This window comes from Triticum urartu, chromosome 3A, assembly GCF_056163025.1.
Source record: "Triticum urartu cultivar PI428250 chromosome 3A, HENAU_Tu73, whole genome shotgun sequence".
NCBI lineage: Eukaryota > Viridiplantae > Streptophyta > Magnoliopsida > Poales > Poaceae > Triticum > Triticum urartu.
The window spans coordinates 698,773,941-698,844,854 of record NC_141875.1 but is presented as its reverse complement, the minus strand read 5'-3'; the positions used below and the strand labels follow the sequence as shown (position 1 = coordinate 698,844,854).

The window sequence follows — 70,914 nt, the reverse complement described above, 5'->3', positions numbered from 1 at the left end:
AAATATGTTGGTAACCTGGTTTATCATTCAGCTTCTTAGAGTACATTTGCCCTTCAACAATCTTGCATGCCTGCAATCAATTTGTAGAAAATACTGAACATCCGATGTCTAATTTAAATATGAGGAAGCACGCAGCATGTATACAGTACCTCCATAGGCAAATATACAGGCCGGGAATCATTTTCAGACTACATGCAAGGCCAAGTAGTATGCTGCAGATTGTAGTTGTATCATTGCATGAAGTACTGAACAACTAATATTCGTGTTCCTCTCTCATCAACAGGAAATCTAATATCAAACAAAATAACAGGAGAAAATTGAAAATTCAAATTGGGAAGAGATAATAATCATGAATTGATGCTAAAAAGGACACTGGTATAACATTCATAACTAGAATTGTGAAGAGGTATCAACTTAACAGAGATAGATCTTTGCAATGTTGCAAAAATCAATGCATGGGACTCAGGCAGATAGGTTGTACAGAAAATCATTATTCGAAGTTTCGAACCAATTCCTTACACACCTGCATCAATGAAGAAGAACAAGCCAAAACTCTATACGCACATCTTTCTAATATTCTAGCAGCACTGATTAGTCACTCGAGAACGTAGTGATAATATGAACAAACCAAAGAACACCCAAATCAAAGCATGAGACGCAAGGAAGAGAGACAAAATAGCACACATCGAAGAAGGTCACCACATCGTTCTTGCGTCCCTCGCCCGTGCGGCCGCGGTGGCCATCAACTGCTCCGGATCGGCAGCCTCTGGCGGTCGCTCTTGGAAGGACGTCACCCTCCCCCTGGCGCGCCACGGCGGGCTCTTCCTGCCGCTCATCGTGCTCGCCTCCACCCTCGCCGTGGCGCTCCTCCTCCCCAACTTCCACGCCGTGCAGCCCCTCACCAAAGCCGCGCTCCGGGACACAAACAGATAACATATGTAGGCTGACTTGAGCAAAGAAGATCACAAGATGAAAAAATTAATCATCATCACAATAAAATAACTCTTTCTCCTCAATCTGCATAGCAGAGCATGAGTACGCCCAAATAGTTACATAATTTGCCTCCTTTCCATATACCTAGATAATTAGATTTCCTTGAAGGAAGAGTCTGTAAGAAAGGAATATGTAGAAATTAGAAAACCATCATAAAGCAAACTGACATTCATCTATCCTTACCAATTGAGGTGCATTAGTGAGAAAACCGAAACTTCTTACCATGTTGCTTGCGCAAGTAGCAGGCTTCCTAGGTTTGAATCACTCGAAGAGATGAATGGCCAAATCGCTGCAGCTACTCTGTTCTGCTGATTGTGCGGGAGGACGAAGTGGTGAAGACACAGATGTGGGGACGGATTGCATCACCAATTCGATAGCCAAAAACGACTAATAAATTCCATCTTTATAAACAACAATACGGGTTTGCACACTTGTAACCTTCGGCCAGTGTGTTGCAACAGGAGAAAAAATAGTTTTTCTCATGTCCCTGCCTCGGTAAATAGATTTCAAATAATGCCTTAATATTCAATCTTGCATATCAAAATAGGGAGAAAAGGTAGTTCCTACCTCCCAGCTGGTAGGGTTGTCAGCACGGACTCCACAAACTTTTCGGGTTCGATTCCAACTTCTAACTGTGCAACTGGCTGAGCATGATCGACATGTCCATTCATTGAGTCATCCTCGCCATAGCGAGTTCGTATGGGCATTCCTTAGAGAACCCAACCTGCTAGTCGTCTTCACTCTTCTCATTCAATTCTTGAATTTCTCATGCCGTGTAATAATCATCAGGCCTAAAAAAATATGACAAAAGATGTAGGATTTAGAGTACAGATCTTTAGAAAGATAACTTTTCTTTCAAAACAAAAGCCACATGTGAACCAAACTCTTCTTTCACAACAAAAGCCATCTGAACCAAGTATGATGCCCACTAAAAAAACACTATGTTTAATGCATGCAACTCCAAGTGGAACTTATGCAGATAAACGAAGCAACATGATGATAGAAATCTGGAGATGGCACTAATTGATCTAGTGGGTCTCATCTGTAGTTTGTAGGTAAATAAGCGGACCCAAGTGAACTTGATGTCCTAGATAGTTTGTACAAATGCTCATATTGCCAGACTGCTCCTTTGAACCAGGCCGAAATACATATCGCGAATTCATGCGGCTGTACCACTCACATAACATGTGGAATTTAGATGGGCAGAAGAACATCGTATAGGCACTTGCAATCGAGATTCCGTAAACCGTGAACCACGCAGCTGCTGCGTTGTCATTAGTTACCAAATGGCAGAGGAGAGTAGAGGTAGCAGCAATAATCTGGACTCTAAAATACTCTAGCCACAACACTGCCCCCGCACCTTGCTCATCTTATTACTCATTACAACCATCTGGATTCATTTGTCCTAACAACTAAGAAAGCATTGGAATCGGATCAGATGTAATGGAAAACGAAATGCTTAACCATGCATTAGATTCAGTCATAAAAACTTGTTCTTTCTGTCTTTCTTAATATATGGGCGTGTAGGTCTCCTGCGTATTCCCAAAAAGAATTTAGATTCAGTCAGACGCAGAACATGAAAAAGATAAGAGTTGCAAGAATCACAATACCTGGGACTCAATAGTTTCTTCACAAAAGTACCCATCAAACCAAGATTTAATATACCATCAAGAATGCCTGCCATAATTTCCTCAATCATCAAGAATTCCTGCCAATGCCCTGTTATACCATCAAGAGATTTAATAGAGCTATCTTGAGATCAGGGGATGGAGTTGACTATTGTACCTGATTAAAAAAGTAATGAGTAACAGCTCAAATAAGAAATCAAGAACATTGAACCTGATATTCAATAATGGGCAATGCACATGATTAACTTGTGCTACTTGCGCTCCATCAACAGTGTAATATCATTCTCACCTTCAACAATTACCGGAACACAAACAAATCAAACCTGACCCTAAATCTGCCTCTGTAGCCAATAGGAAGAAGCATCATCACTCACCTCGCCAGCGTCTGCAGCACTTGAGATCCTCTACGCATCTCTTGTCCACCGACGCCGCCCGTGCACGCTCACATCCCCGTGTTGACCACCATGGTTGAGCCTGCAGCAGTAGGGGTGGGGATGGAACAGGGAGTGAGGAGGGAGATGGCGAGGGGAAAGATGGAGAAGAGGGGAGTATGGAGCGCCGGCGGGCATGTCATCCACCACAGTTGGGCCTGGGGGAGTAGAGGTGGGGGAGAAGATGGAGAAGAGTGGCGGACGGAGCTCCGGCGGGCAGGCCGGAGGGGCGGCGGCTCCAACCCTAGCTTGTTCGTGTGTGGGTCAAAGAAGGAGATGGGTGAGAGGAGTAAACAGCGAAACGTTTTTTTACAACACGGGCCGATGATAGCGAGGGAGTCGGACCAGCGACAGCGAAGCAGACAGGGCAAGCGGCCCACACGTGAACGGATAAAATTCTGGAATTAAACGTTTTTGGATGAAATACTACCACCTCGGATGTAGAAAATAATATAGGTGAAAAAACTGAAATTGTAAATTCACGGGGAGAAACGTATTGTGACGGTGAACCCACGAAGTCAATCCGTGCTTTACTATTAGGGATAGATGTGGCCGAGTCTCAACCGAATGAAATTTAACCAAGTCACAGTCAATTAACATACTAGTATATAAGAAGAAAAAAGAAAAGATAAAAAGAAATTTTTGCATGGATCTTCATGCAAGATTGAATGGATGTGGTATCTACTGAGACATAATCAATTCCAGTGAGACCTAGCACAATTGTTTTTATTTTATTAAACAGGAAATGAGTCTTTATATTTCAAAATTGTTTCTTATTTTGTTCTTAAAAAGTTAAAAGTATTTCTCTAAAGATTTTTATTTGTGTTTTAATGGTTATATCTCTACCCCTAAAAGAGGATTTGGTAGCTTCACTTTCACGGTTTATTTTCGTCTGTTTTTTTCCATCTCATCTCTTAATTTTTGCCACACCTCTCCTTGTTTTCGACCTCGCACCGGTTTTCTTCCTTCTCATCGGTTTGTTTTCTAATCTCATCCCACAAAAGAGAACGCTTCACTATATTCTCTGCCAATTCACATCTCGCGAGCTAGGATTCCTTGTGTCGTCGTCGCGGGGCTCCATGCCCAGCTCCGCCTCCTGCCTTCTTGCCCCTCTCTGCCCTCCAAACTTGCCGCCCTCGCCCTGCCTTGGAGGCAGGCCGCCCGCTGCTCATCTCGGTGGCATCAGGCGCGGCCATCCCTACCATGGCATTGGTGTGCCATCCCTGTCGGGCATGGTCACTCCTTGGTCCGATCACATCGTTGATGCAGCCGGATCAGGGGAGAGGTGGGGTTGGCTATATTTCCATTGAGAGTAAAATGCACGGGAGGTTCTAAATAATTTTCGAAAGTAATCCCCTCGTCTGAAAATACTTGTCGGAGAAATGCATATCTCCCAATGTCTATTTACATGCAAATCAAAGCAACAATAAGGATATAATTTTTTAATTACCTTTCCTACTTATAAAGTTTGAAATTGGTGCGAGTTCACATCTTGTGAGACCAACAACCTTTATGAATAAAAAAATACACCTTGTGAGACTACAACTTTCGAATAGACATAAATAAACAAATGTACTTTTACTTACATGTGGGACCTAAAACAAATTAACAAGTACACTACTACGTTCATGTTAGACCAACATTTGAAGAATGCACAAATAACTAAATACAAAAATGTCTCCACCCAAAATTATGCTCTTAAGCGATGAGCTTACTCATATTTTAGTTTCGTTGCAACGCATGGGAATTGTGACATTATTATATTAATATCAAGGTGATAACAATGTATCCGACCTCTATAACGATACAGTACCGATAATTAAAGAAATTTCCCCCAAAAAAAACTAAAGAAAAAAAACAGAGTCTACATGACCGAAAACTTGTAATAGATTCCCCCCAAAAAAACAGAGCCACTTATTTTGGATCAGAGGGAGTAATAGCATCTACAACCAGCCTCCTTAAATCCCCCTTAAATGTCCGGCCTTTCTGCAAACCTTTAGATTGGACCAAATGTAGGAAGGGTATGAGGGCTCATGGATGTGCCTGGTCAGTCCGCCGCATAACACATTGCCCATCCTGGACCATCTTTTCTCTTTATTTATTTTTTTGTTTCTCTCTTCATCTTCATCAATCAAGTTTAGCTACTTGTAAGTTGCCTGAATTTTGAATCCGGGTCGGTCAATTTATTAGCCATTGATTTTCCTCTGAGATTCGTGCTGCGTTTTTTCCATCCTGTGTTACTTGTTGTGCTGGCCTGGTTTTCCTTTTTTGACTGACCCCATATTTGGGTCAATAGATTTTCTACTGGGCCGAAGCCTACTAACTATGAGATCCAACCCTCCTCTTTATCGCCTTGTTTATTTTTATGTTTATTTCCCTTTTTTCTTTTTTCTTTCGTTTTTCTTTTTTTCTTTGTTAGTTGGGTTTCATTTTTCTTTTGTGGGTATTTTTTTTGGTTGAGTGTAAATGTATACACATAAATACTATGCTATGTGCGAAAATTACACTATCATATAATTGTTGTTTGCATACTGCAAAAAATGCAATCTTAGAGCGATGTTGTGTGCAAGGCCTTTTCAATTTTTTTATCTTTCTTCTTTAAAGGTAATATTATTGCTACTAATTCCTTGTTCCATATTTTGAATTTTTTACTTATTATTTAATTTTCTATCTTCTTCGAGGGTAAAGCTAATTCCACTAATTCATTCCTTCTTAGGAATTGTTTTTGCTAATATTCCACTATAATATGTTTATTGATGCATATTTTAGAAAAAGTAGATTTTCATGAATATTGTGTGCAAATTTAATTGTTGTCTGTTTTATTATTTTTATTTTATTTCCTCTTAAAGGGTAATACCAATACCACTATTTTTTATTAGAAAATTTCATTATTTTTACTTTTTAATTTATTTATAATTTATTTATTTTTTGGGGGTAATTACAATGCCGCTAATTCATTCCTTTTTAGGATTTTTTTTTGAAAATTTTCACTATTATATGATTATTCTTGCATATTATGAAAAAGTGGAATTTTTATGAAAATTGGGTGCAACTTTTGTCATTATTTGTTTAATATTTTCTGTTTTCCTAAAGGGTAATAGCAATACCACTAATTATTTGTTTCTCAGAAAACTTCATTTTTATGATTTTGTTTTAGTGTGTGTTTCATTATTTCTTAGAAATATTTCATTATTTTGATTTTGTTTCATTTTCTTTTTTTCTAGGAAAACTTCATTATTATGATTTTTAGTTTCTATTTCGTTTCCTTTCTTCTTAAAGTGTAATGCCAAAGCCACTAATTTATTCTTAGAAGAACTTCAATATTTTGGTTTTTTTGCGTTTGTGTCATTTTATTTTATTTTCTTAATAGTAATACCAATGCCATTAATTAATTCCTTCTTAGGAAACTTCCTTTTTGTGAAAAATCCAATGTTATATGCTTGTTCTGGCATATTATAAAATCATAATTTCTATAAATTGTGTGTAAATTTTGAATTGTTTGTTTTATATTTTCTATTTTTAAAGGGTAATACCAATGCCACTAATTCATTCTTATTTATAGAACTTCATTTCCTTTTGATGTGTCTAATGTTTATTTCATTATATTTCTTCTTCAAGGGTACTTTCCTCCGTACCTAAATATAAGTATTTTTAGAGATTTCAATATGTACTACATATGGATGTATATAGACATATTTTAGAGTGTAGGTTCACTCATTTTGCTCAGTATGTAGTCCATTTTGCTACATACCAAGGTGCAGTAGTGGGCGATCAGAACCGTCATAGGAGGTGAGATGGAATTGAAAAGAAAACTCAGAACCTGGGAGTCCTGGGCCTTGGCGATCTCATACGACGGGTTTGGCAGTTGGCACGGCAGTGGGCTTGCTCTCCTTGTCAGCAACCTTGCGTGCCATCTCCTTCCTCTCTGGCTGCTGGAGCTAGCACACCAGCAGGGACGCATGCATTGGGTGTTTATATAGAGATGAGTTGGTTACAAGGATTCGGTAGTTGGGGTTATGGATTGATGGTCATGAAAAAGCTATATATGAGATAAGGATCGATCTAACCATCTAACTACTGAGAGGATTACAACAGAAACAAAATGCTAATCCTACTAGTGTATATACAGCGTACCTTAGTGAACACAGCGTTGCGACCCATAATTGCGATGCTGCTGCCGTTGTACTTGCCAGCGGTGAAGACGAAGTTCATGTTCATGAGCAGCGCGAGCTGGTCCTTGCCAGCGGCGATGTACGTGCCCTGGGCGCAGCCCATGAGCCTGGACGAGTTGAGGCCGGGGCCCTCACTGAGCGGGTCGTCGATGACCACAACCATGCCGAAGGCTGTCTTGGAGGTGTTGGTCGTCGCCGCTTGCGCCACCGGAACCGACGTCGGGTCCGGTCCGCTCACCACGTCGTGCCAGTACACCTTGAGGTGCGTCTCCTTCTCAGACGATGCGGTCTGCGGCTGCATGGTGGCCAGGGCGAGGAGGACGAAGAAGAGCGCGTCAAAGGCCATGGTTTTTCTGTTGAGTAGTTGGTGTTTTGCTGGTGTGATGTGCGTGTATTTGGCTATAACGCGTCCTATATGCGTACGCTAGTATTTATGCACTTGGACGCGAAAGCAGGTATGCGTGCATTACGCGGCGCATTGACAGTTCAACGAGATTCATGGCGTGTTCGGTTCCTTGCTATTATGAGGAGTCGCTGGAAAGTAAAGATGTTACTAGCACGGAAAGTACTCAGGTAGCATGTCCGCCACATGTTTGTACATACTTCTAGAAGCCTTTTATTTGTACCGAACTAATTAAGAAATGGATTTTTTTGCGGGGGAATTAAGAAATGGATTGCTATAACACATCTCGTGGAAAGATGGTCGAACAGTGTAGGGTCTGTTTGTATGCCGTGCGTTACAGTACCCGCATTGCATACACTTCTCCATCCAACCTGGCTAGGTAAATGCAGTTTTAAATGCACCATATGCATGTTGTTTGGTTGCCTGCATGCACTCTTACCTGCATGGGCTGAACCACATTGCCTGGTGTTTGGTTGTCTGCATGTTAGTCCACAAACCCAAGGCATGGTGTTTGGTTGTATGCAAGGCCTGATGTGTGGTAACCTCTTTGGCTAGTTGGTGAGGTTACCACCACACTTCGGCAGCACACATCATAAGCACAACAGAGTATAAACAGAGCATCAACTAGCATAATTCAGATATAAGCAGTACCACAGATATAACAGTTCAACGCATAAACCATAAACATGTTCAAAGCAGACTCGATAGTACGCTCGAAAGAGGTGGCACGGCCCTACTCCTTGGCGGTGAAGGCTTCGTCGTTCTTCCCGCACTTGTTGACGACCTCAATGTCATCGCCGTCGAAGATGATGACCTTGAGGGTGTTGGGAGTGAGGAGCTTACATGTCACCATGTAGCCGATCTTGATCTAATGAACGGCTGCGTAGGTGGCCCAACCCTAATCCGGGGTCACCCTTGTAGGAGATATGCCCTAGAGGCAATAATAAATGATATTATTTATCTCCGAGTTCATAATTATGTTTATGTTCCATGCTATAACTACAATGATTCTCGAGTTTGCAATATCCACGAGGCTCGAAGGAAGACTCATATGCACGTGTGGAATAATAAACGGTAAGAAGTATTCCTAGTCTGGCCTCTAAGACTAGCTCAAGTGTTGCATGATGGTTCTGTTTTCCTGATCATGGGCATGTCTATGCCAGCAATTTTGAGGGCACAATGTTAAGAGAACATTTGTGTTGAATCGACCTGGATTGATGTTATGCTATGAGATTCATTCGTCACAAGTTAATGGTACATAACACAGAGATGGTTAATGTTTGCATGATTCCTTAGACCATGAGAGTATTGAGTTTCTTCATGCTTGCTTCATGAACTTTGGGGTTTGTTAAACGTCATCCGTAAATGGGTGGCTATTACGGCGGCTTACGGGTTCATGGAAAAGTATGTCAAGTAACTTGATAGCTCAAGATTGGGATTTGCTCCTCCGACGATGGAGAGATATTCTCGGGCCCTCTCGGTGTTACGGTATCCATAATCGTCTATCCAGACACCATGTGATTTGATCACTGGGATGCTGGAACACGGAAACGAGAAAAGATAACAAAACCGGTAACGAGGTAACTTGCATGGTGGACAAATTGTTCGTCCACGGGGATGCAACTAATCTCACCTCGGGTGTTTGTGACATATCGCGAAGCAACAGGAATAGCTCACTGCAACTGAAGGTTCACTCGAATATTCATTCGTGTGGGTATAGGGGTCAATATGGGTGTCCACGACTCCGATGTTGATCATTGATCGGAAGGGGTTTCGGGTCATGTTTATACTTCACCGAACCTATAGGGTCACACGCTTAAGGGTCATCTATCTGTTGAATACTAGACAGGGAGTCTGAGAGAAAATCACCGAAAAGTTTCGGACAGCGGAAAAGTTCCGCAGAGAGAGGTCACCGGATGAGTTTTGGTGAAACCGAAAAAGTTGTTTCGGGGTATGCCATTAAGTCAAAATGGTTTCGGCACATGCCTGATAATTCTTGGAGGGTGCCAGAATCATTCTGGAAACTTTTTGGAATTTTCAGAAATAAAAACCGGAAATGTTCTGGAGCTGCAGGAACCGGTTCAGATGCTTTTCGCAGATGAAAATCACTAAACTGGAATTTTTCCAGAACGCGTTGAAAATTATTATGGTGGGTACTGGAAATATTCTAAGCCCACATAAATATTTTCAGTTCGATCAGACGCTGAAAATTGTCGTCGTGAATAGTGAAAATCAGATTTATGGTTACTTTATGGAAAGCCACCTTTTGGGGCTTTGCTCCAAAAGATCTTGGGGATGACATGGATGGATAGGAGCCATTTTTTGGGCCCCTCATGGGGGTGTGGCCGGCCACATGGGGTATCCCCCCTTGGGGACCCTCTTGTTCCTTGGTTTCACTCCTAGGTCCTTGTGGAAGGACTTCATTCATGTGCATTTTGGGTTTTTGTGTGAAACTACCCTACCCCTTGGGATTTCCTATAAATAGAGGTGGAGGGGCGGCCCTCCACACTCATACCTTGCTCTCATACACATGCCATGCATTATCTGGCTTCTTCTCTCCCTCCCACAAAAAGAGTTTCGTAGAGCCGTAAGGCTGTCTGGGTTCCGGCAGGAACTAGTTCTGGACGGCGAAGCCCTGCCGGATAGATGATACCCTATGTGTGCAACTCTGTAGAGAGATCGTAGTTTTGGTCTTAGTTCGTGAGTGCCTCCTGAAGGGCTGTCCATGTGACCGTCCGAGTTTCGAAGGTCCTCCCGAAGGGCTGCCCCAGTGACCGTTCGAGTGTCGAAGGTCCTCCCGAAGGGCTGTCTGCGACACCGTCCGGGGGGTTGTTCGACTGCCTCCCGGAGGGCTGTCTGAGGAGCAGATGAGGGTATACATCCTCGTGGTTGGGAGGTTGTAAATCCTAGCTGCGGGGATCTGCACCGCCGATCGTCACGACTCTACTTCCCGCTGCGCTACGAGTCGGTAACGAAGAAGATTAAACCATGTATGCAGTCTCCATAGTGGTCCTGGGCTTGTGCGTAGGTCGGAATTTTTTTGTTTTCTGCTGCGTTACCCTACAGTGGCATCAAGAGCCGTGCTATGCGTAGATGCAGGTTTCGATCTAGAATACATGGAGATGTATGGGTATTGCATAATATAATTAGGTAGTAGATGAGATCTATTGCTGAAAATTATTTATGCGGGTGACAGATGAAATCTGTTACCCGATGTTCTTGTTGCTTCCCTAGAATTTGTGTTCGCTCAATCTCGAGACAGCATGGTGGAATTTGACAAAGTTCTGGCAATCCGTGATCCTGATTGATCATGGAAGTGCTATCAGTTCTTTGGGTTCTGCCGTAGTCAAAAGAAAGATGAAATTCGCAGATGAAAGGGCATTGCAGATATGATCTGCACGGGGGTCATGCGTATGACAAAGTTTAGTATGGGGCTCGAGATTTAATTATCTCGTGTTTCATACACCCCGAGATGTTAATCTAGCAACTTGAATAATCATACTTGATGACAAAACATTGGTAGCTGCGGTTTAAGTCAAAACCTTAGAAGCCACGTAAAATAAAATTTTGCATAAACCGATTAGAGGCGTCTAACTTGGTTTTGCAGGATGTGCATGTGATGTGGTATAGCAATGCTCAAATTCAATTTAATTATGTATGAGATGACTATATGATGTAATTAACATGACCTGCGTGTCATGATTCGGCATGATGGCTGGAGCCATATGATTGTCACTTTAATGACCTGCGTGTCAACCTTAAGTAATGCACTTATTTTATTAGCTATAGAGATAGCAATATTATTTGGTGCATCAACAAGGTGGTGGCAATCTTCGTGAAGGTGAACACCGACACGAATGCCGAAGACGAAGGAATGAAAGACTTCTCCGTCAGAAAGGGCTATGCCATATCAAGCTATTATGAATTGCCTGAGATGTTTATCCCTTATGATGCACCCTTCTTGATTGCGCAGTAGTCGCTTTTTTATTAGGGTGATCTCTCACTTAAAATATCAAAGTAGTTAGTGTTCACCCAAGTGTAGCACCGTCTGAAATTCGTATCTTTTCGGGGTGCGCCATGTACACATGAGCACGCACGAATCAAGAGGAATGAGGCGGGTGAGGTCAGACCTCGCAGCAAGATCACTTAGTTGTCTTTGACGTTCAGGCAGGAGAGTCCTGAGCTCGGAACACACCCATCGAAAGACGAACAAGAATCACAGAGAGATGTGATCGACAAGTTGGCCTACCGATTGAAATTCGTGTCATCAGTGATGAACCCGTCAATGGCATCGAATAGAAATATGGATCTTGAATCACTCTAAATCAATTATGAGAGATATTGACTTGAGTGGGAGCGCACTGTTGAATTAACATGTTTAATTCGCAGTGCAATTAATTATGAACACTGTCTAAGTGTTTCTTGCAAAATTGTTGTAGAATAATGGCCCGCGATTCCACTTTACCTATTAAAATTGAATAGCTGTTAAATATCTGGTTAAAACTTTACGATTGGTAACGTAATGTGAGGATTGTCCTCAAAAGTGCCGAGAAGGACTTTGTCCTATCGCATGCTTTCCGTATCCTCCCTCTAATGCTATGGATCATGTGACTCTCGTCCTTCGATCCAAAAGCTAGAATTCTATTACGGTCAAGTGGAATATGTTTGCTTCCATGAAACCCAAACTTCGAAAGTTGGGATAGTTATATGATATTCATGGAACTGAAAATTATTTTCAGATACAAACAAAGCAATGTTTGTTTGCAAGTGTTAGTAAAAGTGTTTACTATGCATTTGACTGTTGGGAAAGGGATCCAGAAGAACGCCTGTCATATAATGAAAGGTGAATAAAACAACAACTTAAAGAGAAAGGAAGTGTCCAAAGGGTGTTAGTATGACTTACACGCCTAGGAAGTCTGGGGCTAACGCCACTCTTAAGTTGGGTGCTTCTTTTGCGAGTAGGAGAAATACTAAAAGTTCAACAGTTAGAAGTATAAAGGCAGAAAGAGAGATGACTGGAATATCCAGCTCATGTATGAATGTCATACAAGTTTTTGATGTATAGTAGGCTGGTCAAAGATATAGTTCTTGGGAATTATGGTTAAACATGTTAATCACTAATTCTTGGGTATTGTGAGTTAATCATAAATGTTACTATACCTTCCATCGGTGTATTGTCATCTGTATTTATTTTCATAATTCATTTAGAGTTTTACAAACTCTAGCCCATTGCATAAGGTATCTTGCAAGAAGGTTGTTCATAAGAGAACTTTTTATGTTCGATGTTATGAATAACACAAGGGCCATACTTTCATTATGAATGAGATGTATGTTATGAATATTGATAATAATACAATACCTATGGGTTTACTTTCATAATTCATTTTAGAGTTTCATACACTCTAGCCCATTGCACAATGTTTGTTGCAAAAGAGTTGTTCATAAAAAACAACAATTGTTGTTAAGTATTATGAATAACATGAAGGGCCATGATTCTATCCAAGATGGGATGTATGTTATGAATATTGATGGTAATATGATACATCCATAACACTGACGCTAAATGTTGCAAGACTAAAAGAATACCACACAAGTGTGGCACTACATTTGGTCACATTGGAGAAACCCGCATGGAAAAATTCCATTATGATGGATTTTGAAGTCGTTTGATTTTGAATCATTTGACACTTGCATCTTTCTCCGAAAAGTGAAGTGACTGAAATACCGTTCACAAGCCATAAGGAACAAGCAACAAACTTATTGGTGATCATACATTTTGATGTGTGTAGTTCAATAAATGTTGTTGCAAGTAGTGGATTTATATATCTTCAGAAATGACTCAAGTAGATATATGGATATTTGCTTGATGAGACGTAAGTCTGGATCTTTTGAAATCATTCGAAAGGTTTTCAGAAATGAAGTAAAAGTTATTGTAACAAGAAAATTATATTTCTGCAATTTGATTGCACAAAGGAATATTTGAGTTACATGTTTAGCGAATGTCTGATGAGTTGTGAAAAGAGTTTCATAACTTACACCTTCCGGAACACCACTATGAGTGGAATGTCTGTGAAGATGTAATCAAACCATTTATGACATGGTAAGGTCAAAGATGACATAAATAAATTTGCCATTATCCCTTTTAAACTGATGCTTTAGAGACTTCGGCTTTTACACTGAAAAGAGCTACATCGGGTCTGTTGAAATGAAGCCATGGTATGGTACGCCCAACTATGTTATATCTTTTCTTAACATTTGGAATATGGGACTTATGTAAAAGGTTACAAACCTATTCCAAATCAGACAAGTGCTACTTTGTAGGTTATACCAAAATGTTGGGTATTCCTCCCTCACTATACCGAGGCAAATAGTTTCTCCGCGAAACGGTGTGCTTTTAAAGAGAATGGTTCTTTCAAAAAGGTGAGTGGGAGAATAGTGCAACTCGACGAGATAAACAGTATCTTCGTCATCAGATCAAAGGAAAGAGACCTTGGATGTAATTCCAGAGTTTCCTACTGCGACTGATACGGAAGTCTCTACAATAAAATGTATGAACTTCGGTCGAACTTGCAGCTGAACCACGTAGGCAAGGCTCGTGCAAACCTCTCCGGTGCGCAAATGAGATATTGTTGTTTGACAACATTATACCTACGATACACAAGGAAGCGTTAATGGGCCCTGACTCCGGAATCGGCTAAATGCCAATACAACCCGAGTTAGTTTCCATATAAGTGATTCAAGATTAAAACCTTGATACACCTTTCGGAACACTTAGAGTCTAACGAATATTTATGGAACTTTAAACTGATACGGATAAAAAAATTATCCATAAAGCTCGACTTGTTGAAATAACAAGTTCAAGAGTTGACTATGATAAGGTTGTTTTCATCGTAGCGATGCTTAAAGTCGGTTCGGGTTGAACTAGCAATTAAAACATATTTTAATCATGAGATATGAAACATGGATGACAATAGGATTTCCATCTAATGGAAATGAAACCAAGGACTTGCATGTGTTACAGTCCAAGGCATTTTGTCTATCCAGAGGATGCTAGTAAGGGTGCAAACTTCAGAGTTCTAGCGATGGACAGAAGAGAGCAAAATGGAGTTGGAATCTTCATGCTTTGATGAAATGGTCAAAGGGTTCTGATACATCGATGGGTAACGAAGATACTTGTAATTCAAGAAAGTAAGTGGGAGCGTAATAATATTTCTAAAAACCTTGTGTGCTTGACACATTGTTAATTGGAAATAAATTTCTTGACACGAATTAGGACTTCATTTGAAATTGTTTTTGATGAAGTACTTAGGCTAAATAGGCTCAATTTTAGGCATGATGATCTATGGAGATAGATTTACCTAATATGGCTAAGCAATGAATACATATTGACAAGGTGCTAAAACCTATTTAGCATTTAAAACGCCAAGGAGTGATTCTTGACTAAGTCACATGTAAAGAGTTTTTACAAGACTCGGTGTCCCAAAACACTGAGGAGTAAAATACATGATGGAGATTCCACACACCTTCGTGTTTTGGATTAATCATGTATTCCATGGTATGTAAAACAACCAGATATGTCCGATACTCCCAAGGTGTTGCGTGTATGGATACTAAAGTGATCAAAGTACTGATCGTTGGACAAGAGTGAAAGATGTCATTGAGTACTAGAGTAAGTACTGATGATATGTTTTCTCGCAAGCGGAGATCATGAAGAGTTTGTTGTAAAATGTTACATCGAAACAGTCTTGATCTTTTCTCTATGCGATTTTCTATTTAAATTGAGGGTTTTGTGTAACACAATATGGTGGTGCAGTTAGTTGGAAATTGTTCCAAACAAGTTACTGTGGCGAATTCTATAACAGAGGCGGAGTATGTTGCTGCTTTAGAAGCAAAAAAAAGACAAAGATGTTGAATCATATAGTTCATTCATGAACTTAGTATGGTTCCAAGAAGGCTTTGGTCAATGGGACACTATCGCAGATAGTTGCTCCATAACTCAGTCTGAGGAATCAGGTTTCGACCAATGATTCACATATATACAAAGCCAAGTCTGCACAAGTATGAATTTTGTGAAAGCGTGAAAACGTGAGGATATGCAGAGATACACATGGAGCTGAAGTTGTCAGATCCGATGGACATCAGGCTATACCACATGCGAAGCATTTTTTACACCGGTATGCCATAGGTGTAAAGTGCATTAGCATTAACTAGATTATTGACTCTAGTGCAAGTGGGAGTCTGTAGGAGATATGCCCTAGAGGCAATAATAACTGATATTATTTATCTCCGAGTTCATAATTATGTTTATGTTCCATGCTATAACTACAATGATTCTCGAGTCTGCAATATCCACGAGGCTCGGAGGAAGACTCATATGCACGTGTGGAATAATAAACGGTAAGAAGTATTCCTAGTCTGGCCTCTAAGACTAGCTCAAGTGTTGCATGATGGTTCTGTTTTCCTGATCATGGGCATGTCTATGCCAGCAATTTTTAGGGCACAATGTTAAGAGAACATTTGTGTTGAATCGACCCGGATTGATTTTATGCTATGAGATTCATTCGTCACAAGTTAATGGTACATAACACAGAGATGGTTAATGTTTGCATGATTCCTTAGACCATGAGAGTATTGAGTTTCTTCATGCTTGCTTCATGAACTTTGGGGTTTGTTAAACGTCATCCGTAAATGGGTGGCTATTACGGCGGCTTACGGGTTCATGGAAAAGTATGTCAAGTAACTTGATAGCTCAAGATTGGGATTTGCTCCTCCGACGATGGAGAGATATTCTCGGGCCCTCTCGGTGTTACTATCCATAATCGTCTGGCCAGACACCATGTGACTTGATCACTGGGATGCCGGAACACGGAAACGAGAAAAGATAACAAAACCGGTAACGAGGTAACTTGCATGGTGGACAAATTGTTCGTCCACGGGGATGCAACAAATCTCACCTCGGGTGTTTGTGACATATCGCGAAGCAACAAGAATAGCTCACTGCAACTGAAGGTTCACTCGAATATTCATTCGTGTGGGTATAGGGGTCAATATGGGTGTCCACGGCTCCGATGTTGATCATTGATCGGAAGGGGTTCCAGGTCATGTTTATACTTCACCGAACCGATAGGGTCACACGCTTAAGGGTCATCTATCTGTTGAATACTAGACAGGGAGTCTGAGAGAAAATCACTAAAAAGTTTCGGACAGCGGAAAAGTTCCGCAGAGAGAGGTCACCGGATGAGTTTCGGTGAAACCGAAAAAGTTGTTTCGGGGTATGCCATTAAGTCAAAATGGTTTCGGCACATGCCTGATAATTCTTGGAGGGTGCCAGAATCATTCTGGAAACTTTTTGGAATTTTCAGAAATAAAAACCGGAAATGTTCCGGAGCTGCAGGAACCGGTTCAGATGCTTTTCGCAGATGAAAATCACTAAACTGGAATTGTTCCAAAATGCGTTGAAAATTATTATGGTGGGTACTGGAAATGTTCTAAGCCCACATAAATATTTTCAGTTTGATCAGACGCTGAAAATTGTCATCGTGAATAGTGAAAATCAGCTTTATGGTTACTTTATGGAAAGCCACCTTTTGGGGCTTTGCTCCAAAAGATCTTGGGGATGACATGGATAGGAGCCATTTTTTTGGCCCCTCATGGGGGTGTGGCCGGCCACATGGGGTATCCCCCCTTGGGGACCCTCTTGTTCCTTGGTTTCACTCCTAGGTCCTTGTGGAAGGACTTCATTCATGTGCATTTTGGGTTTTTGTGTGAAACTACCCTACCCCTTGGGATTTCCTATAAATAGAGGTGGAGGGGCAGCCCTCCACACTCACCCCTTGCTCTCATACACATGCCATGCATTATCTGGCTTCTTCTCTCCCTCCCACAAAAAGAGTTTCGAAGAGCCGTAAGGCTGTCTGGGTTCACTACAAGAAATATGTCAACTTGTGACCACCACCATTGGTCACTGAATGGTCACAAATTTCCATTTGTGACCTTTTTGTGACCAAAAACATAAGGTCAAAAGCTGTCCATCATAAACTGACATTAGCGACCTTTCTTCTGGAATGGTCGTAAACGTTTATGACCAAAAAAGGTCATAGATTTAACGACCAACTGTTTTGGTCACTAGCAATCCGACCACACCTCGTCAGATCCACCGTGGCAAGCTGACGTGGCAGAATTACGACCAAATGAAAAGGTCATAAAATAGAATCAGCCCGGTCCATTTCAGCCGTCTTGATGGGCCAAGCCCAATAATTTAGCCCATTTAATTTCTCTCTCTTTATTTTGCTTATCTGCATGGGCCTGGCCCAATAATTTGGCCTTTTATTTTCTAGGAATGGAGCCTTTTCTGATGAATTTTTTTTATATTCCACTATTGTTTTGGGCCACAGCCTTTTTATTCTAGTTCGAATTTGGGCCTTGGCCTTTTTATTTTGTGTTATGCAGCCTTTTGTAAAAAAAATTCTTACAGTCATTTCTTTTTTTAGGCCCAAGCCTTTTTAGTCTAATTCTTGTTTGGGCCTCGGCCTTTTTAGAGCCCAGGTTCATATTTTGCATGACTTCAGAAAATGATCCACAAGCCCAGGTTCACAAGATCCACATAACTATAAACAGGCCCATGTTCACAAGATCCACAAGTGATCCACAAGGCATAAAACAGCCAGGTGCAAAACACTACCAGATGCAAAACACTACCAAGTGCAAAATGCAACAAACACTACCAGATGCAAAACACTACCAGATTCACATAAGTTCACGACCTACTACGACATAACTTCACATCAAGTTCAAAGACAAACTGCACAACAGGTTTAAAGACCATCAAACTGCCTTAGCTCCAAAGTGAGCCATCAAGTGGGCTAACTGCTCTTCCTGCTCTTGGGACTTCTTGCGCAGCAGCTCAAGTTCCTTGTCGCGTGCAGCTTCAGATTCTTCCGCCTTCATCTTGATTGCCGCCAATTCTTCTTGCATCACTTCAGCTTGAAGCTCAGACCTCTCCAGCTTCTACTCAAGGTCACGAACATGAGCAGCCACTTCAGCAGTTGCTTTGCCGGAGTTGTTCCTAGATGACTGGAGCCCAACATTCTTGAGGAATGTGCTTTGCTTGACTTCGGTCTTGAGGACTTGTTCAACAATTTCAACAGCAGACTTTGGCTCTTCACCTTCTGGTACCGGCGCGTCCTTCATTTTTTCCATCTCAAGCTAGCATATGGAGGAAAATGATAGGCATTAGTGGGAGATCTATTTCACATTTTGCAAACCAAACCAAGCAAGAGAAACCAAACCAGCACACAAATGGATTATTTGAAGTAACCAAACCAGCACACAAAATCTATACAAGAAGATGATGACTAGTGACCTGGAGACATGCAATTGGAACAATATGATCACTTCATTAAGCCTAGAATGGTGGTTCTATATAAGATGGCTTCCCGAGTGAGCCGATCATCAAACTAACATTCAGATCAAATATCATCATATCATAAAAAATGCATCAAATAGCTACAGCAAGTTCTGATATCTTTGTTGAACTATCAAACAACATCAAAGCATGGAACATAGCGTGTGTTCTTGACTGGCTCCGAATCAAACAAAAGCAGATGAAAAAGCTATACTCAACTATTGATTATGCTGCCTCTACACACCAAAAATGGCTATAGCCTAGATGACACAAGTTAAGACATTTTGACAATTAGAATCAATTAGAACCAAACGAACCACCAGGAGGTCCTAACCCCATGAACCCCATGAACCCCATGAACCCTAACCCTGGCCCCATGAACCCTAACCCTAACCCCATGAACTAGAGGGAGATCATCCCCACGCAACAATTAAAATGAACCCTAACCCCAAGAACAAGGACCTATCGAACCAGCAGGAGATCCTAACCCTAGAAAATCCTAACCCATGAGGGGATCTACCAGAGGGGAGATGGGTCGACCAAAGGGGAGGTGGATCCACCAGAGGAGGGGAGATGGATCCACCAGAGGAGGGGAGATGGATCCACCAGAGGAGGGGAGAAGTACCTAGGGGGAGATGATGTTGACGATGCAGCGGTGGTCGTCGTCGATCGCGCCGTCGTCGATGTAGCTGCCGTCCTCGTCGATGTAGTCGATCGCGTCGTCGTCGTCGATGTGGGCGGCGCACCGCGGCGCGGCGGGGCGGCACGGAGGAGGGGAGGGGAGGGAGTGGGAGCGGGGTGGCGCGGAGGTGGGGAGGGGAGGGGAGGGTTCGTCGTGGAGAGGGGAGGGGAATGGGAAAATTTTGGGAGGGGAGGGAGGGGATCCCGCATGTTAGTGGCACTACTAGAAAAAGGGCTACTATATACTAATGGCGCACCATGTGTTGGTGCGCCATTAGTGTGCAAATACTAATGGCACACCACATCCACGGTGCGCCATTAGTAATTTTTTTTTAAATTTCATCAAAACTACTAATGGCGCACCGTGGGAGTGGTGCGCCATTACTAGTTTACTAGTTGAACTAGTAATGGCGCACCACTCCCACAGTGCGCCATTAGTAAAAAAAGTTTTTTTTATTTTTTTTCAAAACTACTAATGGCGCACCGTGGGAGTGGTGCGCCATTACTAGTTGAACTAGTAATGGCGCACCATCCCCACGGTGCGCCATTAGTAACTTGGCCACCACTTCCACCGAATGCACCCCCCCCCCCCCGTGGACCGCCTTTTCAGTTTTAAAAAAATAAACAAAAATGATGGGAATGTCAAAAAATAAAAGAAAATAAGTTTCCCATGTGATATGTGGTCTAGTTGTTGTAAAAATTTACAAATATGAATTTCGACTTTATTTGCGAAATCTCTCGAGAATTTGTAAAATGGGCATAACTTTTGCGTACGAACTCGGATGAAAAAGTTTTTTATATGAAAAATCATCTACTCAAAAAGTTACATCCGAATTTAACCGGGGAAACCCCGTTAAACATTTTCAAAATCCTCAAAAACCTAACAGAAAAAAGTTACGGGGCTTTTAAGATCTGGGGAGGCAAAAAAATTCAAAAAAATTCAAACTTACTAATGGCGCACCTGCCCATGGTGCGCCATTACTATCTTCCCGCCTTCAAAATTCAAAATAAGTCAAAAAATAAAAAAAAAGTTACTAATGGCGCACCTGCCCATGGTGCGCCATTAGTATCATCCCGCCTTCAAAATTCAAAATAAATAAAAAAAAGTTAGTAATGGCGCACCTGCCGCGGTGCGCCATTACTATGCCGTATATATGGCTGGGCGTGGTCCTCTCCTCCTTACCTCTTCATTCTTCTCCTCCACTCCACCTCTCCTCCACTCCATCTCCTCCTCTCCTCCACTCCATCTTCCCTTCTCTCCTCCACCATACTACCCTCCTCCTCTCCGGCGACCTCCTCCTGCTCCTCTCCGGCGACCTCCTCCTCCTCTCCGGCGACCTCCTCCTCCCTAATGGCGCACCTAACCATGGTGCGCCATTACTATCTTCCCGCCTTCAAAATTCAAAATAAGTCAAAAAAAGTTACTAATGGCACACCTGCCCATGGTGCGCCATTAGTATCTTCCCGCCTTCAAAATTCAAAATAAATAAAAATAATAAAAAAAAGTTAGTAATGGCGCACCTGCCCGCGGTGCGCCATTACTATGCCATATATATGGCTGGGCGTGGTCCTCTCCTCCTTCATTTTTCTCCTCCACTCCATCTCCTCCTCTCCTCCACTCCATCTTCCCTTCTCTCCTCCACCATACTACCCTCCTCCTCTTCGGCGACCTCCTCCTCCTCCTCTCCGGCGACCTCCTCCTCTCCGGCAACCTCCTCCTCCCTCCTCCCCTCCCCTCCCCTCCCCTCATGGTTTCTCCTCCCTCCTCTCCGGTGAGCTCCTCCTCCCTCCTCTCCTCCCATCCCCTCATGGTTTCTCCTTCCTCCTCTCCGATGCTCTGGTGAACTCCTCTCTGGCGACCTCCTCCTTCTCCTCCTCTCCGGCGAACTCCTCCTCCTCCTCTCCGGCGATGTAGGTGAGCGCCTCTCCGGTGACCTCCTCCTCCTCCTCTCCGGCGAACTCCTCTCCGGCAAAAGAACACAGCAAAAGAACGTACAAGATCCAAAAACAGAATCAAAATTTGAAATAATATCGTGCCAAAAAACGAGCAAAAAATGGGCAAAAAATCACGGTCCAGATCCAAATTCAAAATTCAAAAATAGCAATGGCGCACAGTGGGGGTTAGACGGTGCGCCACTACTATTTTCCCGCCTTCAAAATTCAAAAATACTAATGGCGCACTAGTGGCCTATACTAATGGCGCACTAGTGGCCTATACTAATGGCGCACCGTGGCCTATACTAATGGCGCACCAGTGGTGCGCCATTAGTAAAAAATACTAGTGGCGTGATACTAATGGCGCACCAGTGATGCGCCATTAGTAGGCAAAACTGGTGCGCCATTAGTAGCCCTTTTCCTAGTAGTGTGGGAGAGGGAGTGGTGGGTCCCGCCTGGTAGTGGGAGAGGGAGAGGAGGGAAATTTTGGGAGAGGGAAATTTTGGTGGAGGGAAAATTTTGGTGTGGGAGGGAAATCCTTTTGGGTTTGGGTGTAGAAAGAAATAGGGTTTTTTTGTAAATTTTGTAGAAATCAAGGTCAAAATCATACCGAGTAGCTGAAGAAAACGCCGGTATTGCAAGTTTAGTATTTTTGCTAGTTGGTAGGCCACATTTGATGATGTGACGCGGAGGTCTCCCATTTTTTTGATTTTTTTTTAATTTTTTACGGTGTTTTCAAAAACCGGTCGATTTCATCACGGCGGCCGTCTGTGGCTAGGGTTTGAGCCGTGCAAATCTGTTGTCGATTCTGTGATGAAATGCCTACCTGTGAAGCTAAAAAGCATTTTTAGTGAAAATAATGGGCAAGCTATGGAGGACCCGCAGTTCAAATTCCAGCCGGTTCCAGCTGAATCGACCGAAGGTGGTCCGAATTGCCGGGAGTAGCTACGAGGATCGGAAATGCATGCTTTTTGGCGACCGTCCGTAAAATAGGGTCTACTTTGAGATAGACATGGAATGGCGCCGTTTGGGGTGCCCCTCCTTGTAGCCGCTTCATGAAAAACGCATGTCTTTTGCATTCAAAAAATGAAAAACGGTTTTTTTTGTTAAACAAGTTGGAACCTCGCTTTGGCAACATTGTTTGCCATCACAAGACGGAGGCATGCGCCCAATTTGGGCATATTATCAGAAACTATTCAACGGATGCGGCCATATCATTGCTAGTTTGGCTTGAAAGCCATGAATCTTCATTCATGGTATGTCGTTTTTGAGAACACTTTTTCAAGAAAACGCCGGTATTGCAAGTTTAGTATTTTTGCTAGTTGGTAGGCCACATTTGATGATGTGACGTGGAGGTCTCCCATTTTTTTGATTTTTTTTATTTTTTTACGGTGTTTTCAAAAACCGGCCGATTTCATCGCGGTGACCGTCCGTGGCTAGGGTTTGAGCCATGCAAATCTGTTGTCGATTCTGTGATGAAATGCCTACCTGTGAAGCTAAAAAGCATTTTTAGTGAAAATAACGGGCAAGCTATGGAGGACCCGCAGTTCAAATTCCAGCCGGTTCCAGCTGAATCGGCCGAAGGTGGTCCGAATTGCCGGGAGTAGCTACGAGGGTCGGAAATGCATGCTTTTTGGCGGTCGTCCGTAAAATAGGGTCTACTTTGAGATAGACGTGGAATGGCGCCGTTTGGGGTGCCCCTCCTTGTAGCCGCTTCACGAAAAATGCATGTCTTTTGCATTCAAAAAATGAAAAATGGTTTTTGATTTTTTTTTTTAAAAACCGGCGGATTTAGTCACGGCGGTCATCTGTGGCTAGGGTTTGAGTCATGTTTTTAGCATTCAAAAAATGAAACTTATATTGTTTCATACATGAGCATGCACAAAAACCCATAATTTTATCTTTCATCCATGAGCATGCATAAAAAATTTCAATTCCCATCAATTACCAAACTGAATATTCATTGTTAAAAACATGACTTGTTTAGATGACACTGTCATACAGCATCCATGAGCATGCACAAAATTAAACCTGACATACTTAACATTGACATGTTCATATTACACTAACAAGCGTAAACCTAACATGCTGAACACCTTCTTAACATCTTCACTCCTCCTTCATCAACCTGATGCGCTCAGAGTGGCGAATCCCAACGCGGATGTACTCCTCTACCACAATTGGCATGGTCTTGTCGCCAAGCTGTGGGATTGCAGGCGCCGCCACCATCGCGAGGTCGTCGTCCGCCACCACCATAGCAAGGTCGTCGTCCGCCACCACCATCGCGAGGTCGTCGTCCGCCACCACCATAGCAAGGTTGTCGTCCACCACCACCATAGCAAGGTCGTCATCCACCACCACCATAGCAGGGTCGTCGTCAGCCACCACCATAGCATGTTTGTCGTCAGCCAGAATAGGCGGCTCCTCGTCATCCCCGCTCTGCTCCTCGTCATCCCCACTCTCCTCGTCATCCCCGCTCTGCTCCTCGTCATCCCCACTGCTGCTCCCATTGCCTGGCCAAATCCAACAAAGTGTGAACATGGTGTTGTCGTCGTGCAGGTAGAGGAAGCCAAAAGGACAGGAAGAAGAGAGGCAGAGAGCTGACTGGCATCGTCGTCATGCCGGTAGTACATGAGGCACATGGTGTTGTCGAACATCTTCATGGTGAACATGGCGTCGCCGTCGTAGCGGAAGACAAGGAAGTACCCGAGCTGTAGCTCATGGGCGCGGGCGAAATGCTCCCAGCCGGGCCCTAGGTACATGTGGCCTTCACCATCAAACACCACCAACACTTCCCACAGCCTGTGAAGCACGCTGTCGGCCTCCCACAGCTTCACTTTGTGGGGCTCATGGTCGGTGAGCATCTTCGCAAACTTGTCAGGCAGCCTCTGCAGCGAGGGTCAAGCAGTGGTTAATTGTGGCAATCAAGCACTAGACAGCAGAGTGATGATAAATATACCTGCCTACTGCAAGATTTCTCAATTACGATCTCGAAGAACTCAAAACCTTCCAAGCCATCCATCTCACTTCTACTCTAAAAAAGCAATAGGAAACAAGCAATAGTAAATTAAACAACATGACTGGACAGAAATAGGAAACAAGCAGCATTGTAAATAAAAACAGTAGAATAATTACTACATGTGTTTGCCAGGGCCTCAATTTGGAATACTACTATAAATGGCAATGGCCTCAATTTGCTCCTACTCTATCTTGGCAAAGGGGCAATGAGTAGAAGAAGAATGTAATGTTTCCATACTTGAGCATGTTTAGTTTAAAAGAATATAAACAAGCAAGAATGCATGCATGCATATCAAATGTTGGCATCTACTGCTGCTACTACTCTGCCCATATTCATGCAGGTCACTACACCTGCATATGCATGAATCCCACTGCAGCACAAGACTTGTCAACAAGAATAACCACAATAGCATGTTCAACCACAGAATTTAACAGCAACAGAATTCAATAGCATGTTCTGGAAACAGTAACAACATGTTCACCATAGAATTCAACAGCAACAGAATTCAGTTAATTCAGTTAATTAACCACAGAATTCAACAGCAATAGAACATCATGTCTACCACACTACCTACCACAGCAATAGTTAATTGCTGTCAGGTGACTACCAACAGCAACAACATAGTAATCAAACAGCAATTCAACCACACTAGATCCACCAATAGAGCATACTAAATCCACCAAGAACAATATGCCTAAATCCACCAATAGATGCCTAGTATGCATAACAAATCCTAGATTCTCAAACCCTAGAGCAGAAGAGAAAGGAGAGAGGATATGAAGCGGATGGCTTACAGCGGTGGTGTCCGAGAAGAAGTGGTCGCCGGCGGCGTAGGGCAAGCCGCGCGGGAGGCGTCGGACCAGCAGAGGCGCCGGGGAGGCGTCGCCGTCACCCTAAAAAACATCTTAATCAAACCCTAATCTGGCCGCAAGAACCATAATCTATCATAACAGTAGATAGGAAGAGGAAGAGGAAGCGGATTCATACCCACGGCGACGGAGAGTCGGCGACGGAGAGAAAGAAGCTGGCGGCGGCGGTGGGAGAGGAAGAAGCCGATGGCGGCGGAGAGGAGGAGCGGGTCGAGTGGATAGGAGGAGTGGAGAGGGGGAGTGGGGAAAAGAGTGGATAGGAGGAGGAGCGGGCCCAGTTGTCAGCGAGTTGTTTGATACATTGAAAAGGGTGGGCATAGAGTACAAAACCAACAACCTCTTCCTAGCCCAGTGGTAGAAACCAAGAGAACTAAGCGCACGGTCATGGGTTCGAGCCCTCGCGCGCGCATATTTTTTGGCCACGCACATATTTTTGGTAGCTTTGGTACAATAGCAAAATGGCCCACTTGTCAGTGAGTGGGTCGAGTGGCCCACTTGTCAGTGAGGTGTGTGCTTGATACTTGACTAGTTTGATATAGTCAAAAGGGTTGGCATAGAGTACAAAACCAACAGCCTCTTCCTAGCCCAGTGGTAGAAACATAGTGAAACAAGCGTATGGTCGTGGGTTCGAGTCCCCGCTGGCGCATATATTTTTGTTCACAATGAAATGGGTTCAGTTGAAGAAAAATTCAGTTAAAATAGCGCAAAATTCAGTTAAAATTCAGTTGAAGCAAAACCAGATGTCATCCACTTCAGTTCAAAAAAACTACTACATGATCACAAAAACTACTAGAAAACATTCTGTATGATCACCAAAACTTGAACTAAATGATCACCAATATCTAAATGATCATTTTGCAATCTTTTGCATTACAAGACAACATTTTGACAACATTCTGAGCACAACTTCATTTTGCCATCAGCTCCATGCTATAAGACCACACCACTACAGCCATCAGGATCACACCACTACAGCCATCAGGATCTTCAAGCATTTTGCTACCTGGAGATAATTGTAGTACATCAGGATCACCATGCATATGCACAAGAAGGAAAACTACAGAGAGTTAAAAGGATCACCAAGGAGACCAAATTTACCTTCATATCCATTCGCTACTCATCGTTGTCGATACGAAAACAAGGAACTCTATGGCCACTCCTGTTTTCCTCATCATCACTACAATATTACGGCATAGTATGATCAGTCCAGTTTTCCTCATCCTCGCTTTCATGTCCATCCTCTACCACCTTTCTTCTTTTCTTGATGCCTTCAACTGTTGCAGCACCAATGATCACACGTTCCCGGTCCCTTCGCACTCTGCTTTGCACCGGAACTTCCATAGTCATCATCAGCTTGCAACGGAACTTCCGTAGAGTCATCATCTTGGTATGTTAGTCCACCATCACCGGGGCCCTTTTCCACTTCAGTTTCAGTCACACTCCACAAGTGTCTGTGCTGAAAGTTTTGCACAACTCGCCATTTTTCGTGCAAAAGAGTGTCTGGCAGATAAAACACCATTGTTGCTTGTGTTGTTAGAATAAAGGGATCACTCTTATACTAGCACCTTGCAGTGTTGATGCTTTTGAAGTGGCCATCATATTTGACAAAAGAGTCTCTCCTCTTCTTGCTACCAAGCTCAAACCAGTCACAGCGAAATAAGACAACCGAGCGATGGATGCCTCCACTAGAGTTGTACTGCAACTCTACGATGCTTCTCAACTGACCATAGAAGTCAATGATCTCACCATCATGTGACCCCTCAGTGACGATTCCACTATTCTGTGTCTTCCTTTTTTCCTCACGGCCAACGGTGTGGTACCAGACACCGTCAGCAATGCATGCTGAATACACTCTCACTCGCTTATCCAGTAAGCATGCCAAAGCAAATAGATCATCACTGACCTTCTTCTCCTCATGCAACTTTCCAATCTGCACAAATAAACCATTTAGTAAACAATGGTATTTAACAATGGGTGAATAACACAGAAAACATAAAACATGTGGCTAAAGATATCACATGATTCTTAAACCACTTAGCAAACCCCTTGGCAACCCTTTTATCAACATTGATATTGCTTTCTTCCTGATTTAACTCTTCCTTGCATTTCCTGCAATGCCAACAAAACATGTGAATTAAAACATTAGGCTGGTGCCAACCCAAGCAAAAATATATATATAATGAGTGCACAAGTTATAACGTACTCGATATATGGTAGAACCTCGGCGCAATTGCTGAGCACAAACAAAACCATCTTGTCATACTCATCACCAGCCTCCAAGTATTGTGAGGCTCCAAGAAAGTTCACACCATGGTTGAAAACAGAGACATCACCACTTCACGAATCAGACCGCTCTCTATTTCTGCCCGGCCGGTTCCATCTTGTTTCCACATCACCAAAGTATCTAGAGAAAAAAGTCAAGCACTCGTCAACGACATATGCTTCAGCAATAGAACCTTCAGGTCTTGCCGTGTTTCGCACATAACGCTTACAAGTAAGCAGCCTTCTTTCGATTGGGTACATCCAACCGTATTGCACAGGGCCTCGAAGCATTGCCTCTTTGGGTAAGTGCACCGCCAAATGGACCATCACGGTGAAGAAAGCTGGAGGGAAAATCTTCTCGAGCTTGCAAAGAATAATTGGGATTTCTTTTTCAAGTCTTTCCAGGACAGTTAACTTGAGGGTTTTGTAGCACAGTTCTCTAAAGAAATTTCCCAGCTCAGCAACCGCTTCATATATATCCTTGTGCATGATTCCTCGGAGGCCCGCCGGTAAAATCCTTTGGAGGAGGATGTGACACTCATGGGTTTCAGTACGGAAAGCTTGAATCCATTAGAAGTAACACACTTTGCTAGGTTAGCAGCATAACCATCTGGAAATTTCACCGCTCTTAGGAATTCACAGAATGCAAGCTTTTTTTCTTTATTCATTGTATACCATGCTCGTGGAATTTCAAATGAATCTTCATCTTCATTGTGCTATAGATGCAAATCTTCTCTTATGCCCACGTCCTCCAAATCAAGCCTAGAACTAACCGTGTCCTTTGTCTTCCCTTCAATGTTCAGAAACGTCCCTAGCAGATTCTCGCATATGTTTTTCTCAATGTGCATTACATCGAGATTATGCCTTAATTTCAGATCAACCCAGTATGGCAGGTCCCACAAACAAGACCTCCAGTCCCAACATTGACCTTCCTCACGCTTTCTTTTCTTCGCCAGCTTTCCTGGTCTCACATCTTTCACCTTTTCAAGTTGCTGCTCCAGCTCTTCTTTAGTGAATTCAGCTGGCTTGTCACGGGTTTCATTCTCACCATTAAAATCTTTGCTTCTTCGCCAGTGATGGTTTCGGTGAAGAAAGTGGCGGTGCCCAATATAGCAGATCTTGCTCCTTATTCTCTTTGAGAAAGGGTCTTTGTCACAATGGACACAAGCCTGATAACCTGATGTGATCCTCCCAGACAGAGTGTGCAGAGCCGGCAAATCATGGATGGACCATGTGATCGCAGCACGTAGATTGAACTTTTCTTCCGGACTCAAGGCATCGTATGTAGGTACACCAGTCCAGAGCTGGAGCAGTTCTTCTACAAGGGGCTCCATAAAGACATCAAAATCCTTTCCTGGAGAATCTGGACCCGGGATAAGCAATGACATCATGAAGTTGGACTAATCCATGCATGCCCATGGTGGCAGGTTGTACGGCACCACAAAAACTGGCCACATGCTATAAGACGTGCTCATGTTCCCAAACGGATTAAACCCATCTGTGGCAATGCCAAGTTTTATGTTCCTTGGATCTGCAGCAAAATCTAAATGTATACGGTCAAACTCTTTTCATGCCTCTCCATCCGCTGGATGGCTCAGCTCATTGTCCATAGGTTGCCGCTTCAGCATGTGCCACTGTACCTCACGCGATGATTTCTTCGAGATGAACATCCGTTGCAGCCTTGGTATCAAGGGAAAGTGCCTCAGTACCTTCTCCGGTATTGACTTCTTCCCATCAGCATCTTTCCACCTAGATGCATTGCATTTTGGACAGTTGTCATGCTTTGCTAAATCCTTTCGAAACAAGACACAGTTATTTGGGCACACATGTATTGACACATAACCTATCCCCAGCCTACGGATTATGCTCAATGCTTCATCATAAGATCTGGGAACACAACTATCAGGGAATTGCAAGCTCAAAAGGTGGAGTATTGCGTTGAATGCGGCATTGCTAATCCGGTAGAAAGACTTGATGTGGAGTAACTTCACGATGAAGGTAAATCTTGAAAATTTACCCCCTTCATGAGTTGCGCGCTTCGCCTCCTCTAACACCTCAGCAAACAACGATTTCTGTCCATCAGCACGATCTTCAGCATCGTACAAATCCTTCAATAGGTCAGGAATCCTATCATCTTCATGCCCATCCTCGTCCTCCAAAACAACATTATCTCGCAAAACCTTTTCCATGAAATCAATGCCAGCATCACCACCACCCATCATATGAGGGGCCTCTGTATCAGCTTCAAAATGTTGAGGTTGTCTGTCTAAAGGTTCTCCATGATATATCCATCTATCATATGTGCTGGACATCCCATTAAGAAGCAGATGATCTTCCACTCTTCCTTGAGCCATTCTTGGACGGTTGAGGCATTCACAACATGGGCAAAGAATGTGAGCATCGTTGGCAAAATTTGCCTGAACAAATGCCATGAAATCATCAACTCCTTTCATATGTTCTTTCGAAAACTTTCTAACTCCTTCTCTAATCCAGCTTCTGTCCATCTGCCAAAGAGAACAAATTGTTGCAACTTAGCAAATCAATCTAAGTGCATCAACATTAATTAATGAAAATGGATGGAAGTAATGGAAGCTAAAATTCTAGAAAATTTTATATGCTAATTGCCTAACCACAAGGCCTGAAGAATTCTTAACAAACAAGCTGAACAATTCCTAACAGTACATCAAGAAAATTCATCTATGTAATACACTACAAGAAAGTCGTTAATCTGTGACAGTCAGTGTCCGTCACAGACATGGCAAAAACTGTCAAGGATAACCGGGCTTGACGGTCCAAAAATCCATCATGTATATCGCGTCATAATTTGCCCACCCGCCCATCCTTGACGGATTTTTGTTTCCGTCATGAATTATGACGGTCTATCACCATCACCGATCTGACCCCCGGCCCGCCCAAGGCCCGGTCCTCTGTGACAGACTATTCTGTCACAGATTTACATGACGTGTAGAAAGACAAGTCCCATGTGGCATCTCCCGCGATCTGACGTGGCACCAACGTGGAGATGACGTGGCGCCATCGTGGAGCTGACATGGCACAGTGTAAGCCGATGGCATTCGGCCCAGTGCGGTCTGGCCCATTTATTTTAGTACAACTAGGCCTATGGGTCCATTTTACCGTAGCTGGTTGGCCCATTCATTTTGGTCCATAATCATTTACACTCTCGTTGGCCCATTTCCACGTGTTCAATATGCACATCAGCCCATTAAAATTATGCGGCACTTGTGTGTTTTTAGCCAGAAAGTGTGTTTCGAGGCTCACTTTATTCGGCCCATTAGTGTTTACTGTACCCAACCTAGCCCTTCTTTGTTTCTACACAAAATGGGTTTCCAAGCTTAAGAGCTTACATCCCCAGATCCATCACAAATACATAAAAGAAGAACAACATCACAAAGCACAGTAACATTGAGCTTACATCTCCAAATCCACCAAAAATGGAGCAACAAAATGCAACCAGTTTGCATCCAACAGTGTGCAGTTTGCACAACAAAATCATTACAAAATAAGAATGTAGGTTCTAGCAGTATATCACATTCAGATAGCTTGCATGCATCAAGTAGAGACGACGACTGATCTTGGACAAACAACTTACCCTTGAGCTGATCTTGCTTGCAACTGACTTAGCAAAAAGTCCAGTTTTGCATCCATCTCAGCTTGCTTCTTCCTGTTCTCCTCATCTCTCTTCCTGTGCTCCTCGTCTTTCCTGGTCCTTGCTTCTTCGGACTCCTTCAACTGCTTGGTCAAGGTGTCAACAAGTGCCCGAAGCTCGACATTGCCCCTCTTTGCCAACTCTGCTTGACAGTTGCTATCACCAGATATCGCATGGACATGCTGGATCCCCACATGCTGAAGAAACCTTGGCTTCTTAGTGTGCTTAGCAAGCACTTCAGCTACAGCCTCGGTCGCGGAGTTCGATTCCTGTCCATCTTCTGTAGGCTGAGAGGCCTTGTTTTCCATCTCGGTCTAGCAATGCAAGCAACAAACATGGTTATAAGACGGCTTAAGCCCAAGTAGAGAAGACAACATCAGCAAGCTTACATGCATCGTCTTTGTAAGGAAAGCTATCATGCATCCTTTACAACTAGACACTTGTGATAACAGTCAGATTAATCTTTTTTCTATGCGGAGGTGATTCAAATTATTCATATATAATATCATCTACAACAAAGTGGACTATTTCCTGATTTAACTAGAAGTGAGTAATGTTTAAATCAAATTATTTCTCGAGGTCAGTCTATAATATATATATATACACACACACACACTAAAAATGTAAGACACTGAGGATGGCCAAAACTACAATATATAAAGCCAAATAATAGACTAAAAAATTATGTAATTTTAGGTGGCTGATTGGTCACATGTCAAAGTGATTATGCGCATTTATTAAAGACATTTCATCTAGCCATATACTAAATCAAAACTGATGTTTTTCAATCGCTTGAAAACTTATCAGTTGTATGAAAATATAAAAGGGTACAATCATACAGGACAGGCTATTACAAGATAGTTAAGTGAACATGTTAACATTTTCAATTAAGATACACTGACATTTGATTATCAGTTTCAATCTGGTGGAGTAACTCAAACAATATTAGTTCTAGTAAGCAAAAAGGTAAAATTATGGTTGGTAGTATTTTGAAGCTGACTTACAATTGCAGCTTGGACAACACCGCTGTAGCTTTTCTTTTTCTTGTTGTAGTGGCACTCCTTGAACAAATCCAATGCAGTGGGTTCTTTATCTTTGTATTTGTCTCCCTGGAAACAACCAATATGAAGGCAAGGGAGCATCATACACAGTTACTACATGGACGCAACAGTTTACATGAACCTATGGTCAAGAATATTTCTCATGACAATGCACATCTAGAGCCACATGTTTGACTTACCAGATTATCACAGTGCACAGGGTAGCTGCGCGAGCCAGTGGTTTGGTGAAACTTAACTTGAGCTCGATTATTTTTGTTAGTTTCACATATCCCCTATATCAAGAGACCAAATACATGTAAGGCATAATTTCTTGATTAGCATGTAGAAGGCGAGAGATTGGTCTCGAGGAAGAAACATACCATCTTTTTGGGATCCTTCCAGCTTTCCACTAGCTCATTCCACTACTCATCAGTCATCGAGGGGACAGGATACGTTCTCGTCACCAAATGGAGTGGGTGAGGGTCAAAATACTCTTTCTTGAGCCTATATCGTTGTTGCCGAGTCGCACGTTTCAGCATTTCAGTACAAGCCTTCCTAACTGGCACAGCATCAACGTCCATCTGAAACTTGTTCTAGCCCAATGAAAAAACATGTGTAAGTATCATGATTGCACATAATTGACACAATAGGAAAAATTGACAGGTTGATAGAAATTTGAGGGAGAAAGGCTTGGACTTTGTACTTACACCAACTTTTCCTACAAAGTTCCTGAAGATCCCATCTCGGACATGTCCATCTGGGTCCTTGTAATCCTTCCAGCGCTTAAACACGGGCATATGGTGTCTAACTGTGACGTTGCATTCAGTTGCAAACTTTGCAGCAAGAAGAGGTGCCTCCGGCCTTAACTTCCCTTCTGGAATGACAAGCGGCAGTTTGCCCTGCCGGCGTCGAGTGATCCTTTCCAGACCTTTTCCCAAATTGGGGCCCCTTTCCCTTGGCTCCTCATAGGATTGTGGACCTGAAAAGAAGGTAAAATCAACAATGGATACAATTAAACCGCAATTACATGTATAGAAGTGTACTAATAAATGGAGAACGTCGTTTCAAAATGAGTAACTATAACAAGAGGAATTAAGCTCACAAAAAAGTCAAGACAATATACTAGTAACCATATGGCAACAACAACTAAATGGAATATTGCAGTATATGTCATGTTGGTGTGTTTCTGATTGTTACAAATGCACAGGTTAACTGGAATGGAAGGCACGGTTCGAGCAGATTTCAACAAGGCAATATCTTCAACAAAGACAAAAGAAGATAAAACTAAAATCATGATACAATCCATTGCAAGAAACACAATTTTAAATTCAGTACTATGTAAATTGTCCTTATTTAAATACTGTGATATTAAGAAATGAGCAAAATGGAGTTGTCCTTGAGAATATCATCATCCCGCAGCACTGGAATGACTCATAAAAAATCAGGCACACATATGGTATAAATTAAGACAGGAAGATGCATAGAACAATAGATTGAACAAGAAGTTTAACTCTAATAGATGCTAGAAAGATTCAAGTTATAACATGCCTTCGGAGTTATTGTTAGGTTGGGTTTGCTGATTTGGTTGGGCACTACCACCAGCTTCGTTCGCCATCTCATTTTCTTCATCACGATGGGCAATGAGATCAGCTCCATTGGCAATCCAGTTGTCATCATCACAATGTCCAGGATCATCACCTTTTTAGAAAAAAGCATCTAGTGAGAGTATGTTCATCATGCAATCAGAGCTAATAGCCTAGGCTAGCAATTCAAAACAAAAAACATGATATGATAATAATATTAAGAACTTGCCTTCAACACCATGGTCATCAAAGTTGGGAACAATTTCTTCAGCTGGGCAGACACAAGCCATAGAAGCAGTTGGCTTATGGATGACACTTGGAGTCTGATGTTTAGGATCAGACATTTCCTCACTTTGAGTACCTGCATCAGCATCTTGTAATAGAGCTTTCTTCGACCTTGTGACTCGTGGATTAGTTGGGAGGTCCGCATGAACTCTCTTAGGAGGCCGAGGCTTGACTCCACCAGGGGGCATGGCAGCAGATCTTTTCTTACTAGTTTTCTGACTAGTCTTCTTACAGCCCTGATAGATATGAAAATATGGTTTAATCAACAAACACTAACAAAATTCTGCTGCAACGGCAAAGAAGCAACACATGATTAGCACCTTAGAGTTTGAGCTTGCAGCAGGTGTGGACTGCAGTGCTTCTGTTTCATCTACTAAACTATCATCGGATGACTCTCCTTCACTGGTATTGTCCTCGTTAGGATGGTACTCAGCTTCAGAATCATCACTACTATGCTTGGGTTTATTTTTTTCAGGTGAAATGACAGTTTTGGCTGCAAACAATGTCGATAGTGCAGGAATTCCGAGTGCTTGCAGCCTTGAATTGTTCCTTATGCATGTTTTGATGCGTGACTCCTCCATAGGATGTAGTGGTGCTTCTAAGATGAGTGAACACATGAGCACGAGTTACTATGTGTATAATCTGTAGTTAATAACAAAGTACTATTTTTTGATTAAGTTTGTAACAATATGTGACCCAAATCTACACTTGGCAGGACAAGACCCTTTTTTCATAGGTATGACCAGAACTCTAATGGACAAGAAACACTAGCAACTTAAATAAAACACAAGAAAAACGCTTTTACCACACACCCATTAGACATACATATGCATGAACAGAAAATAGGCATGCGTGGGGTGGGTTAAGAATATTATACCTGTTGTCTTGTGTCCTCGCGGTTTCTTCGCTGCGGTCTTCTTCCCCATCAGTGTGGCGCAGAGGTCCTTGAAGCGGTGCAGTATGGTCGCGGTGACGGTTTGTTCTAGGGTTTGGTGGAGTGGAGAGGAGGGGGAGGGGGTTCTTGACCGGCAGTTGAGGTGGGTAGTGACCGGCGGTGGAGGCGAAAGAAGAAGGGGAGTCGTGCTCAGCAGTGGCGCAGTGTGGTGGCGTTGGCGGTGGCGGCGACGGCTTACTCTAGGGTTTGGTGGAGGCGGATGGTGGGGGAAAGGGGGTCTTAACCTGAAGTGGAAGAGCAAGGGGAAGGGGAGGGAGGGGATTCGTGCCCTGCGGTGGAGGTGGACGAGGAAGGGAAGGGAAGTTGGGCTCGGCGGTGGAGGAGGTGAAGTTGTGGCCGGCGGTGGAGTAGGAAGGGGAATGGGAGGGAGGGGATTTGGCGATACGCGGGGAAGGGAGGGGATTTGGTTGGTGGTGCGGTGGGGGTAGATTGTGTGTGTGTAAAATTACTAATAGGCCCTTCATATGGTGCTGGTGGGTGAATGCATATGTGTAATTTTGGGGAACATTGCTAGGCAATAGCGTCAATTCGCGTTGTGTTGTTTTTTTCCTTAGCGCAACCGCGCGGCTGGAGCGAAAACTGTAACGTGATTGCGCGCGCTTTTTGCCGCCGAGCCAAATTTAGAACATTCTAGAGCATATAACACAAGTTTATTATTTGTTGCTGTAATTAATAAGACATATATTTAATTATGAACTATTATTAGGAAATAATTACTAGAATGAGCAAGACATATGCGCCAACTTTTTTACAAACCATAGGGGAAACGATGACATAGTTTAAAAACCGAACCGGATCGGCGGCCTCACCGGTTCGATTATCGGTTTGGATTATCCGTTTGGTTTTTTAAATTATGAGCAAGGGAACTACCAACTCCAATAAACTTGGTTACAGACGCACCTCGACGTGAAAAAGCCTTTGTATCGTCGAAACGGACAACTTGCTGATTCGGCCATCTCCATCTGAGTTGATCACATGGAGGTGCAGGACGTCGATACGCGTCGACCGATGGGTGGCATGAGCTCCAGGGTGGACGGACGGAGAACTCGCGAACGGAGCGCGTGCTCTCGGAAGCTTTCAGGGGAGTCGCGTTCCCTTGAGCCTCACTAGCACCGGGGAGTCGATTGGAGGAATCAGACGACCATGTGACTCTGCAGGACCCGTGGACGTCCTATGAAATTGGAAGCTTGAGCATGGATGCCTAATCAATCAATTTCTGATACAACTTCAGGCCACATTGAGCCATGAGAACAGCTCACACATGCTCATCAGGGTTTCTACCAAACAACCCCTATGTACCAATTGCTACTATTTGGTTTAGGAAAGAGGGTTTCCCCCCGCTTTATATTATAAAGCACCAACACAACATCGAAGCATCCGAAACAAACACACGCCAGACAGACCCAAGGTAAGATACATGAATGCCGGGCACCGATACACAATCTCAACAACACCCGCAACCTCAACAACCTCAACAACACCACCACAATGTCGCCCGATTGCTACTATTTGGCGCAACCTTATCAGTGGATCCTATTTGTATCTTGTGCTATCGGACAGGGAAGGAAGCCTGCGACATATGCTATCAAGGAATGTGCTATTTGGCACATATTGTGCTGAATACAATTCAAATGGTATGGGGAGTCCACGACAACCAAGTGTCTGGTTATAATAGGTCGGGCCATCTAGCTCCACCTATCTTCGGTTTTGTGAAGCTTCCGTGGATTTTGGTTGGTTCTTTGTTTTATTTCCTTTTTTCCTTTACGTTTTCTCATTTTTTTAAATTCATGAACATTTTCAAACATTTTTTTAAATCCATGAACTTTTGAACGTTATGTTTTTTTAATCATCAAACATTTTTCCAATTCATGTACTTTTTTTAAATTTGAGAACATTTTTAAATTTCTTAACAAATTTTTTAATCGGTGAACATTCTAACAATTTGCGAACTTTTTACTTCAACATTTTTTGTGTACAGGCAGATGCAATAGAGGAATATCTATTGGCCCGCGGCCCATAGGGAAGCAACATGGTGGGTTAGTGTCCCCAACAGAAAAAACACATACGCGATGGAATAGACGCCCGCGCTAACCTGTCTGGTGGAGCGCGTCGAAGCAGGGAGTGGTCGCGTAATGGATCAGACACAGCGTCTTGTGAGCTGCGCGAGATCTCCTCCTCCTCTCTCTTTTCCTTCCCTTTCTTTCTTTTCTCTCCCGATCTGCACCGCGTATCTGGTGCTCTGCCCTCTCTCTGTTTCCGTCGATCCCTCTTTCCCCACGATCTAGTGCCTCTTTTCTTCTTTCCTTCTCACGTGTTGGAGGGGGCAGGTGGGATGAGACCTTGGCGCCAGGGGGGTTTGGACAGTGCCGGACCCTGGGCCCGTCGGCGTCGCACCGGCCGGCACGGCACAGCATCTCCCATCGACTCCAGCTGGAGGGAAGTGATCGCATGGGTGGGAGAGAGCTACAGGCGAGAGGGTTGAGCGAGTAGGGCCCTGAACTGCCTGTCGCGCTGCTAGAAACACACAGAGCGCCATTATTGCATGCCAGGTCACTGGTCACCACGCGCTCTCCCTCTCTGTGCATTAGTTCAAGCAACCAAGCGTGTCACAGTGTGCTTCTATGCTCAACTAGGGTATACAAATAAGCTAGACGTTAATGGCTAAGGATAGCTGCACTATTTGGATGAAAATCAGTTTCTGCGGCAAACTTTGATGCCTGATGCACTGGCTTTCCATAGGGTATTTTGTCCAGAGGTTTTGGGTAGATGGTCAGGGTAGTAAGGAGTGTCATTCTGCCAAGTTACACGGCCATGACTATTGGCTAGCATGGGGTCGCTTCACAAAGGTCTAAAATGACCAGAATTACGTTTTGGAAGATGGCATCTAAACTAGATACAACAAACTTGATTTTAGGCCATATTATGAACATACATGAGCCATATGAATTTCAGGAATAATTTGTGTACCTGAATAGCCAATGACAGCACACAAATGCCATCCTTACAACAGCCGGTACAGAGATAATATATTGTCAGGCATACAAGAAAGATTACAACCACAACGATATATTGTTAGGCATACAAGAAGGATTACAACCAAAATGACTTCATTAACACACTGACAAACTATAACTCTGATACGGATCACAACAAGGATCAGCGGTCATTGGCCTATCAAGGCAAACAAAATATAACTCCAAATACAACTCTGATACGGATCACAACAAGGATCAGTGGTCACTGGCCTATCAAGGCAAAAAAATATAGATCCAGATACAACTCTGTTACGGATCACAAGAATCACTGGTCATTGCCGTATCAAGGCAATCAAAATAAAACTACAGATAGTACCATTGTAGATGACAGTATTACAGAGCCAAAAGCACTGTACATACCAACTTAAGCTTGCAGCACAACCTTTTTTCAGCATCTCCTTCTCAGCCTTGTCAGCAACGCCTGTCGAATATTTCAAAATTAGAAGTGCATTCAAACTGTACATATGCAACAAGAGACGATGTACTGAACTGAACAAACTTGTAGTGGATAAACACCTCAGTCTCCCTTGTACTGTACTGAACAAGCATGTAGTGTGTAAACAGCAACAAGATATTGCAGTAGCAAAGGAAAACATTATGCAACATGAATGAAGATAGTACTTTCTACATTAAAACATCTACTCGTCATCGCTGTCGACATCCATTATGGCACCTCCTTCGTCTTCACTACAATACTCCAACCTGTGTCATCTTCTTCATCGCCACCTTCATACACTTTTGTGGTTTTTTCTTTCATCAAATGGGCAACGACCTCAGCTTCAAAAGTAATGCCTTGCTCATCATCTCTATGCAAAGACTTCTCAGATGTAAGGTTAGAAACTGATGTTCTCCTACCCTCCTCTTCACAACACTCCTCCTCTTGATATGCAGGACCACTAAAAGGTACACCCTCAGTTTCACTAATATTGAACAGATGCCTATGGTTGAATGTTTGCACAACTTGCCAATTTTTCCCATACTTCGTGTCTGGCAAATAAAAGACCTTACTAGCTTGAGTAGCCAGAATCAAAGAATCATCCTTGTACCACAAACTTCCAACATGTATGATTTTGAAAAAACCATCATTTTTAAGTTCAGTCTTCTTTCCATCAAGTTTAAACCAGTCATATTTAAACAAAACAACAGACCTATCTTCCAAGTTATAATCTAACTGAATGATCTCTTTCAAGGTTCCATAAAAATCTATGACCTTACGGTCATGTTCACCTTCGGTCATGACTCCACTGTTCTGCATCCTCTTGTTGCTATCACGAGCAACAGTGCTAAATCTAATCCCATTCACTATGCACGATGAGAATTTCCGGACTCTCCGATCAGGACCACATGCCAAGGCAAAGAGATCTTCATCTACCTCTTCGCCAACCTCATCTCGCAACCTCATCATCTGCAACAGCACACAAACACATACATTAGAATCTGCAGTGAAATTTGACAACCAAAAATTATAACTAGATGTGAATGAAAACTAACATAGTTCCTGAACCATGTCTGAAATTTTTGTTGAAGCTCTTTATCACTGTCCGGCAACCGTTTTCTCTTTAACTCATCTCTGAACATACTGTAAAATAAAACAAATTAGTCTCAAGATCACATATGTACAACACAATGCAACAAGCGCAAGTTTCAGAAGTGACAACGTACTCGATATATTTCTTAGCTTGATCACAATTGTTCAACACATACCACACCATCTGGTCAAATTCTTTTTGCTCATGCACATATTCATATTCATATCCAGAAGTAAAATTAACTCCATGCCCAAAAACATCAACACCATAGGCTTCTTCATCTGAAAAACCTATATTTCTTGGTTTCTGATTAAATATTGTTTCAACATCATCCATGTACCTCGAGCAAAATGTCAGGCATTCATCTGCAATATATGCCTCAGCAATCGAACCTTCTGGTCGCGCCCTATTCCTCACATAGCGCTTTAAAGTATATAGCCTTCTTTCAACTGGGTACATCCACCCATATTGTACGGGACCTCGAAGCAATGCCTCTTCAGGTAAATGTACGGCAAGGTGCACCATCACATCAAAAAATGCAGGTGGGAAAATTTTCTCAAGCTTGCACAAAATTACAGGGATTTCCTTCTTCATTTTGGCCAAGACATCCCTATTAAGAGTTTTGCTGCACAGTTCTCTAAAAAACTTGCCTAACTCAGCTATTGCTTGATATATATCACTGTCCAAAAATCCTCTCATGCCGGCAGGTAAGATTCTCTGCAGAAGAATGTGACAATCATGTGTTTTCAGGCCTTGTACCTTGGTTCCATCAGCACTTGTGCATCTTGAGATGTTGGAAGCAAACCCATCTGGAAACTTTAACTCTCGTAAAAATTGACAAAATGAAACCACTTGTTCTTTGGACAAGGTATATCGGGCCCGAGGCATCACATATGAGTATCCCTCCTTCCTCAATTGCAACTCCCCTTTAATATTCAAATCTTTGAGATCAATCCTAGCATTAAGTGTGTCCTTTGTCTTACCCTCCAGATTCAGAATTGTCCCAATGAGGTTTTCACAAATGTTTTTCTCAATATGCATGACATCAAGATTGTGTCTCAGCTTCAACTTTGCCCAATACTTCAAATCCCACAAACAAACCCTCCTGCCCCAAATTGGCACATGATCCTTCTTGCTGCCCAAGTCAGAATGCTTCCTTTTCCTACTTTCTTGTTGTATCCCAGGTCTAACCTTCTCCAATTCTGGCTGCAACTCTTTCTCAGAGAATTTACCTGGCTCATCATTGCTTTCATGAAGACCAACAAATTCATTGTTTCTCCGCAAACGATGACCCCTTAGAAGGAAATGATAGTGACCAATATATCCAATTTTACTCCTTAGGCTGTAAGAAAGAGGGTGTTTGTCACAATGAATACATGCAAATAGCCTCTTGTGGTACGCCCTGAAAGAGTGCTCAGAGCTGGGTAATCGTGAATGCACCATAGAACTGCAGCATGAAGATAAAACATTTTTCCACTAAGAGCATCATATGTACGCACACCCTCCCAGAGCTCAAGTAATTCTTCTACAAGTGGTTGTAGAAATACATCGAAGTGCTTGCCAGGTGATTTGGGACCTGGAATCAGCAGAGCCATCATAAAATTTGACTGATCCATGCATGCCCAAGGTGGAAGGTTGTATGGTATAACAAATACAGGCCACATACTATAGGTTGTGTTAAAATTTCCAAAAGGATTGAACCCATCAGTGGCAATGCCAAGCCTAAAGTTTCTGGCATCTTTTGCAAATTCTGGAAATTTTTCATCAAAATCTTTCCACGCATCACCGTCTTTCGGATGACTCAGTTCCTTCTCATTGGGCTGCCTCTTTAGCTCATGCCATTGTGCTTCTTCTGCACCTTTTTTGGAAAGAAACATCCTCTTTAGCCTAGGCACCAATGGAAAATGCCTCAACACTTTCTATGGAATCTTCTTTCTAGCAGGGTCTTTCCACCTTGACAGTCCACAAACTGGGCAGTTGTCATGATTGGCATATTGCTTTCTAAACAGAATGCAATTATTGAAGCACACATGTATAGACTCATACCCAAGGCCTAATTCCTTTAGAAGTTTCTTTGCTTCCTTATACGATTTTGGGAGCGTAGTGGGTTCAGGGAATGCTTCAGCTAATAGCTTCAAAATTTCAGTAAATGCACTATTCGGGATGCTATGGTATGACTTCAAGTGAAGAAGCTTTACCACAAAGGAGAACCTTGAAAACTTGGTACAACCGTGATAAAGCTGCCGTTTTGCCTCCTTCATCACATTCTTCAAAAAAGACTCATTCTTAGAAGGGTTTCCACCATTGGTAGCATCTTGATTTTCAGTTTCACTCTGAGTTTGTTCTACTGCTGTGCGTAGGTCTTCAAACATCTCTTCACACCGGTCAGCGCCATTGTCTCCATCCTCGGTATCATGCACATCAACAGGATGTTCAATAACATCTACATCAAAGTCTTCTCCATGATATATCCAGCGAGTATACGTACTTTCCATGCCATACGTCAGTATGTGCGTGTTCGCAATGGTCTGATGCTGGTAGTGATGATTAAGGCATTTTCTACATGGGCAGAGTATTTTATCATCCTCGCTGAATTTCTATTGAATGAAGTTCATAAATTCTTTGACACCTTCGATGTACTCACGGGAAAACAATGTACCATGAATCCAACGTCTATCCATCTACATTGCAGAAAAAGAACCAACTCACTCAAAGGTTTACCCTGGCCATCAAATTAACATGTACAGTATAGAAAACTAGAATATGTTCAGATTTAAAATTATACTGTTTCGCACTATAATGAACACAATTCATCAAAAGATATTTTTTCTTTTGCTGTGACAAAGGAACATACACCACTTGACAATATTTCACTGATTATTCGGCATTAATGTACATGGTTCAAGTATCACATCCATGGTGTCATGAAAACAAGGAAAATGGAACTAAAATCCCAAATGCTAACTACACTGAGATAATATTTTCTGAATATGTATCTGGACATCCCCACTGTCTCGTTAGTGCTGGACATAATACTAGGGACTCACCTGAGTGGTGGTAACCAAGAAGGCAATCGTGGGAGCCGACACCAAGATTATGGGGTGACAACCCCACTGTCTCGTTATACACAAGGAAGTGCACCACCGCAGCCGAAGATCACGACGACAACCATCAAATGGCGGCAACAAGAGCTGATCTCTGGGCGCAGAAAACAGACAAGATTAACTAATGGCCAAGTAATAAGTATAACCCCAAAAAAGAAACCCATAAATTTCTGTGTGAATTATTGCATTTTGCAATCTTAATGGTAAGTATGATAAGAGCACACACAAAATCCGGCATTTGTTATGAAAATATTTTGCTTGCCCATAGTACAACGTTTCTGAAGAAGTCAACATGATAGTGTGCATGGAAGATTTTAGTATATTACAACATCATAAACAGAGGATGTGTAATAGTGCAAAAACAAGTTTGATCAATTCTCGCTTAACCTATTGGTAAAATCTATTCTTAGCATCCTGCAGTAGGATGTAGCAACATCTCTACAGCCCCATCGACATCATTCAGTTTAGTGTGAATTTAAGTAAGCGTCTAACTTCAGCATATAAAATTGTACCCCAGTATACTGAGCCAGTGAACTAAATGGGCTTAGTTGTTAACTGTATGTGCCACTCCATCAATGAGAAAATTCAGTTAACTGACTGGTATAGTTCTGAAATTCAATTAGCTTAGTGAGTTGTGGTTTGTTTTAAAACTGGGATGTCAACAGATAACTTAGCTGCTACTTAAGCCATTAGGCTAATGGATCGCTTAAATCTTTGTAATCGATCTTCACATACCTCACAGGATTTTAGCTAAAGCAGAGTGTTAACTTCTCAGCAGTTAGTTGCAGCCTTTAGGTCGAAATCTGATTGTTTACTTAAACATCTACTAATGGTTACAACCCATCCCGTTGAAACGAAATCTTGCTCCCCAAATTGAGTGAGTAACAACTGGACCCATGCCTCAATTTAGTATGTATTATAGTGAGCATCTAACTTCAGCATATAAACTTGCCAATGAAGTGTATTGAACAAATGAGCATGATTGGCATATAAACTTGCCACTGAAGTGTATTGAACAAAAGTGCATCCCAAATTCTGAAGGGGGAATTGCAAATCACAATATTTAATCAACAAATTCTGAAGGAGAGAGATGATTTCTGCCGGAGACATACCACTCGCTCCTGGCTGGCGTTGATGTGGGGAAAGAACGGGGGAGTGTCCGGTGCAGCAAGTGCGGGCAGCGAGTGGCTCGTCCGTGCGGCAATGGCGGGCGGCGGCTGGCTCGTCCGTGCGGCAATGGCGGGCGGCGGATGGATCGTTGGCGCGGCAATGGCGGGCGGAGGCTGGCTCGTCGACGCAGCAAGAGTGCCCGGCGGCGAGGAGAGAGACTGAAGGGATCCTGAAGATGGCGCCGAGACGGACCACCCCGCCGGATCTGACTACCCTCGCCCGGGCAGTCGTCGGTGGCACTGACGGCGGCGGCGGCGGTGGCGGTCGATGGGATCTGGAGAATGTGAGAATCGGGGAAAAGGAAGTATCCACTGTTTTTTTACGGGAAGCAACATAATGCAAAATACACTGTCATGTGGGGCATACAATGGCACCCACGTATCCTCACAGTTTTATTTTTTTAAGCAAAACGCATGGTCTGACCGACATGTGGGCCAACGAATGGGCATGTACGCCACATCAGCAGGAGCACAATCCATGACGGTCTGGATGGTGTATATTAAAAAAATGCTAGGCCCATCTAAGCCCACTTGGTCGATTCATGACAGTTTCTGTGACGGTAGCATGTGGTCCGTCATCAAGGGCCTGCTGTTTTCCGGCCCAACCACGTCTTACAAATCGGTGATGGTACTGGTGATGGGCCGAGGTAAACCGTCATAATCTGTGACGGATTCTAGGAACGTTAGCAAGAATCTGTCATGGATTAACAAGTTTCTTGTAGTGATATCTACCAAACAAGCAAGCTATCTCCTAACTACTAACAGTGCATCAACAAAATTCATCTATGCTGAAGAACATCTGACTGAAATCCATCTCCCACTGCTCGGGTGACGAGAGAGGAGAGGGGGGAAGAGGTGAGGGGTGCATACCGGGAGGTGTGCTTGCGGCGGCGGCGAGTCCCCCATGCTCGGCGAGCCCCCACCACCGCCGGACGCCTACGCCCCTGCTGGCCCCCGCCTCCACGCCCTGCCTCGCCTCCGCCCCCTGCCAGCCCCGCCCCCGCCTCCGCCCCCTACTGGTTGCTTCCGCCGCGAGGCCGTGGGCGAGGTCACCTGCGGCGAGGCCATGGGCGAGGTCACCTGGTTGCTTCCGCCGCCGCCCGCCGCCACCTGGTCGGAAGACCTAGAAAAATGCTAAGTGTTGCTCTGTTCGATGCCACCCGCCGCCACCTGGTCGGAAGGTCCCACTTGTCACTGATACGTGAGAGCCGTGGTTTTATATACTATATGGAAAACTACCCATACATTAGCAACAATCTCTCTCTAGCCCAGTGGTAACGAACGAGCGAACCCAGCGCGAGGTCGTGGGTTTGAGTCCCCGCTAGCGCATATTTTTAGGGAATTAAACGCTCGCTCACCCACCTGTCAAATGGGTCCCGCCTGTCAGTGTTGCAAATCGTTGCTCTGTTCGATGCCACCTGGTCGGAAGGTCCCACTTGTCAATGATACGAGAGAGCCGTAGTTCTATATAATGTATAGATAAACTCCCAGATGTGAGAAACTGTCCCTCTCTAGCCCAGCGGTAGCATGCGAGCAAACCAAGCGCGAGGTCGTGGGTTCGAGTCCTGCCTCGTGCATCTTTTTTGGGCGAATTAAGCGCTCGACCCCACCTGTCAAATGGGTCCCGCCTGTCAGTGTGTGCCCCGTCTGTCTGTTGAATATTAAAACTCAAGCAAAAATGACACCTAGACAGTGACACATAAGCGAGGTTGCTGAGGTGGCTGCCTAATCATCCTAATTCATTCAAACTCAAGTGTAGTGACCATTTTATATTGGTCGTTATCAGCTAGGCATGAGGCAGTGGACAGTGCTACTAGCTTTACGACCATTTCCTCTAATGAAATTATGACCTTTCTGACCAAAATGGTCGTTATGGTTTAGGGTTTAGAGCCCCCCAGACAACTTTTGACCAATTGGTCTAAAATGGTCATAAATTTATGACCAATTCTTCGAGGGTCGCTGACAGAAGGTCATAAGTTGACATATTTCTTGTAGTGGTTCCGGCAGGAACTAGTTCTGGACGGCGAAGCCCTGCCGGATAGATGACACCATATGTGTGCAACTCTGTAGAGAGATCGTAGTTTCGGTCTTAGTTCGTGAGTGCCTCCCGAAGGGCTATCCGTGTGACCGTCCGAGTTTCGAAGGTCCTCCCGAAGGGCTGCCCGAGTGATCGTTCGAGTTTCGAAGGTCCTCCGGAAGGGCTGTCCGTGACACCGTCCGGGGGGCTGTTCGACCGCCTCCCGGAGGGCTGTCTAAGGAGCAGATGAGGGTATACATCCTCGCGGTTGGGAGGTTGTAAATCCTAGCTGCGGGGATCTGCACCGCCGATCGTCATCGACTCTACTTCCCGCTGTGCTATGAGTCAGTAACGAAAAAGATCAAACCATGTATGCAGTCTCCATAGTGGTCCTGGGCTGGTGCGTAGGTCGGAAATTTTTTTGTTTTCTGCTGCGTTACCCTACAACCCTGCCATTCATCAGCTTGACGGTCACCTTCCAGGAGCAGCCGGTGTTGTTCCCAAGCTTGAACTCCGTCGGCACCGCGACGAAGTGCTTGGTGAAGTCCAGGGGCATGGGGATGCACTCAAACTTCGGTGCGAGGATGACCTTGCAGAAGTGAGTTGGGCCATCCTCCTGATGGTAGTGGCCGTAGTTGCGGCGCTTGTTGCTGGGGGGCTCCTCCATGCTCTCGTCGTTGCCACCCTCAGGCGTCTTCGGGTCTTCCTCGGCGGTGGGCGGCAGCTCAACCTCGTCGGGCATTGGGTGAAGGGGCTGCTTGTCCTTGCTGTCAACGGCCGGGAGCACCTCCGTGCCCATCTCATTGTTATCCTCGATCTGCACACAAGTCATGGAGTCAGGCATTGCACAAAGTTCATGGCTAATTCAAGAGCTTGTCGTTAAAATGGCATGACTGTCACTCTTCTCCTCCTCTCCATCCCCCCTATATTTACTCACCCTGCCCACCACTATTTACCCACCCCCTCTCTTCTTTCACTGGCAACCTTCCTCCTCCCCATCGCCATGAGCTCTAGCTCCAGCTCCAACGCCAACCCCTTCCATTGGGGTATTGGCTGGAGGGCCTTCTTCCTCAGGTGGACGGCTGGTGACAGGACCAAGTTCGAGAACACCATGGAGGTGTGCTCGAACTTCGGCTCCATGCCGGACATGCAGAACGAATCTAATGCCGTGCTCATGAAGGCCACTAAAGATGAGCTGAAGACGCTGATTCCCGACCCAGCGAAGGGTGCAATGGCAGTTGACATCATTCGATGGGCCATGAATCAGGCCGTCTTCGACGACCCTAAATAGAGAAAGAAGTGGTGCAAGTGCAAGACCTACTGGGATCCTAATGACCGCCGTGCCGCAGTGTACTAGGAGACAGCTATCGCGCCGCCGGCGGTCATCGGCGGGGAGCCTAAGGAGGAGGAAGAAGAGGCGGTGCACATGCCAGCTAGGGCGCCGCAGCCAGTCCGTCCTACCTGGCAGATGGACCTCAACTCCGCCGAGGACGACAAGGACGAACTGTTGGCCCGCACAGCGATGAAGAAGAAGATGAAGGCCAGTGGCTCGACCAGCCGCTCCGCGCGCCAGTGACGGCCGCCGCGGTCAGCCGGTGTCCGTTGTGTACCCCCTTTCCCCCTATTCCCCTATCCCCCAATCCCGAAATCTACCTTATGCATTCCGATCTTGCATGTATGAACTCGTATGAACTGCTATGTGAAGTAAATATGCCCTAGTGGCAATAATAAAGTTATTATTTATTTCCTTATATCATGATAAATGTTTATTATTCATGCTAGAATTGTATTAAATGGAAACATAATACATGTGTGAATACATAGACAAACAGAGTATCACTAGTATGCCTCTACTTGACTAGCTCGTTGATCAAAGATGGTTATGTTTCCTAACCATAGACATGAGTTGTCATTTGATTAACGGGATCACATCATTAGGAGAATGATGTGATTGACTTGACCCATTCCATTAGCTTAGCACTTGATCGTTTAGTTTGTTGCTATTGCTTTCTTCATGACTTATACATGTTCCTATGACTATGAGATTATGCAACTCCCGTTTACCGGAGGAACACTTTGTGTGCCACCAAACGTCACAACGTAACTGGGTGATTATAAAGGTGCTCTACAGGTGTCTCCGAAGGTACTTGTTGGGTTGGCGAATTTCGAGATTAGGATTTGTCACTCTAATTATCGGAGAGGTATCTCTGGGCCCTCTCGGTAATGCACATCACTTAAAGCCTTGCAAGCATTGCAACTAATGAGTTAGTTGCGGGATGATGTATTACGGAACGAGTAAAGAGACTTACCGGTAACAAGATTGAACTAGGTATTGAGATACCGACGATCGAATCTCGGGCAAGTAACATACCGATGCCAAAGGGAACAACATATGTTGTTATGCGGTTTGACCGATAAAGATCTTCGTAGAATATGTAGGAGTCAATATGAGCATCCAGGTTCCGCTATTGGTTATTGACCGGAGACGTGTCTCGGTCATGTCTACATAGTTCTCGAACCCGTAGGGTCCGCATGCTTAAAGTTCGATGACGGTTATATTATGAGTTTATGTGTTTCGATGTACCGAAGGAGTTAGGAGTCCCGGATGAGAACGGGGACATGACGAGGAGTCTCGAAATGGTTGAGACGTAAAGATCGATATATTGGACGACTATATTCGGACATCGGAAAGGTTCCGAGTGATTCGGGTATTTTCGAGAATACCGGGGAGTTACGGGAATTCGTATTGGGCCTTAATGGGCCATACGGGAAAGGAGAGAAAGGCCTCAAAGGGTGGCCGCACCCCTCCCCATGGACTGGTCCGAATTGGACTAGGGAGGGGGGCGCCCCTTCCTTCCTTCTCCTTTTCCCTTCCCTTTCCTTCCCTCCTACTCCTACCACTTGGAATGACTCCTAGTTCTACTAGGAAAGGGGGAATCCTACTCCCGGTGGGAGTAGGACTCCCCTAGGGCGCACCATAGAGAGGGCTGGCCCTCCCCTCCTCCACTCCTTTATATACGGGGGCAGGGGGCACCCCAAAGACACAACAATTGATCTCTTGATCTCTTAGCCGTGTGCGGTGCCCGCCTCCACCATAATCCACCTCGATCATATCGTAGCGGTGCTTAGGCGAAGCCCTGCGTCGGTAGAACATCATTATCATCACCACGCCGTCGTGTTGACAAAACTCTCCCTCAACACTCGGTTGGATCGGAGTTCGAGGGACGTCATCGAGTTGAACGTGTGCAGAACTCGGAGGTGCCGTGCGTTCGGTACTTGATCGGTCGGATCGTGAAGACGTGGGACTACATCAACCGTGTTGTGCTAACGCTTCCACTTTTGGTCTATGAGGGTACGTGGACAACACTCTCCCCTCTCGTTGCTATGCATCACCATGATCTTGCGTGTGCGTAGGAAAATTTTGAAATTACTATGTTCCCCAACAGTGGCATCCGAGCCTGGTTTTATGCGTTGATGTAATATGCACGAGTAGAACACAAGTGAGTTGTGGGCAATATAAGTCATACTTCTTACCAGCATGTCACACTTTGGTTCGGCGGTATTGTTGGATGAAGCGGCCCGAACTAATATTATGCGTACGCTTACGCGAGACTGGTTCTACCGACGTGCTTTGCACACAGGTGGCTGGCGGGTGTCAGTTTCTCCAACTTTAGTTGAACCGAGTGTGGCTACGCCCGGTCCTTGCGAAGGTTAAAACATCACCAACTTGACAAACTATCGTTGTGGTTTTGATGCGTAGGTAAGAACGGTTCTTGCTCGGCCTGTAGCAGCCACGTAAAACTTGCAACAACAAAGTAGAGGACGTCTAACTTGTTTTTGCAGGGCATGTTGTGATGTGATATGGTCAAGACGTGATGAGATATAAGTTGTTGTATGAGATGATCATGTTTTGTTGAAGTTATTGGCAACTGGCAAACGCCTTATGGTTATCTCTCTATTGCATAAGATGCAAGCGCCAAGTAATTGCTTTACTTTATCGCTATGTGATAGCAATAGTTGAAAGAGCAATTGTTGGCGAGACAACCATGTGATGACACATTGATATAGATCAAGATGATGGAGATCATGGTCTCATGCCGGTGATGATGGAAATCATGACGATGCTTTGGAGATGGAGATCAAAGGCACAAGATGATGATGGCCATATCATGTCACATATTTTGATTGCATGTGATGTTTATCTTTTATACATCTTATTTTGCTTAGTTCGACGGTAGCTTTATAAGATGATCTCTCACTAATTATCAACGTACAAGTGTTCTCCCTGAGTATGCACCGTTGCGAAAGTTCTTCGTGCTGAGACACCACGTGATGATCGGGTGTGATAGGCTCTACGTTCAAATACAACGGGTGCAAAACAGTTGCACACGTGGAAGTCTTAGGTTAAACTTGACGAGCCTAGCATATAACAGATATGGCCTCGGAACACTGAGACCGAAAGGTCGAGCGTGAATCATATAGTAGATATGATCAACATAGTGATGTTCACCGATGAAACTACTCCATCTCACGTGATGATCGGACATGGTTTAGTTGATATGGATCACGTAATCACTTAGAGGATTAGAGGGATGTCTATCTAAGTGGGAGTTCTTAAGTAATATGATTAATTGAACTTAAATTTATCATGAACTTAGTCCTGGTAGTATTAGCATATCTATGTTGTAGATCAATAACTCACGTTTAGCTCCCCTGTTTTATTTTTGATATGTTCCTAGAGAAAACTAAGTTGAAAGATATTAGTAGCAATGATGCGGATTGGATCTGTGATCTGAGGTTTATCCTCATTGCTGCACAGAAGAATTATGTTCTTGATGCACCGCTAGGTGACAAACCTATTGCAGGAGCAGATGCAGATGTTATGAACGTTTGGCTAGCTCAATATGATGACTACTTGATAGTTTAGTGCACCATGCTTAAACGGCTTAGAATCGGGACTTCAAAGACGTTTTGAACGTCATGGACCGTATGAGATGTTCCAGGAGTTGAAGTTAATATTTCAAGCAAATACCCGAGTTGAGAGATATGAAGTCTCCAACAAGTTCTATAGCTAAAAGATGGAGTAGAATAGCTCAAGCAGTGAGCATGTGCTCAGATTGTCTGGGTACTACAATCGCTTGAATCAAGTGGGAGTTAATCTTCTAGATAAAGTAGTGATTGACAGAATTCTCTAGTCACCATCACCAAGTTAGTAGAACTTCGTGATGAACTATAATATGCAAGGGATAACGGAAATGATTCCCAAGCTCTTCGTGATGCTGAAATCGACGAAGGTAGAAATCAAGAAAATCATCAAGTGTTGATGGTAAACAAAACCACTAGTTTCAAGTAAAGGGACAAAGGGAAGAAAGGGAAACTTCAAGAAGAACGGCAAGCAAGTTGCTGCTCAAGTGAAAAAACCCAAGTCTCGACCTAAACCTGAAACTGAGTGCTTCTACTACAAAGGGACTGGTCACTGGAAACGGAACTACCCCAAGTAATTGGCGGATAAGAAGGATGGCAAAGTGAACACAGGTATATTTGATATACATGTTATTGATGTGTACTTTACTAGTGTTTATAGCAACCCCTCAGTATTTGATACTAGTTCAGTTGCTAAGAATAGTAACTCGAAACGGGAGTTGCAGAATGAACAGAGACTAGTTAATGGTGAAGTGACGATGTGTATTGGAAATGGTTCCAAGATTGATATGATCATCATCGAACACTCCCTATACTTTCAGGATTAGTGTTAAACCTAAAATAAATGTTATTTAGTGTGTGCGTTGAGCATGAATATGATTGAATCATGTTTATTGCAATACGGTTATTCATGTAAGTTAGAGAATAATTGTTGTTCTGTTTACATGAATAAAACCTTCCATGGTCATACACCCAATGAAAATGGTTTGTTGGATCTCGATCGTGGTGATACACATTTTTATAATATTGAAGCCAAAATATGCAAAGTTAATAATGATAGTGCAACTTATTTGTGGCACTGCCGTTTAGGTCATATTGGTGTAAAGCGCATGAAGAAAATCCATGTTGATGGGCTTTTGGAATCACTTGATTATGAATCAGTTGATGCTTGCGAACCATGCCTCATGGGCAAGATGACTAAGACTCCGTTCTCCGGAACAATGGAGCGAGCAACAGATTTGTTGGAAATCATACATACTGATGTATGTGGTCCGATGAATATTGAGGCTCGTGGCAGGTATCATTATTTTCTGATCTTCACAGATGATTTGAGCAGATATGAGTATATCTACTTGATGAAACACAATTCTGAAACATTTGAAAAGTTCAAAGAATTTCAGAGTAAAGTGGAGAATCATTGTAACAAAAATAAAAGTATGTACGATATGATCGCAGAAGTAAAATATTTGAGTTACGAGTTTGGCCTTCAGTTAAAACAATGTGAAATAGTTTCACTACTCACGCCACCTGAAACACCACAGTGTAATGGTGTGTCCGAATGTCGTAACCGTACTTTATTAGATATGGTGCGATCTATGATGTCTCTTACCGATTTACCACTATCGTTTTGGGGTTATGCATTAGAGACAGCTACATTCACATTAAACAGGGCACCATCTAAATCTGTTGAGACGACACCGTATGAACTATGGTTTGGCAAGAAACCTAAGCTATCGTTTCTTAAAGTTTGAGGTTGCAATGCTTATGTGAAAAAGTTTCAACCTGATAAGCTCAAACCCAAATCGGAGAAGTGCATCTTCATAGGATACCCAAAAGAAAATGTTGGGCACACCTTCTATCACAGATCCGAAGGCAAGATATTCATTGCTGAGATTGGATCCTTTCTAGAGAAGGAGTTTCTCTCGAAAGAAGTGAGTGGGAGGAAAGTAGAACTTGATGAGGTGACTATACCTGCTCCCTTATTGGAAAGTAGTTCATCACAGAAATATGTTCCTGCGACTACTACACCAATTAGTGAGGAAGCTAATGATGATGATCATGTAACTTCAGATCAAGTTGCTACCGAACCTCGTAGGTAACCAGAGTGAGATCCGCACCAGAGTAGTACGGTAATCCTGTTCTGGAGGTCATGTTACTTGACCATAACGAGCCTACGAACTATGAGGAAGCGATGATGAGCCCAGATTCCGCGAAATGGCTTGAGGCCATGAAATCTGAGATGAGATCCATGTATAAGAACAAAGTATGGACTTTGATTGACTTGCCCAAAGATCGGCGAGCCATTGAGATTAAATGGATCTTCAAGAGGAAGACGGACACTGATAGTAGTGTTACTATCTACAAAGCTAGAATTGTCGCAAAAGGTTTTCGACAAGTTCAAGGTGTTGACTATGATGAGAGTTTCTCACTCGTATGTATGCTTAAGTCTGTCCGAATCATGTTAGCAATTGCCACATTTTATGAAATCTGGCAAGTGGATGAACAAAACTACATTCCTTAATGGATTTATTAAAGAAGAGTTGTATATGATGCAACAAGAAAGTTTTGTCAATCCTAAAGGTGCTAAGAAAATATGCAAGCTCCAGCGATCCATCTATGGACTGGTGCAAGCATCTCTGAGTTGGAATATACGCTTTGATAAGTTGATCAAAGCATATAGTTTTACACAGACTTGCAGTGAAGCCTGTATTTACAAGAAAGTGAGTGGGAGCACTACAACAATTTCTGATAAGTATATGTGAATGACATATTATTGATCGGAGATAATGTAGAATTATTCTGCAAAGCATAAAGGAGTGTTTGAAAGGAGTTTTTTAAAGAAAGACATCGGTGAAGCTGCTTACATATTGAGCATCAAGATCTATAGAGATAGATCAAGACTCTTGATAAGTTATTCAATGAGTACATACCTTGACAAGATTTTGAAGTAGTTCAAAATGGAACAATCAAAGAAGGAGTTTTTGCCTGTGTTAAAAGGTGTGAAACTGAGTAACACTCAAAGCCTGACCACGGCAGAAGATAGAAAGAGAATGAAAGTCATTCCCTATGCCTTGGCCATAGGTTCTATAAAATATGCCATGCTGTGTACCAGATCAATTGTATACCCTACACTGATTTTGGCAGGGGAGTACAATAGTGATCTAGGATTAGATCACTGGACAGCGGTCAAAATTATCCTTAGTGGAATAAGGATCTGTTTCTTGATTATGGAGGTGACAAAAAGGTTCGTCGTAAAGGGTTATGTCGATGCAAATTTTGACACTGATCCAGATGACTCTAAATCTCAATCTGGATACATATTGAAAGTGGGAGCAATTAGCTAGAGTAGCTCCGTGCAGAGCATTGTTGACATAGAAATTTGCAAAATACTTACGGATCTGAATGTGGCAGACCCGTTGACTAAACTTCTCTCACAAGCAAAACATGATCACACCCTAGTACTCTTTGGGTGTTAATCACATAGTGATGTGAACTAGATTATTGACTCTAGTAAACCCTTTGGATGTTGGTCCCATGTCGATGTGAACTATGGGTGTTAATCACATGGTGATGTGAACTGTTGGTATTAAATCACATGGCGATGTGAACTAGATTATTGACTCTAGTGCAAGTGGGACACTGAAGGAAATATGACCTAGAGGCAGTAATAAAGTTATTATTTATTTCCTTATATCATGATAAATGTTTATTATTCATGCTAGAATTGTATTAACCGGAAACATAATACATGTGTGAATACATAGACAAACAGAGTGTCACTAGTATGCCTCTACTTGACTAGCTCGTTGATCAAAGATGGTTATGTTTCCTAACCATAGACATGAGTTGTCATTTGATTAACGGGATCACATCATTAGGAGAATGATGTGATTGACTTGACCCATTCCGTTAGCTTAGCACTTGATCGTTTAGTTTGTTGCTATTGCTTTCTTCATGACTTATACATGTTCCTATGACTATGAGATTATGCAACTCCCGTTTACCAGAGGAACACTTTGTGTGCCACCAAACGTCACAACGTAACTGGGTGATTATAAAGGTGCTCTACAGGTGTCTCCGAAGGTACTTGTTGGGTTGGCGTATTTCGAGATTAGGATTTGTCACTTCTATTGTCGGAGAGGTATCTCTGGGCCCTCTCGGTAATGCACATCACTTAAAGCCTTGCAAGCATTGCAACTAATGAGTTAGTTGCGGGATGATGTATTACGGAACGAGCAAAGAGCCTTAAGGGTAACAAGATTGAACTAGGTATTGAGATACCGACGATCGAATCTTGGGCAAGTAACATACCGATGACAAAGGGAACAACCACTACAGGAATCAAGTAATTTGCCGTCTGTGCCCCACAGACGGCAAAGGCCTAAAAATAGACGGCAAAGAGTTTGCCATCTGCAAGCTGACGGCAAACTCAGACGGCAAAGTTTAGCCGGCAAAGACTACTTTGCCGTCAGCTTTTCATCAGCCAGACGGCAAAGATTTTGCCGTCAGCCAAATCATTGATTTGCCGTCAGCCTCAGACATAACAGACAGCATAGAAAACATCTTTGCCGTTAGCCAGATTCGGTCTTTGCCGTCTGCATCAAATATCAGAGACGGCAAAGTTCTTTTTTTAATAATAAAAAAAGAACTATCCATGCACATGCACAGGGCAGGGTCAGACGTGGTTACATCTCAAATTACAAAACAACAAAATATCTACATGTCCAGCTCCACCCGAGCAATAATACAACTAATTACAAAATACAACATGTCCAGCTCCACCTGAGCAATATTACAACTAATTACAAAATATCTACATCTCAACATGTCCAGCTCCACCCGAGCAATAATACAACTAATTAACAAAATACTATCTAATTACAAGACTACTAATTACAAACAGTTAAGTACAAGGAATCAGAGGGGGGGGTCAAGGCATTCATCCTCCTCCATTGCCAGGAAGCAGAGAGGCGGCGAGTGGGACTTGGACTAGGAGCCCGCGAGCTTGGACGGCTTGGGGCGGACGACAGTGCAGAGTGGACTCCGGCGAGGAGCAATAGGCATGGGCACGGACCGAACTTCGACGAGCTCGGACGCTGGCGCGGGGCGCACAGCATGGCTGGCGGGGGGTGCGGGGGGCCGAAGCAGAGCCGGTATGCGGCAGGGTGAGGAAGGGCCGGCGAGCGGCTGGGGCGAGGCAGAGCGCGCCGTGGGCCAGGGTGCGGCGGGGCGAGGGAGGGCCGGCGAGTGGCTGGAGCGAGGCGGGGCCCGCCGGGGGCCGGCGTGCGGTGGGCCGAGGGACAGCCAGAGCGCGGGGGCCGGAGGTGGAGCTGGTGCGCGGCGGGGCAAGGGAAGGCCGGCGCGCAGGGGGCCGAGGTAGAGCTGGTGCGCGGCGGGGCGACGGAAGGCCGGCGCGCAGGGGGCTGAGGTGGAGCTGGCGCGCGGCGGGGTGAGGGAGGGCCGGCACGCGGGGGGCCGAGGTGGAGCTGGCGCGCGGCGGGGCGAGGGAGGGCCGGCGCGCGGCGGGGCGAGGGAGGGCCGGCGCGCGGCGGGGCGAGGGAGGGCCGGCGCGCGGCGGGGCGAGGGAGGTCCGGTGCGCTGCGGGGCGAGGTGAGGCGGGCGGCTTGGCCGGGGCAAGGTGGGAAAGAGGGAGTGCGGGTGGGGAGGGCAGGTGCGAGGTGAGAGAGAGGGAGTGGAGAGGATAAGGCCAGCGTGGGTGGGTGGGCCAGTGGGTTGCGCGTGGGTGGATGGGGTTGAGATCGATTCGGGCGGGCGCTGCAGATCGTGTCAGCTCATCAATCCGCGAGATCGATCCGGGTGCTGTGTTTCTTGCTTTGCCGTCTGTGTTTTGTATAACAGACGGCAAATAGCGTTTCTTTGCCGTCTGTAGTACAAAAGGCAGACGGCAAAGTACCTGTCGTCTGCGATTTATATTACAGACGGCAAAAATACTCTTTGCCGTCTGTAATATTAAACCTAGACGGCAAACGGATACTTTGTCGTCTGTAATAAAAAACGCAGATGGCAAAGTTTATTTTGCCGTCAGTTATTCTTTGCCGTCTGTTGACTACGGCAAACCCTTTCTTTGCCGTCAACCCGACGAAATGCTGACGGCAAAGACGCCCCTGACGGCAAATTAACTGTTTCCCGTAGTGAACATATGTTGTTATGCGGTTTGACCGATAAAGATCTTCGTAGAATATGTAGGATCCAATATGAGCATCCAGGTTCCGCTATTGGTTATTGACCGGAGACGTGTCTCGGTCGTGTCTACATAGTTCTCAAACCCGTAGGGTCCGCATGCTTAAAGTTCGATGATGGTTATATTATGAGTTTATGTGTTTTGATGTACCGAAGGAGTTCGGAGTCCCGGATGAGTTCGGGGACATGACGAGGAGTCTCGAAATGGTCGAGACATAAAGATCGATATATTGGACGACTATATTCGGACATCGGAAAGGTTCCGAGTGATTCGGGATTTTCGGGAGTACCGGGGAGTTACGGGATTTCGTATTGGGCCTTAATGGGCCATGTTGGAAATATGCCCTAGAGGCAATAATAAATTGGTTATTATTATATTTCCTTGTTCATGATAATCATTTATTATCCATGCTAGAATTGTATTGATAGGAAACTCAGATACATGTGTGGATACATAGACAACACCATGTCCCTAGTAAGCCTCTAGTTGACTAGCTCGTTGATCAATAGATGGTTACGGTTTCCTAACCATGGACATTGGATGTCGTTGATAACGGGATCACATCATTAGGAGAATGATGTGATGGACGATACCCAATCCTAAGCCTAGCACAAAGATCGTGTAGTTCGTATGCTAAAGCTTTTCTAATGTCAAGTATCATTTCCTTAGACCATGAGATTGTGCAACTCCCGGATACCGTAGGAGTGCTTTGTGTGTGCCAAACATCACAACGTAACTGGGTGGCTATAAAGGTACACTACAGGTATCTCCGAAAGTGTCTGTTGGGTTGGCACGAATCGAGACTGGGATTTGTCACTCCGCGTAAACGGAGAGGTATCTCTGGGCCCACTCGGTAGGACATCATCATAATGTGCACAATGTGATCAAGGAGTTGATCACGGGATGATGTGTTACGAAACGAGTAAAGAGACTTGCCGGTAATGAGATTGAACAAGGTATCGCGATACCGACGATCGAATCTCGGGCAATTATCGTACCGCTAGACAAAGGGAATTGTATACGGGATTGATAAAGTCCTTGACATCGTGGTTCATCCGATGAGATCATCGTGGAGCATGTGGGAGCCAACATGGGTATCCAGATCCCGCTGTTGGTTATTGACCAGAGAGTTGTCTCGGTCATGTCGGCATGACTCCCGAACCCGTAGGGTCTACACACTTAAGGTTCGATGACACTAGGGTTATAGGGAATAGATATACGTGGTTACCGAATGTTGTTCGGAGTCCCGGATGAGATCCCGGACATCACGAGGAGTTCCGGAATGGTCCGGAGGTAAAGATTTATATATGGGAAGTCCTGTTTTGGTCACCGGAAAAGTTTCGGGTGCTATCGGTAACGTACTGGGACCACCGGGAGGGTCCCGGGGGTCCACCAGGTGGGGCTACCTGCCCCAGAGGGCTGCGTGGGCCAAGTGTGAGAGGGGACCAGCCCCAGGTGGGCTGGTGCCCCCCCCCCCCACCAGGGCCCAAGGCGAAGAGAGAAGGGAAAAGAGGGGAAACCCTAGGCTCATATGGGCCTAAGGCCCACCTGGTTGTGCGCCCCCCCCCCCCCTCTCTCCCCCCTTGGCCGCCCCCCTAGATGGGATCTAGGGCTGGCCGCCACCCCTAGGGGTGGAAACCTAGGTGGGGGGCGCAGCCCCTCCCTTTCCCCTATATATACTGGGGTTTTGGGCTGCCATACACACGAGAACATCTCCTTCTTGGTGCAGCCCTACCCCTCTCCCTCCTCGTCTCTTGCGGTGCTTGGCGAAGCCCTGCTGGAGTACCACGCTCCTCCACCACCACCACGCCATCGTGCTGCTGCTGGATGGAGTCTTCCCCAACCTCTCCTTCTCCCCTTGCTGGATCAAGGCGTAGGAGACGTCACCGGGCTGCACGTGTGTTGAACACGGAGGTGCCGTCCGTTCGGCACTAGGATCATCGGTGATTTGGATCACGACGAGTACGACTCCATCAACCCCGTTCACTTGAACGCTTCCGCTTAGCGATCTACAAGGGTATGTAGTGCACTCTCCTTCCCCTCGTTTCTAGATTACTCCATAGATTTATCTTGGTGATGCGTGGAATTTTTTTAATTTCTGCTACAATCCCCAACAGTGGCATCATGAGCTAGGTCTATGCGTAGTTTCTATGCACGAGTAGAACACAAAGCAGTTGTGGGGGTCGATTTTGTCAATTTACTTGCCGTTACTAGTCTTATCTTGATTCAGCGGCATCGTGGGATGAAGCGGCCCGGACCGACCTTACACGTACTCTTACGTGAGACTGGTTCCACCGACTGACATGCACTAGTTGCATAAGGTGGCTAGCGGGTGTCTGTCTCTCCCACTTTAGTCGGATCGGATTCGATGAAAAGGGTCCTTATGAAGGGTAAATAGAAATTGGCATATCATGTTGTGGTTTCGCGTAGGTAAGAAACGTTCTTGCTAGAAACCTATGGCAGCCACGTATAAACTTGCAACAACAATTAGAGGACGTCTAACTTGTTTTTGCAGCATATGCCTTGTGATGTGATATGGCCAAAAGGATGTGATGAATGATATATGTGATGTATGAGATTGATCATGTTCTTGTAATAGGAATCATGACTTGCATGTCGATGAGTATGACAACCGGCAGGAGCCATAGGAGTTGTCTTAATTTATTTATGACCTGCGTGTCAACATAAATGTCATGTAATTACTTTACTTTATTGCTAAAGCGTTAGCCATAGTAGTAGAAGTAATAGATGACGAGACAACTTCAAGAAGACACGATGATGGAGATCATGGTGTCATGCCGGTGACAATGATGATCATGGAGCCCCGAAGATGGAGATCAAAAGGAGCAAAATGATATTGGCCATATCATGTCACTATTTGATTGCATGTGATGTTTATCATCTTTTACATCTTATTTGCTTAGAACGACGGTAGCTTAAATAAGATGATCCCTCACTAAAATTTCAAGAAAGGTGTTCCCCCTAACTGTGCACCGTTGCGAAGGTTCGTTGTTTCAAAGCACCACATGATGATCGGGTGTGATAGATTCTAACATTCGAATACAACGGGTGTAAGCCAGATTTACACAGCAAAAACACTTAGGTTGACTTGACGAGCCTAGCATGTACAGACATGGCCTCGGAACACGGAAGACCGAAAGGTCGAGCATGAGTCGTATAGAAGATACGATCAACATGAAGATGTTCACCGATGTTGACTAGTCCGTCTCACGTGATGATCGGACACGGCCTAGTTGACTCGGATCATGTTTCACTTAGATGACTAGAGGGATGTCTATCTGAGTGGGAGTTCATTAAATGAACTCAATTATCATGAACATAGTCTAAATTGTCTTTGAAAATATGTTGTAGATAAATAGCTCACGTTGTAGCTCCCTGTTTCAATACGTTCCTAGAGAAAGACCAAGTTGAAAGATATTGTAGCACTGATGCGGACTAGGTCCGTAGTCCGAGGAGTGTCCTCACTGCTACACATAAGGCTTACGTCTTTGATGCACCGCTCGATGTGCAAACCCCTACAACGTCGTCTGTGGATGTTGTGAACACCTGACAGACACGTCCTGATGACTACTTGATAGTTTAGTGCACCATACTTTACGGCTTAGAATCGGGATTCCAATGACGTTTTGAACGCCACAAAACAAATGAGATGTTCCAAGAGCTGAAATTGGGATTTCAGGCTCATGCCCGTGTTGAGAGGTGTGAGACCTCTGACAAGTTCTTTTGCCAACAAGATGGAGGAGAATAGCTCAGCTAGTGAGCATGTGCTCAGAATGTCTGGGTGCTACAATCACTTAAATCAAGTGGGAGTTAAACTTCCAGATAAGATAGTGATTGATAGAGTTCTCTAGCCACTATCACTAAGCTACTAGATCTTCGTGATGAACTATGACATGCAAGGGATGGAGTTGATCCCGGAGCTGTTTGCGGTGCTTAAGACCACAAAAGGTAGAAATCAAGAAGGAGCATCAAGTGTTGATGGTTTAATAAGACCACTGGTTTCAAGAAGGGCAAGGGCTAGAAGGGAAACTTCATGGATGGCAAACCAGTTGCCGCTCCAGTGAAGGAACCCAAGGTTGAACCCAAACCCGAGACTAAGTGCTTCTATTGTAAGGGGAACGGTCACTGGTAGCGGAATTACCCCAAATGCATGGTAGATAAGAAGGCTGGCAACTTCAACAAAGTATATACGTGTTATTAATGTGTACCTCGGTAGTACTCCTGGTAGCACCTGGGTATTGGATACCGGTTCAGTAGCTATTACTGGTGACTTGAAGCAAAATCTACGGACTAAACGGAGACTGGCTAAGGGCGAGGTGACGATGTGTGTTGGAAGTGTTTCCAAAGTTGATGAGATCACCATCGCACGCTCCATCTGCCTTCGTGATTAGTATTGAACCTAGATAAATGTTATCAGGTGTCTACGTTGAGCATGAATATGATTAGATCATGTTCATTGCAATACGGTCATTCATTTAAGTTAGAGAATAATGGTTATTCTGTTTACATGAATGATACCTTTCATGGTCATGCACCCTATGTGAATGGTTCATTGAATCTCGGTCGTGGTAATACACATGTTCACGCCAAAAGATGTAGAGTTAATAATGATAGTACCACTTTCTCGTGGCACTGCCGCTTAGGTCATATTGGCATAAGATGCATGAAGAAACTCCATGTCGATGGATGTTTGGAGTCACTTGATTTTGAATCGCTTGACACATGCGAGCCATGCCTCATGGGAAGGATGACTAAGACCCCGCTTTCAGGTACAATGAAACGGGCAAGTGACTTGTTGGAAATCATACATGCTGATGCATGTGATCCAATGAGAATTGAAGCGTGCGGTGGATATCGCTATTTTCTCATCTTCACTGACGATTTGAGTAGACATAGGTATATTTACTTAATGAAGCACAAGTCTGAAACATTTGAAAAGTTCAAGCGATTTCAGAGTGAAGTTAAGAATCATCATAACAAGAAGATCAAATTCCTACGATCTGATCAATGAGAATATCTGAGTTATGAGTTTGGCAATCATTTAAGACATTGTGGAATTGTTTCACAGTTGAAGCCACCTGGAACACCACTGAGTTATGATGTGTCCGGACATCGTAATTGAACCTTATGAGATATGGTGCGATCTATGATGTCTCTTATCAATCTACCGTTTTCATTTTGAGGTTATGCGTTAGAGACAGCTGCATTCACTTTAGATAGAACACCATCTAAGTCCGTTGAGACGGCGTCGTATGAACATTGGTTTGGCAAGAAACCAAAGTTGTCGTTTCTTAATGTTTGGGGCTGCCATGCTTAAGGCTTCAGCCGGAGAAGCTCGAACCCAAAGCAGACAAACACATCTTCATAGGATACCCAAAGGTGACAGTAGGGTATACCTTCTATCTCAGATCCGAGGGCAAATTGTTTGTCGCTAAGAACGGGTCCTTTCTTGAGAAGGAGTTTCTCTTGAAAGAATTGAGTGGGAGGAAGATAGAACTTGATGAGGTTGTCGAACCTTTACTTCAACCAGAGAGTGATGCAACACAGAAAGATGTTTTCTGTGGCGCCTACATCTGTTGAATAGGAAGTTAATGATAGTGATCATGAAGCTTCGGATCAAGTTGCTATCGAACCTCGTAGGTCGACAAGGATATGTACTACTCCTAAGTGGTACGGTAATCCTGTCTTAGATATCATGTTGTTAGACAACAATGAACCTACGAGATATGGAGAAGCGATGGTGGGCCTGTATTCCGACAAATGGTTAGAAGCCATGAAATCCGAAATAGGATCCATATATCAGAACAAAGTATGGACTTTGGTGGACTTGCTCGATGATCGGCAAGCCATTGAGATAAATGGATCTTTAAGAAGAACACGGACGTGGGCGGTAATGTTACCGTCTATGAAGCTCGACTTGTGGGAAAGAGTCTTTTCACAAGTTCAAGGAGTTGACTACGATGAGAATTTCTCACCCGTAGCGATGCTTAAGTCCGTCGGAATCATGATAGCATTAGCTGTATTTTTCGATTATGAAATCTTATAGATGGATGTCAAAACAAGTTTTCTTACCAGATTTCGTAAGAAAAGTTGTATGTGATACAATAAAAGGTTTTGTCGATCCTAAGGATGCTAAAAGGTATGCTGGCTCCAGCAATCCTTCTATGGACTAGAGCAAGCGTCTCGGAATTGGAATATATGTTTTGATGGAGTGATCAAAGATTTTAGGTTTATACAATGTTTGCTAGAAACTTGTATTTACAATAAAGTGAGTGGGAGCACTACAACATTTCTGATAAGTATATGTGGATGACATATTGTTGATCCGAAATAATGTAGAATTTCTGGAAAGCATAAATGGTTTGTTTGAAGAGTGATTTTCAAAGGAAGACCTGGATAAAGCTGCTTACATATTGGGCATCAAGATCTATAGAGATAGATCAAGACGCCTGATGATACTTTCAAAGAACGCACACCTTGACATGTTTTTGAAGGAGTTCAAAATAGATCAGTCAAAGAAGGGGTTCTTACCTGAGTTGTAAGGTGTGAAGTTGAGTAAGACTCAAAGATTGACCACGGCAAAAGAAAGAGGAAGGACGAAGGTTGTCCCCTATGATCTTGTCATAGGCTCTATACGGTATGCCATTCTGAGTACCACACCTGATGTGTGCCTTGCCACATGTCTGGCAAGAGGGTACAAAGGTGATCTAGGAGTAGATCACCAGATAGCGGTCAAAATTGTCCTTAGAGGAATAAGGAAATGTTTCTCGGTTATGGAGGTGATAAAGAGTTCGACATAAAGAGTTACGTCGATGCAAGCTTGACACCTATCTGGATAGCTCTGAGTAGAGATACCGGATACGTACAATGGAGCAATAATTTGGAATAGCTCCAAGTGGAACGTGGTAGCAGCGTATACGATATAAAGTTTTGCGAAATACATAGGGATCTGAATATGGCAAGACCCGTTGACTACAACCTCTCTCACAAGCATAACATGATCATACCCAGAACTCTTTGAGTGTTTATCACATAGTGATGTGAACTAGATCATTGAGTCTAGTAGACTCTTGGATGTTGGTCACATGGCGATGTGACCTGTGAGTGTTAATCACATGGTGATGTGAACTAGATTATTGACTCTAGTGCAAGTGGGAGACTGTTGGAAATATGCCCTAGAGGCAATAATAAATTGGTTATTATTATATTTCCTTGTTCATGATAATCGTTTATTATCCATGCTAGAATTGTATTGATAGGAAACTCAGATACATGTGTGGATACATAGACAACACCATGTCCCTAGTAAGCCTCTAGTTGACTAGCTCGTTGATCAATAGATGGTTACGATTTCCTAACCATGGACATTGGATGTCGTTGATAATGGGATCACATCATTAGGAGAATGATGTGATGGACGAGACCCAATCCTAAGCCTAGCACAAAGATCGTGTAGTTCGTATGCTAAAGCTTTTCTAATGTCAAGTATCATTTCCTTGGACCATGAGATTGTGCAACTCCCGGATACCGTAGGAGTGCTTTGGGTGTGCCAAACATCACAACGTAACTGGGTGGCTATAAAGGTACACTGCAGGTATCTCCGAAAGTGTCTGTTGGGTTGGCACAAATCGAGACTGGGATTTGTCACTCCGTGTAAACGGAGAGGTATCTCTGGGCCCACTCGGTAGGACATCATCATAATGTGCACAATGTGATCAAGGAGTTGATCACGGGATGATGTGTTACAGAACGAGTAAAGAGACTTGCCGGTAATGAGATTGAACAAGGTATCGGGATACCGACGATCGAATCTCGGGCAAGTATCGTACCGCTAGACAAAGGGAATTGTATACGGGATTGATAAAGTCCTTGACATCGTGGTTCATCCGATGAGATCATCGTGGAGCATGTGGGATCCAACATGGGTATCCAGATCCCGCTGTTGGTTATTGACCGGAGAGTTGTCTCGGTCATGTCTGCATGACTCCCGAACCCGTAGGGTCTACACACTAAAGGTTCGATGATGCTAGGGTTATAGGGAATAGATATACGTGGTTACCGAATGTTGTTCGGAGTCCCGGATGAGATCCCGGACATCACGAGGAGTTCCGGAATGGTCCGGAGGTAAAGATTTATATATGGGAAGTCCTGTTTTGGTCACCAGAAAAGTTTCGGGTACTATCGGTAACGTACTGGGACCACCGGGAGGGTCCCGGGGGTCCACCAAGTGGGGCTACCTGCCCCAGAGGGCTGCGTGGGCCAAGTGTGAGAGGGGACCAGCCCCAGGTGGGCGGGTGCGCCCCCCCCCCCACCAGGGCCCAAGGCGAAGAGAGAAGGGAAAAGAGGGGAAACCCTAGGCTCAGATGGGCCTAAGGCCCACCTAGTGGTGCGCCCCCCCTCTCTCCCCCCTTGGCCGCCCCCCTAGATGGGATCTAGGGCTGGCCGCCACCCCTAGGGGTGGAAACCTAGGTGGGGGACGCAGCCCCTCCCTTTCCCCTATATATAGTGGAGTTTTGGGCTGCCATACACACGAGAACATATCCTTCTTGGCGCAGCCCTACCCCTCTCCCTCCTCGTCTCTTGCGGTGCTTGGCGAAGCCCTGCTGGAGTACCACGCTCCTCCACCACCACCACGCCATCGTGCTGCTGCTGGATGGAGTCTTCCCCAACCTCTCCTTCTCCCCTTGCTGGATCAAGGCGTAGGAGACGTCACCGGGCTGCACGTGTGTTGAACACGGAGGTGCCGTCCGTTCGGCACTAGGATCATCGGTGATTTGGATCACGACGAGTACGACTCCATCAACCCCGTTCACTTGAACGCTTCTGCTTAGCGATCTACAAGGGTATGTAGATGCACTCTCCTTCCACTCGTTGCTAGATTACTCCATAGATTGATCTTTGTGATGCGTAGAAAATTTTGAATTTCTGCTACGATCCCCAACAGGCCATACGGGAACGGAGAGAAAGGCCTCAAAGGGTGGCCGCACCCCTCCCCATGGGCTGGTCCGAATTGGACTAGGGAGGGGGGCGCCCCCTTCCTTCCTCCTCCTTTTCCCTTCCCTCCTACTCCTACTACTTGGAATGCTCCTAGTTCTACTAGGAAAGGGGGAATCCTACTCCCACCGGGAGTAGGAGTCCCCTAGGGCGCACCATAGTGAGGGCCGGCCCTCCCCCTCCTCCACTCCTTTATATACGGGGGTAGGGGGCACCCCAAAGACACAAAAATTGATCTCTTGATCTCTTAGCCGTGTGCGGTGCCCCCCTCCACCATAATACACCTCGATCATATCGTAGCGGTGCTTAGGCCAAGCCCTGCGTCGGTAGAACATCATTATCGTCACCACGCCGTCGTGCTGACGAAAATCTCCCTCAACACTCGGCTGGATCGGAGTTCGAGGGACATCATCGAGTTTAATGTGTGCAGAACTCGGAGGTGCCGTGCGTTCGGTACTTGATCGGTCGGATCGTGAAGATGTACGACTACATCAACCGCGTTGTGCTAACGCTTCCGCTTTCGGTCTACGAGGGTACGTGGACAACACTCTCCCCTCTCGTTGCTATGCATCACCATGATCTTACGTGTGCGTAGGAAAATTTTGAAATTACTACGTTCCCCAACACTATGAACTAGTATGAACTACCCCTATGCTTATCTACCTCTATTCCCCATTCCCCTCCGTTGTGGATCGAATCTAGCATGCATGTCGAAGAGAGAGAAGTGCTTACCGCCATTGATGAAGTCCGGTGGTCTTCTTCCTCTGCTCCGATCCATCGCCACCGGTGAGAGTTGGGAGAGTTGGGAGAGTGGGGAAGAGTGGGGAGAGGGAGCGGCGAGGGGCGGTGAGGCTAATAACTGCCGGTGCTTCGGGAAGCAACGCGGCTTCTCGAGGGTGGCCGCGCGCGTGCCGTTGTGCCCGCGCACGTGCACCGCTCGGGCCTGGCCCTGGAGAAACTGTTGATTCGTGCGTTCCCAGTGAGCCAAGCCCTGAGGTGCTTTAAGAAGTGTGCGATGCAGGCCCAATAGTGTATGTGGCCTACCAAACAGGCCGCGCACATCCCGCGCGGGCCTGGTTGGGCTGCATGCGGGCAACCAAACACACCCGTACTGTCTTTACTCCTTTGTTCTAAATCTATCCCATGTTCGAGCTTCCCATCTTCTAGTAACTAGCTTATTTTAAAACGACATTTATTTTTATTGGGTTGAGCAACTCATCGTCTGTTTGCTCCTAGCTCCCTTTCATGTCTTCTTGTGTACATGGCTTAGTGACTTGATGTATCCGATGCTATAAAACTCTTCTATCAATGAAAAGATACCCAATTTTTGCGTATTTACGGAAAACTATGACATTTATTTTGAAACGGATGAAGTAACTAGCACAAGGTCCCCTGGTCCCCATAACAATAGGGTCAGCATGTGTACATTCATAGAATGAACATGTGTGGTGAACGTCTACATCTATATTCTGTTTCTTCAAAAAAAGAACTAGCACAAGGTGAAAAAGACATGCAACACCAACACCTATGACTTCGTAGGCGGCAGTGAGCAACCTGTTTGTTGGGCTCCCTAGAACTATGAGACCAAGGACGACATGATTCTTTCCTTTGATCTCCTCCCGCAAGGCCGCTGGCGTCACTGTCGCCGGTACAGGTACTCGTGATCGATAGAGAAACACCAAAGACTTCCACGGCACAACAATGTGTGTCGCATTCGCCTCCATGACTATAGCTCCTTGCCCAAGGCGAATGCCCATCATGGTGATTATCGCATCTGTGGGGGGGTGGGGGCGAGGAGAGTGAACTGTTTTTCTACTTATCGATGGCATTGGAGGTGGTGGCCGAGGTGGTGTGGGCCTGGTGGTGAGGGTGGGGGCAGGCAAATCGTGATCTGGATCTAGTGGCTCTCCCCTGGCAGGCGGAGCGGGGGATGGCCATGACCTGTCGTGATCGTGGCGCTGGCCGTGGACCGCGGCGGCACGCGCCAACTGTCGCAGGGAGGCAGCTTCTGGTGATGCAATGGTCCTCGGTGGTTTAGGGTTACTGTCGGTGTCAAAACCGGCGGATCTCGGGTAGGGGGTCCCGAACTGTGCGTCTAGGCCGGATGGTAACAGGAGGCAGGGAACACGATGTTTTACCCAGGTTCGGGCCCTCTTGATGGAGGTAAAACCCTACGTCCTGCTTGATTAATATTGATGATATGGGTAGTACAAGAGTAGATCTACCACGAGATCAAGGAGGCTAAACCCTAGAAGCTAGCCTATGGTATGATTGTTGTATATGGAGTTGATTGCCTACGGACTACAACCCTCCGGTTTATATAGACACCGGATAGGGTTAGGGTTACACAGAGTCGGTTACAATGGTAGGAGATCTTGAATATCCGCATCGCCAAGCTTGCCTTCTACGCCAAGGAAAGTCCCATCCGGACATGGGACAAAGTCTTCAATCTTGTATCTTCATAGTCCAGGAGTCCGGCTGAAGGTATAGTCCGGCTACCCGAACACCCCCTAATCCAGGACTCCCTCAGTAGCCCCTGAACCAGGCTTCAATGACGACGAGTCCGGCACGCAAATTGTCTTCGGCATTGCAAGGCAGGTTCCTCCTCCAAGTCCTTCATAGAAGATTGTAAACACCAAGAGTAATGTTCGGCTCTGCAAAATAAGCTTCCACATGTCGCCATAGAGAGAATAATATTAACACAAATCAAAACTGCTGACGTTTTCCGCAGTGTGTCATCACACTACGGCCAAGTCCTTTACTCGAATCGTTTTTACTTTTCCACCTCAGCATGTTTTGCGAGGCGGTTTCCTTGGCACGTCTTGTCAAAGCAGAGATCGTGTACCCCCTTTACGGGATTCTCATCAATACGGACATGGGTAACCCAACCGCGCCATTTATCACGGCGCTTGGGAGTCAAGCGAGTTTTACTAGGCTGGTGGGGACGCACAACCGCATCCGCCCATATAAGGTGATAAGGATCCACCTTTTTACCTACGCCTTCTTCCTCCTTTGCCTATCCATCTCCTGCGCACTCGAGCTCCAGCGCCCAAGCCCGCACTTCCCACCTCAACCTTCTCCAGCAATGTCCGGAGCGGGAGGCAAGTGGATGGTCTCCTCCGCTATGGAGGGCCAAGTCAAGAAGCTAAGGAAGGCCGGATACCTGTCCAAGGACATCGCGCACCGGCTTCCCGAAAAGGGGCAGCTTCTCCCCACCCCAAGGCCCCATGAGAGGGTAGTATTTCTCCCCCACTTCCTCCGCGGACTGGGTTTTCCACTCCACCCATTTGTCTGGGGGCTCATGTTCTATTACGGCCTGGATTTCCACGATCTGGCCCCGAACTTCATCCTCAACATCTCGGCGTTTATCGTCGTGTGCGAGGCTTTCCTCCGCGTCCACCCTCATTTCGGCCTCTGGCTCAAGACCTTCAACGTCAAGCCCAAGGTGGTGCGCGGCAGCCTGGCGGAGTGCGGAGGCGCCATGGTGGGCAAGATGGCCAACGTCCTATGGTTCGAAGGCTCTTTTGTGGAGACCCTAAAGGGGTGGCAATCTGGGTGGTTTTACATCACCGAGCCACGCGATCCGAAATGGACCGCAGCCCCCGAGTTCCGATACGGACCCCCCAAGCGGCTTATGTCCTAGAAAGAGACGGGCCTGTCGTGGGGTGACGAAAAAGAGGTGACCGGATTGCAAACATGCATCCAGTCCCTGGTGAACAAGCCAATCCGGCTTGTTAATATAATCCAGGTTATGCTCGTCCGCCGGATCCTCCTGTGCCAACAACGAGATTTTAATTTGTGGGAGTTCGACCCGGCGCAGCACCAAACCGTTAGCAGGTTCTTCGACATGACGTACGAAGATGCCTGGAAGGTGCTATTCAAGGGCGCCGAGGCTCCCGCATCCCCTTCCGAGGACCGCGGATACAGCTCGCAGCGTCACACTAGCGAGGTAAGCTATCTTCACCTTTTACAAGATGTTAAGCTTTCTTCATAGTTTGACTCTATGCGGGATCTAAACTCCCTTACCTTTGACAGGCTTGGCAAGCGATATCCGGACCGATTAACTGTCCGGCTCTGCTGCCCGAAGACCCAGCCCCAGCTCTACTAGTGAACCTGCTAGTTCCGGCGCCTTATGTGGTGCCGGAGAAGAAGGCCAAGAAGAAGAAGACCACGGGGACTCGAAAGAGTGCCCGCAACATGGTGGTGTCGGACTCGTCATCCGACGAGTCCGGGATGCCCTCTTCCCGTGAAAACGAGGAGGAGGAAGAAGAAAACTCTCCCCCCCAGCGGAGGGAGGAGAGAAGAGGAAGTCCGCCCCAACGGGAGAGGCCGAGGGGTCTAGGAAAAGGAAGACCCCTCCGCTGGACTACTCCCCCGACGCCGAAGAGGGCGGAGAGGAGTGGCCAAACAGGGCCAAGCGTCCGGCGAAATCGTAAGTTCGGACATCAGAGTAACTCATGATGTTCCTTTGTCGCACAGCTTTCCCTAATGTCGAACGTAATTATGCAGCCCACCCCAGGCCGAATTCAACGAATCGTCGGGCGGCTCCCTGGACTCATCGGACGTGAACTCAGTTCCGCCCGCTGTCTCCCC

At 44.7% G+C, this 70,914-nt stretch overlaps 6 protein-coding genes and 1 pseudogene across 8 annotated transcripts in view; all 7 read right to left on the bottom strand.

Annotated features, from left to right (window-relative positions):
• Positions 1-7,629, bottom strand: part of LOC125508465 (dirigent protein 1-like) — an 8,058-nt gene extending 429 nt beyond the window's left edge. Inside the window, exons 1-6 of one of the 3 annotated variants that reach the window (XM_087514115.1) lie at positions 7,187-7,629; positions 2,604-2,712; positions 1,216-1,784; positions 420-1,108; positions 150-288; positions 1-70 (exon numbers count right to left, since the gene is read on the bottom strand). The exon at positions 1-70 is cut by the window's left edge and continues 429 nt beyond it. In XM_087514115.1, coding sequence (XP_087370241.1) covers positions 2,692-2,712; positions 7,187-7,570 — 405 coding nt within the window. In that variant the 5' untranslated portion in view covers positions 7,571-7,629 and the 3' untranslated portion in view covers positions 1-70; positions 150-288; positions 420-1,108; positions 1,216-1,784; positions 2,604-2,691. The other 2 variants (XR_015599046.1, XM_087514114.1) reach the window with 2 other exon arrangements.
• A 16,127-nt stretch (positions 7,630-23,756) lies between these two features.
• On the bottom strand, positions 23,757-24,669 carry LOC147981804 (uncharacterized). The gene is made up of 3 exons (XM_087516115.1): positions 24,607-24,669; positions 24,253-24,535; positions 23,757-24,160 (listed from the first exon to the last, which is right to left on the bottom strand). The coding sequence occupies exons 1-3, from the start codon at positions 24,667-24,669 to the stop codon at positions 23,757-23,759; spliced, it is 750 nt and encodes a 249-aa protein (XP_087372241.1).
• A 3,844-nt stretch (positions 24,670-28,513) lies between these two features.
• Positions 28,514-30,301, bottom strand: LOC147981803 (uncharacterized). Its single transcript, XM_087516114.1, has 2 exons — positions 29,815-30,301; positions 28,514-29,160 (listed from the first exon to the last, which is right to left on the bottom strand). Exons 1-2 carry the CDS (start codon positions 30,299-30,301, stop codon positions 28,514-28,516), a joined length of 1,134 nt encoding a protein of 377 aa, XP_087372240.1.
• Positions 30,302-31,403: 1,102 nt separating this feature from the next.
• Positions 31,404-34,119, bottom strand: LOC147981802 (uncharacterized). The gene is made up of 6 exons (XM_087516113.1): positions 34,053-34,119; positions 33,212-33,483; positions 32,969-33,097; positions 32,705-32,797; positions 32,469-32,573; positions 31,404-31,778 (listed from the first exon to the last, which is right to left on the bottom strand). The coding sequence occupies exons 1-6, from the start codon at positions 34,117-34,119 to the stop codon at positions 31,404-31,406; spliced, it is 1,041 nt and encodes a 346-aa protein (XP_087372239.1).
• Positions 34,120-34,260: 141 nt separating this feature from the next.
• Positions 34,261-35,298, bottom strand: LOC147981801 (uncharacterized). The gene is made up of 4 exons (XM_087516112.1): positions 35,250-35,298; positions 34,693-34,970; positions 34,317-34,608; positions 34,261-34,265 (listed from the first exon to the last, which is right to left on the bottom strand). Exons 1-4 carry the CDS (start codon positions 35,296-35,298, stop codon positions 34,261-34,263), a joined length of 624 nt encoding a protein of 207 aa, XP_087372238.1.
• A 2,977-nt stretch (positions 35,299-38,275) lies between these two features.
• On the bottom strand, positions 38,276-40,227 carry LOC147981800 (uncharacterized). The gene is made up of 5 exons (XM_087516111.1): positions 40,067-40,227; positions 39,854-39,941; positions 39,065-39,767; positions 38,723-38,783; positions 38,276-38,294 (listed from the first exon to the last, which is right to left on the bottom strand). The coding sequence occupies exons 1-5, from the start codon at positions 40,225-40,227 to the stop codon at positions 38,276-38,278; spliced, it is 1,032 nt and encodes a 343-aa protein (XP_087372237.1).
• Positions 40,228-40,955: 728 nt separating this feature from the next.
• Positions 40,956-42,572, bottom strand: LOC147981799 (uncharacterized; annotated as a pseudogene).
• Positions 42,573-70,914: the final 28,342 nt, after the last annotated feature.

Coding starts and splice junctions, on each gene's coding strand:
- LOC147981801 (XM_087516112.1), bottom strand. CDS start 35,298: ATGGGGAAGAAGACCGCAGCGAAGAAACCGCGAGGACACAAGACAACA. Junction 34,971..35,249: donor GCGAGGACACAAGACAACAG/GTATAATATTCT, acceptor CACTCATCTTAG/AAGCACCACTACATCCTATG. Junction 34,609..34,692: donor CTGCAAGCTCAAACTCTAAG/GTGCTAATCATG, acceptor CATATCTATCAG/GGCTGTAAGAAGACTAGTCA.
- LOC147981802 (XM_087516113.1), bottom strand. CDS start 34,119: ATGGCGAACGAAGCTGGTGGTAGTGCCCAACCAAATCAGCAAACCCAA. Junction 33,484..34,052: donor ACCTAACAATAACTCCGAAG/GCATGTTATAAC, acceptor CCTTCTTTTCAG/GTCCACAATCCTATGAGGAG. Junction 32,574..32,704: donor CTGTGCACTGTGATAATCTG/GTAAGTCAAACA, acceptor GGTTGTTTCCAG/GGAGACAAATACAAAGATAA.
- LOC147981803 (XM_087516114.1), bottom strand. CDS start 30,301: ATGGACAGAAGCTGGATTAGAGAAGGAGTTAGAAAGTTTTCGAAAGAA. Junction 29,161..29,814: donor GCGCGCAACTCATGAAGGGG/GTAAATTTTCAA, acceptor TCCCGGGTCCAG/ATTCTCCAGGAAAGGATTTT.
- LOC147981800 (XM_087516111.1), bottom strand. CDS start 40,227: ATGGATGATGTTGAAACAATATTTAATCAGAAACCAAGAAATATAGGT. Junction 39,768..39,853: donor AGACATGGTTCAGGAACTAT/GTTAGTTTTCAT, acceptor GTGCTGTTGCAG/ATGATGAGGTTGCGAGATGA. Junction 38,784..39,064: donor CGATGAAGAAGATGACACAG/GTTGGAGTATTG, acceptor AATATTCGACAG/GCGTTGCTGACAAGGCTGAG.
- LOC147981804 (XM_087516115.1), bottom strand. CDS start 24,669: ATGGATGGCTTGGAAGGTTTTGAGTTCTTCGAGATCGTAATTGAGAAA. Junction 24,536..24,606: donor AGAAATCTTGCAGTAGGCAG/GTATATTTATCA, acceptor CCCTCGCTGCAG/AGGCTGCCTGACAAGTTTGC. Junction 24,161..24,252: donor CCGGCATGACGACGATGCCA/GTCAGCTCTCTG, acceptor GGATTTGGCCAG/GCAATGGGAGCAGCAGTGGG.